Source organism: Aythya marila (genome assembly GCF_965140915.1).
Source record: "Aythya marila genome assembly, chromosome: 2".
Classification (NCBI taxonomy): domain Eukaryota; kingdom Metazoa; phylum Chordata; class Aves; order Anseriformes; family Anatidae; genus Aythya; species Aythya marila.
In genome coordinates, this window is record NC_139043.1 from 133225445 (window position 1) to 133285664 (window position 60220).

The following is a 60220-nucleotide window of genomic DNA, read 5'->3' on the forward strand; positions in this document are numbered from 1 at the left end:
ATCTGCTGCTCTCATCCCCTCTGTCTCCGGTGGCAAAGTGGAAACAGGCCTGGGGACGTTTCCCTGCTGGGACGGGTCTCGTAGCACCCTGGGTTCCTGCTAACTTAGATATTTGTTATATATAGCTGTTAATAGCTGTTGAAATGACTTGGTCGAGGAACCACAAAGCATCAGCTACTCTTAGATGTGACCATCGCAGGCAGTACACACGTTGGCACTGGAACTGAGTGACAGGACTTCAGAATCCAACCTACCAGCCTCGCGCCCTGGTTATTCAGTAGTGCTCCCTCCTGCAAGTTCCTAGAAAGGAAAAACAAAACAAAACAAAAAAAAAAACACAGGGAAATGTAGAGATCTCAGTGGAGCATGATAAGCTCCTGGAACAAGCTGTTCTCCCCTCCTGTTGCTTCTTTGCTGAAATTGCCTTAGAACACTCTCACCTTGCCACATCTCCTGTGTCACTTCTTCCCAGCCTTCCCAAGGACACGTCCTAGTGATGCAGTTTCCCATTATTCACCTTCCCTTCCTCCAGGGGCTGGTCCAGTCTGCAGGGGTCTGAGCAAAAAGACATAAACAAGAGCAACGCTGACAACAAATGCATCTCCCTCCAACACAGCCGAGCATTTAGCTCTATCTTGGCCCTTGCAAAACCACGTTTGCTTTGTAGATTCCATTGAAACCCTCATTCTATTTGCGACTGACTTCAGCTGCGTGCCAAAGACCAGTTTGCACACCCCCAGCTTCCTCTCTCTCTCTCATCTCCCTCCCAACAGCTTCACAAGAATTGCAAACAAGAAGAGGCTGGCAACCTGTTGAAAGAACACAAAGACCTTGTCCTTGCTCGCCACAGCAACAGCACCGGTACCTGCCCGTCAAGAACCTGTGGCTTTTCGGTTTGCATGTTTCTTGCTAACAGTGTTTATCCAGGTAGCACAGATGGGGCGTATCATTTGGCAAGCCTGCCTGCGAGCTTTTTACAACAAAGATGATAACAGGTGCAAGATAAGGGATACGCACAAAACCAGAGTTCATTACAAATACATTTGCATCCAGAGCAGCAGCAGCAGCAGGACTTGGCTCGACTTTATCTTAAAAGCATACACTTGGTGAATTCCATTCAAATGCTCATGTTATTTGCATCTGATATCACCCCGGGCAACAACATGGAACCAAGCTGTGTTTGTGTGGGCCTGCGCTGCTGCGCAAGGGCAGACAGATAAGTCATCCCTTCTCATGACAGAACTCGGCTTTTAGGGTGGCTCTGGAAAAGCTAGAGCCAAATCTCCACAGAGAGCACACCGTCCCCACAGAGAGCTGGATTTTCAAAGGATAACTAGCTAAGTAGGTAACTAGCAATGCCTCCTCAATTCTTCAAATCTTACTCTGATGTCAAAGTGGAAGCTGGGCAGTTATGTGCTAAGCTCTTGAAAATTTGGCACCGAGTTCTGCTTCTGCCTGTTTGTGTGTTCAGAGAACGCAGTGCAGCCATGGGGAGGCTCTTGGTCAGAGCATCAGTCACCTACAATCAGTAGAGAGTCTGAGGTTAATCAGGGTGATCTGAGTGCTAAAGCTGTGTCCTTATTCTGAATTTCTCTCTACAAAAGTCCTGTTTTACTCCACTGGCTAAAAGGAGATAAGAGACTATCCTTACAAAAGATAGGTATCAAAAGGTGTCATGCAACAGCAGTTGCATAACCCAAATACCCACTGTTTCATGCACAAGTTTGCAGTCTGAATCAGAAATAATTGGAAGCTGGCAATATCCAGCCTTTGCTTGATGGCATAGGTAAGGTGCGTTGACAGATCTACCCATGGGAGTAAAACTGAACCTCACATGAAACTGCAGAAGGCTTGAGAATGTCAGATGAGCAGCAATTCCTCTGAGTGCAGTGGAGGGCAAAGTTGTTGTTGGATATGAAAAAAAGCCATTTGCTTTCCCCCTGTAGGACGGTCAGTTCAGTCCTGCAGCACATGGCCAGGGAAGCACACAGTGGTCCTCACACTTCATAGTTCTGAGACCTTCGTTGTCCCTTGTACAGCATCTTTTACAATCTTCTTTTGTGCTTGAAGCTAGGGAGTGAAATGGCAACAAGAAATAAACAAAGGTTTATGAGCACATTTATCTACAGACAAAACCACAAGAATTAAACATACAGCAGCAACAAAGATGAAAACTGCAACATCCTTTTGGAACTTTCTATCTACTTTGCAATTAAGGACTTAGAGGTTTAAACCACGTAAAATGGGAAAACTTTGTTTGAAAATGTCCCACTGCTTGTTTCCACATGTGTGAGCACATTATTCTGTGGCCAGGAGTGGAATGACTGCAGTTAGTCATGTCTTGTTAGTCATGTTTTGTTAGTGCACTCCTTTAAACAAAGATTTTTGGTTGAATATTTTTAGGAGTCCAGGTAAAAATAACTGCATGTGCCTGTTCATTGTGGCATGCAACTGGACAGGAAATACTGTTGCTACTCCACAAAGATTTTTCCTTAACTCTCACACTGGAATGAATCCAGGAATATTCAGAGGAGGAAAATGCGAGAAAGAAAATATATCCTTGCTCATGCAAGTGCAGAGAATATACCTGTCAGATCCCTTTTCTTATTTCTTCTCTCATCACTACATCTTAGGGATGCTGGTGTTGGTATCCCATTTTCCAGTGAATAGCTGAGCCTCCAGCCTGCTGGATATGCTGAGGTGGGTCTCTTTCTCTCCCATTCTCTTCTGTAAGATCACTTTTTGGGTAAAAGAACTTGAATAAAGGTAGGCCTCCTGTATTTCAGACTCTGTTTGGCTATTATGAGAAAACCGAGGTTCTCTCTTTATCATTTATATGGTAACAAATAATATCTGGATGTTTTTAACAAGGGTTGGATATAACTGATCAGGATTTTCTGACCTTTTTTTTTTTTTTTTTTTTTTTTCCTCCAGAAACTCAATAATACAGCAACAACTGACGTATTTCTTCCTAAAGCAGTCATTGCTGTCACTAGCATTTCTGCCCAACGATTTCAGAGTTTTATCTGAGGAATCTGCTGGACAAAATAATTTATAAGTACACATCAGAGAGAGCACTATCTTTCAGCTTCTGAGAGAAGTATTGGAAAAGGCCACAGAATGAGTTCTTTAACACAATTTTATCATTAAAAAATCATAAAGCCCCTTATTAAGCTTAAATTTTCATACACAGTGTTAAAAGTAACTCCATAAAACATTAACTCCAATCATTATTTTCACTGCACTGGCAAAACAAAAGTCTAACTGGCTAGAACCAAAACAGACTTGAAGAAGCTTTTCAATAACTATACATGATATGTGAAATATTTGTTTAAAGAAAAAAAGAAAGTGTAATTTAATGAGAACAGTAAAGGTACAGAATGGCAAGAAACAAATGCAGTGAACTGAGAAAGAGGTCAGGATTATTGTTTTTTATAAGATACCTGGTTAATTCTTTTCTTACTAAGGGTTTAAATCAGATTAACACCATTTTGGTTCATTCAGAGATTAACAAAAGTTAATATTTTATAAGATTTATTTATAATACCCTTGGGGTTTAGAGTATGTTTATGTAACCCTTCTGCCAGGAATTGGCAGCAGCTGAAAGAGCTGGATTCATTTATCTAGGGGTTCTCTCTGAAAACTTAAACAACAGCAGTTTCAGCCTCCACCCAGAAATCTACCAAAGCTAAATGACCTCCTTTGGGTGCCCTGACAAACAATAAATCCTGCTCAAGGCATAGCAAGGGTTTAAAGCAAGGTCCGGAGTTTCAAGACAAAGAGAACCTCAGAGCCGAGGGAAAGAAGTGAGGGAAAGGGACGAAGAAAGACTCAGGGCAAACCCACAGGAGCCACTAATCGAGAAACCAAATAATGCTGGAGTGATGTTCCCAGCCTTCCTCTCCTCCTCTTCCCTTTGTTGTCTTGTCATCACACAAAATAAAGGCTTGCTCTCACTTCCAAACAGATGTCTTGTAACTTGAATGTCACTGCCCACTCAAAACCTCCCCCATATTTACTGTGTGGCTTCAATAATTTTCAGCTAAGCAAATGAACGTGGATATTACTGCCCCAGATCAGGAAGATCCTACTCACTTTCCAGCTCACAGTCTCCTGATCGTGCCAATTCCCTGTGCTGGCATGTATCCTCACCTGACCACGTAGTGAACTGATTCAGAGCACCAAACTGCTAGAAAACTTCCTCAAGAAAATAGCGAGCAGTGAATTTTTTGCTGTTTTAACCCCCTGAATCAGCTCCCTGTAGTATTAAAAGAAGGCCAAAGCTGGCACTGGGGAGGAGGATGGCAAGGCTGGGGATGGAAAACTGCCCCGTTGCTATTTCTGCTAATAACTACCCACGGGTTGGGCTGGCAAGGTTTTAAAATGAAACAGCCCTTAAGCGTGTTGGTACTTCTGTTAATTTGTTAGCTTATCCTCAGACAGGCCAAACTTTGAGGGCCAAACATGACTGTGACTACAGGACTAAAACGACCGTGTTGTGATGGGAGTTAGCTCTGCAGAGGGACCATATCCAGCACAAGCAGTGTCCCCCAGCCTCCACCTGGAAGCTTTTAAGGTGTTTTTTGGCAATGTCAGCCCTATCCCAGTGTGTCAGGGCTCCCTTGTCCCCGTGTTCATGTGCCACCGCTGTGTTGTGCTGTGCCGGCTCCCTTGCCCGAACATGTCCTGGGGACAAGTATTGCTGTGCCCAGCCCGTCAGAGCTTGGGACTGCTCCAACGGGGTATTTTTATCATTCAGATCCCTCAGATTCGTAGGGTTTAAACATGTGAGTGCCGGGTTTTCCGGATTTTTTTTTTTTTTTTTTTTTTTGGAGGGGAATTCAGCTCAAAGCGATGCCAGCGGCACCCGCCCCGGGAGCCGGGGTAAACTGAGGCCAGGGCGGCGCCGAGGAAGCCATTTGCAGGACAACAAAAGGCTGCAGGGCCAAAAACCCCGGACCGAAATAAGGCATTCTTGGGTGCCATCTACCGGTACTTTCTCCTTTCAGCACTTTGACACCGGGGCCGTCTGCGACCCTTCAGCACTTTACGGAGCCGCGCTCCGCCTGGGGCTACCTCAGGGTCCCGTCCCAGCACCTCCGAGCTAGGAGGGCGCGGGACCCTCACTGAGGGAATCGTTTGGGGAAAAAAAAAAGAATCAACCCAACCCTCAAGCCCTGTTGGAGGAGCTGCCATTTTACTGAGGGCTCGCCCCCGTTGCGGGGTGAGGAAGGGGCCGTCCCCCTCCTGCTGCGCGGGCCGGGGTGAGCGACAGGAGGGGCGGGGCGGCAAAATGGCGGCCGCCGCCATGGCCGTGGTGGGGCTGAGGCAAACCCCGAGCCACCGCCTGGTGAGGGCGGCGGGGGCCCTGGGCGGGCAGCCGTGGCTGAGGGAAGGGAGGGCGGCTGTGGCGGCGGGCTGGAGCCGGCCGGAGCCCGGGGGAGAGGTGCAGTACTGCGCAGAGCTGCTGCGGTGAGTGCTTGGAGGGGGGGGGAGGTCGGGCTCCGCCGCCCGCCCTGCCCGCCTCAGGGGTGGGGAGAGCCGGGGAGCCGGCCCCGAGCCCTGAGGGGGACCCGGCTCCGGGATGGGGCTGAGGAAATCCTAAGCTTAGCCGGCCCCTTTCGCTGTGGGTACGCCTTTCTCGGGGACGTGCGAGGTCCTGGAGTGCCCCGCGGAGCGCCCAGGCCCTGCTCCTCTTGTGGTGTTTTTCCCCTTCGGTCATATCGGGACCGCAAATAAAAGCCCGCGGTGGATAAATATTGGGACTGCAAGGCTGATTTAATCTGTAAACAGTGTTAATTATTATTATTTTTCTTCCTTCTTTCATAGCTGCTTTTCTTCCTGAAGCGTTGAGCATTTCCATTTTGTTGTTTCAGATTATGGAGGGAGAAATCATCGAAATGGGTGTTTAAAAATAAGCAGGAAAGGTTTCAGGTCTGGGTTGCTGGGAAGTGGTCAAACTTTCCAAGGACTCCTTGGAAAAATGAGCAGAGGAAATCCCCCAGCTGGACAGACCTGAAGTAGCTGCCCTGACCTTAAAGCATTTCTGGTCAAAAACATCTGCCTTTGGTCAAAGCCCAAGGAGCAGGAGCACAGCCCGGAGGCTTTCAGGTCAGGGACGCTTCCACTTGGCTTCTGGAGCTGCAAGCGATGTGCAACGCCCTCTGCTTGCTTCCTAGTCCCCGAGAGTTCAAAGGTAGAGTTAGAGAAAGAAACCCACCTGCTGTGTAAAGACTCCTGGTTTCTATTTGGATACTGTAGTTGTTGATGAAAGCAGAGAGAAGGCTTCCAAGTGTGTATGGAAGGAGTGGAACAGGGTTGTCATCTCCCAAGTGACAGGTGTAAAAGACACAAAGTCACTCGTGGTCAGCAGTAATGGTTGAAGTGGGACAGCTAATGGAGAGAAATGTGACAACCTTACATTTTCAGTGAAGCAGCAAGCTGCAGACCTCTTCAGGTGCCTCAGCGTGCATAGCTGGGCTGTGGTTTAGTTGATAAAATTAGAGATTGTGGCTGTGTTTTCGTGGTTACTCTGCCCAGGGCTTACCTGTTACTCAGGAGATCAAAGGCTGAGAGTACAAGCCATATATACAGTTGAAATATTTTCAGTAACAAACAACTGTGAACAGAATAGTTAGGTCCCAAGTCACCGAAGCTAAGCTGGTTAGCATTTTTTGTTGTTCCTATTAAACATTTTTGTTGTTTTAATGTTATATTAAAACATTAAAAAAAAAAAAAAAACTTATAAAAATACATGAGCGTTTACAGTAGCAAAATGAGAAGTGGTTATGCTTTTGGCATCATTTAATTGAAGCTGCAGTTCAAATAGGTCTTTTAAAACTCACTTTAAGCTGTTTGATTCAAAATATTTTTCTGTAGTAGATATGTTTTCCTGATTCTTGCTGTTGATGATGTCTGCTCTGGAAGACAAACTTAAAACCTGATGATGTTGCTCAGTTTTACAATGTGGAAGAATTTCTTAGGACTCTAAACTTTTAATGACACTGAAAGACCAGTAACGGTCCTAATAAAATCTTCCTGCTGTGGGTTAATATGTAAGCTTATATTTCTTTGAGAGGGAAACTACGAAACACTAAATGGCAGGCTACCTTAAGTTCCCTCCTTTCTTTTTTCCTTACCCTAACACGCACACACAGTTGGGTTGCAACATCATCTGCACCACTACAAACTTTGTTTTGCATGCTGAGGCTTCGCTGAAGGTTCCAGAAAAATTTGCTTTTCTTCTGTTATATCCAAGGGGGCAATGTCAACATAAAATTCATGCTTTTCTGTGTTTTCTTTTTTTTTTAAACTTTTTTTCTGGTACCTGCAATCTTTAAACTTAGGGTAATTGGAGGAAGATTACCAGAGGGAAGACAAACACCTCCCTTGTGCTGCTGTTTGCTTTGTGAAATGTATTTTCAGGAGGTAGTGGTGTTTCTGTGTTGTGTGAACAACCCAGGCAAGCAGCATCCCTGGGACTTGGAAAAAGTGGCTGTAAACCTTGCAGCTCTGCCCAGGTTGGGCAATTCTGGGTATTTTTACAGTCTGTTTAGAAAAAAAAGAAATGCTGGATTTTGAGCTGATGATACTTTTCAGAAAGAGTCTGAACTGGGGGAGGTTTGATGCATCTGTTGTTTATTATGAATGTGGCCTTTAAAGCCTGCTAAAATCCACAAATGCTGTTTTCACGTTGATGCTTGTGGCTTTGCATCAGGAAAACAAGTTTCACGAGTATTAAGAAAACTTCTAAGCATTTGCTAGCTATCAAGCTGCTGTGTATTGTAGGGGTAAGAAACTGGTACGTTTCATTTCCTCTTTGTTTGGTGCTAAAAGCAGCAACCCTGATTTTAACCTCTAGTTTTAGTTTTTTTTTTTTTTTTGTAACCTCTGGTTTTAGGTGGTTTTTTTTTTTTTTTTTTTTTTTGCTGTTTTAAGCCGACATTCAGAAGAAACAGGAGGACATTTAAGAACTGCAGACTTGTTGCAAACGAGTAAATGTTTAACTTGACGCCTACTTCTCCGTTCTGGAGGCATTGCTGCTTTTCTTCTAATGAAGAATTGAGTTTTAGGTTTATCAGAAGGTACACAAACACTGTTCAAAACAAGCAGTTTAGCTTTCCTGAGGTGGCCAAATGCTTTTGGTCGTACAGTTATGAATGATTTTGCGATTTATAATCGTTCTCTGTGTGCCCTGATTGTTTTTAATTGAATGGCACACCCAAGTGGTCGAATGAAAGCATATCACTTCGGGTTGGCAGTGAGTTACCTGCTGTGAAGCTGCCACTGCAGCACAGAGTTTTTATGCTTTTAGCAAACAAAAAACTTGGTGGTTAAGCAGGTATGTTCATGCCAAGCCCCCCAGCACAAGCTTTTAAAGAAATTTGACTTCATGTTTAGAGCAGAAGCCTGGAGGTCAGACAATCTGGATTCCATTTGCAGTTCTGCCACGGGTTTGTTCCATGCCTTCAGCCAAATACCTTGAGATCTGGATCTGAGAGGTGTGTTGAGAGTTCATCTTGCATTGCCCCTCTCTCAGAGCTTGCCTGATTTTAAAATAAGCTTAAAAGCTGCTACTTTTACAGAGTCAGAGTGTTGAACTATAACTTTCCTTCTCTTTTAGGAGTTCTGTACAAAGCAATAGCTTGCCTGATTTACATGGTGCTATAAATAACGGGTGTATTTTCTTTCCTTTTTATAGAAAGCGTGACTACGAAGGGTTTCTGTGCTCTTTGCTGTTGCCTGCGGAATCGCGAACCTCTGCTTTTGCTTTAAGAGCCTTCAATGTGGAACTGGCTCAGGCAGGTATTAAAATACACTTGTGATCTCTGGAAATGTGAAGGAACAGTTTCGGGACCCTAAATTACACTAGTAGCTGGCGTTTTGTTGAGATTTAACTTAAAGCGCAATGGATAAAGAAGCCAATACAAATTTCTGGTTTGGAATGGCCCTTGGGAAGCAGCCAGCTTCCCCCAGTTTCTTTTGCTCATGTATGTAGCTTTTCTGACTCGTTTATGCCTTCATTTTTGAAATGAAGTGTTAACAGACAGGCTGATCCTTGCGACTATGATGTAACTGCACCTATGTCCTGGCTTGAAATGCAGTGGTTGGGTCAGGGAAGTGTAACTAGCCCCTGTGTTAAAAGGTCAATCAAAAACCTGAATGATGTAACCCGTCCCAGGTCTTTCCTGGCAGGAGTTAGGTAAGGGAAATGCTTCCAGGAGGGAAGTTTGGAATTAGAGAGCTGTGGGAGGGGAGTGGCTGCACCCTCCCACTTCTGCTGGGCGGCCAGAAGCTGCTGGGGCAACCACAACGGTTGGCAACCTTTGCCAGGAAGGAGCAGTCCCAGAGATGTGCTGACCCAGCAACCCTTCTGTGGGCTGTGCTCCTGGCAGCCCTCGCAGGGCTTTGCTCCCTCACCACTCTTATCTCTGCTTCTTCTCCCAAGAGAAGAAGGTAGGAGTTGTCCAGAAATTCATTTCCACGGGTTTCAAAGTCGGGTTGTGGTGAAGGTTTCATTTTTATTTACTCTCTGCGGCGTTCATATGGTTTACTAGGAGTAACCGTAAATTCTGAGCCCTTCCCCTAGTGAGTTTGACCGTCCTGTGTCTGTCTTTCCAGTCCAGACAGACCCGAGTGCCTTAAGGAGGCTGTGAATTTCACTCCAGGTATATCCTTTCCAGATCAAGGACTCCATAACTCAGAAGACCACCGGTCTGATGCGAATGCAGTTCTGGAGGAAAGCTGTGGAAGATATATACTGCGATAACCCACCCCATCAGCCAGTTGCTGTAGCACTGTGGAGGGTAAAAGACATCTTTATTGTCCCAAAATTCACTTGAGCAGATTATTGCTCTGAGAAATAATTCTATTGCTTTGTGTCTGCTGACAGCTTTATTTTTATGTCAGACAGGTAATGTAAAAGGTGTGTATGTCTGTCTGTGATGTTGCAAGGTACCTACGAAGAGCAGAGTTGGAAAAGGAGAATATTTAGGTAGGATTTACCTGGAGGCTCAGACTTCTGTGAACCGACTGCTTTTTTTCTCTGCTGTTTAGGAGAAGGGCAAAGGAAATTGTGGTAGACTGAAAGCTGATAGCGAGTGAAATGTGTAAGTAAACTTCCCTGAGCTAATTCTAGTCCTGCCTGAGGAGATAAGTTTAAAAAAAGGCAGGAAACTAAGCAGAGAGGTTGATATAGCAAATAGCATATGAGGAAAAGCCAAAGCTTTTCCCCTCGATGCTGATTCAGCATCACAGAATAATTTAATTTTTAGGGGCCTCTGGTTGTCAGCTAGTCCAACTTCCCACTCAAAGCAGGTCAGACTTCAGTTGGTAGCTATCAGGTGTTCAGGGTCATGCTGAGTTTAACTTCTAAAGATATGCAAGTTCTGTAAGGCCTGGACTGGAAGAGCTGAATTTTGTCTAATGCGGGGTTAGAACAACACAGTTCTTGTGGGGTTGGAGCGTTTCACTTGTTGCCGTCTTGGCTTCACATCTGCTCTCTGCTGCACCTCTGAGAGCACGAAAATGAGTCCTTTCCAAATCTTTAAATGAATTTTAGCGGTGCCGAAACTGCAGCCTGTCCTTGATTCTTCCTCCTTCAAATGTGAAATAAAACATAAGCAAGCATTTGTTCCTGTCTACCTGCACTCAGGTTAAAATTGGATTTAAACGAGGTGCTGTTTGTTTAACTAAGAGAAAAGCCAGGTAAAGCCAAGAAATAAAATAAAGGAAAAACACCTGTTATAGGCACTTCCAGGAAGACCAGAGCTATTCATAAGCATCTCCAGCTCATACAAAATCTGTGCTGTAACAAAATGTTTGTACGGCTAGGATGAAGACTGGCAAATGTTGTGAGCCTTTTTGCAAAGTTACAGGACTTAGCATATCACCCTGGCTGGATCTTTAACACAAACATTAAAATGCAGGATTGGGAGTTCTGCGTGTCAGTTATCTCTGTGCCTTTGATTTTTATTTATTTTTTTTAATTCTTTCTGTCTCCGTTCCAGCCTATGGCATACTGCCAGGGAACAAGACGGTTTTCTCCCCAAATGCCTTCATCTCCTTTCCAAGGAGGAACTTGCTTTTGTGCAGCTTACTTTTGTTTCTGAAGATGTCCTCTTATTTAATTGTCTGAGTAGATTAGGTACAAGTCAGTTTTGGGTATGATTGTATATACTTTTTCCATCACTTTTAATTTCAGGCTGCTTGTGTGTCTATCAGTGGGGGCAGAAATGTTCATTAGCTGAAGCTCAACTTAGAAAAAACATCCTTCAGATATAAATCATCCAGATAGCAAGATACAAATTGCAGCCCTTTGCAGCAGCTCTGACTGCCAGTCATAGTCCTTTCTCACAAAGCAGAAAATTGATTTTGAAGTGGAAGAAAGAAATGGCCCATCTCTCTGGTAAGAGTTGACCTTACGTGTGATTTCTCTGAAGGCAGACCAACAAGAAGCAATCCAAACAGAATTGGTTGTGAAATAACTTCGGAATTATTTCTCAACAGCTTATTTTTAGGAGCTTTGTTACCTCTGACCACTGCAGAACCCTGTAACAAGCAAACAGCACAGCCTGTCCTGGTGACTTCTACGCTCAAGAAAATCCTCTCCCATATTTCTAAATCATATTTCTGTATTTCAGCGAATGCCCAAGAATGACCTATTTAAAGAGTGCAGCTTCACAAATCTCTGTGAATATCATTGCATTTCCTAGAAAGTAATGTTGGGAAATAGATTGGCTGAACTCTTCAAGTGTTGCAGAGCTGTTAATAGAACTAGCATGCCTTTGGCACGGCGTTTTTTATGTATCCTGTGTTCTCACTGTTGACTTTGTATGAAGACAGCTTTGATTTTCCAGGAAAAAAACGCTAATTCATCACATTAAAAGTTTTTTTTAAAAAAAGTTCTGTATATTCCAGAGTACTTATATTTGGATTCCGAGAGTTTTATGCCAGTAAAGTGTATAAATAGGCTATAAAAATATTTCTAGAATTATTAATAGCTCAACTCTCAGCGACTTTCATGTAATCCTAGATAGCAATTATATATTTATATTTTTTTTCCTGCTTCTGTGTCCATTTTGAACATAAGAAGAGCCTAATTCTTCATTTCTGTTGCAGTTATTTTTGAAAACTTGAAAAATGAGGGTGTGTTTGGATGACAGTGGTTCAGAATAGATATAATGTGCAAATTGAGCAGAACTCAGTTTGGTTCTTTAACTCTTGACCTTCTGTGACCGATTTATTTGCAAAATTGTACCTAAGGTGAATGAGTAAGAAGCAAAACTGAGTTGCAGATGTAACTTAATTTGTCCTTTTTTTTGTCCCTGGAACTTTCTCAAAGCAGAATTTGTTGAATCAGCAGTAAGATCTAAAATAAGTAAATAAATAAAATCTAAAAAATATCTTTCAACCTTCAGAATGCAGTGCTATCATCGTTTTATATACGTCAACATGAATGTTTTATTTGATATTTTTCAGGCTGTCAAGAGGCATAACTTGACTAAAATGTGGTTCACAAAGATCATTGATGAAAGAGTAAGTATTTACCACTCAAAGTCTGATTCCGTTTTCAGTCACATTAGAATTTCTCCCCTTAATTTTATGAGTTTGTATGTAAAAACGAGAGCTTAAGTAATTAATCTCTTCCAGACAGTGGTATTTCTCCTGAGAATGGTACTTTCTAATTTCCTTTTAATTCTTCTTTAGTGCTCTTACTTATAATTTCTGCCCGTTTTGGCCAAAAGGGCTAATAGGATCCATGTAGAATTTTAATAATGTAGCTTGTGAGTCTACACCTTTCTTTCTCTCTGCTCTGATAACTAGTGTATCTGTGCCCATGATTTCTGTTGTTGGCCTCTGTTTGTGATTTACAGTGGTTTCCCCCACTGTAAATCCATTTTGAGTTATGCTTGGGTACCTTTCTGTATGTAAGTGAGGGAAGTCCTACCAGATGAGATTAAACAGTAAGATCTTATTCACCTGTTAAGAACTTTGGAAAACTGCATTTTATTAGAAAAGGAAACGAAGATATAAAAGAAGCAAGCCTCATTCATAGTCTGTTTTTGTACCATTCCAATCCTGCCCCATTCATCGGCATCTTTTTATTCTTCCTCACCTCTTTTACCATGTCATTTTGCCCCTAAATAGTCTTTCTCTTATGATGAGTCTTGGAAATAAAACCTCAAAATTGGAATGACCCCTTTGAACCTTTCTGCCACACTTTGCCGCTTATTCCTCTTGTGGCTGTGGAGTTTTTGCTGAACAGTGCTGTAAATCAGAACATTAAAATAGCAGGAACACTCTGCGAGTCATTGACTGAAAGGCTTCAGAGTTTTTAAATCTCAAAACTGGTGTATTTTAACCACAGTAGCTACTAGGACAGGAAGAACGTTGGAGGGTGTTATATTTTTGAGGTGTTTGCATACAGCTTTGAAACTTGTGTATTTGATGGATTGCTTTTTGTGTGTGTCTGCATATTCTAAAGAACATATTCCTGTTTATCTAAATTTCTCTCTGCTTCAGTTTCTAATAAGGTATTAAAATGGGCACCTCTATCATTTTGTTTTGGCTGTATCTTTTTTTTTTTTTTTCTGGAAAATTCTGATGTCTTTCTTGCAGAAGGTTATAATTGCTCCAGTACCTGGACTTGGCTGCAGCTGCAGTAGTTTCTGGTAGAGTAGCTACAGGTTTTAATGCCTGTTTCTACCTGAGTGTATGTTCCCCCTCTCTTAATTTTGTCGTTTGTTTCTAATAGTAAATTAATGTGAGTACAATAATAAACTTGCAGAAATAGCAGTTATATGTACTTCTTACTGAAGGTTTGCGTTCAAATTGCAGGAGAAGAATTTGGATGACAGAGCCTACAGGAACATCCAGGAGCTTGAGATGTATGCTGAGAACACGCAGAGCGCTCTCCTGTACCTCACTTTGGAAATGCTGGGTAGGTGCCTTCCCCTTTTTAGGTCTTGTTGATGACTCATTAGTGCTGGTATGATATTTATTGATGTTTCAAGGCAAACAAATGCACGCTTTTTTTCCACCAAGGTTTAATTTCAGTAGAATTTGTCACTTCAGGCACCATCTTAATGTTCAGCCGTAAACCTGGAATTGTAACTGCCGCTCTCCTAAAACTGCGCGCTTTCCTTAGAAGCTGTTGAGTGGAAAGTTCATTGAAGTGTAGTTCCATACGTTGTTCTTTCTCTTAACAATGTCTTCTATTTTCTTGTCCCTATTACGGAGTGTGGTAAATTCAACTTTCCTGTATTTTCTGATTGTGCCACGTGGCAGAACACAAAGTGCTCTGCAGCTACTGTTCTGTATCATTGTGATCTGTACTAGCTATCTTGGAACAGTTGACTTCCAAACCTGTAAGATTCCCTTGGGAATGTTGCAAATTTGGGTCTGAATCCTCGCAGCTTCCTAACTGTAGATTAAATATCAGCGTTTAGGCTGAGCGTGAGTCATTAATTCTTATTCTTCGAGACTTTCTTTTCATCCCTAGTTACATGCAAAGCCTGAGTTGCCCAGTCAGTAAGTTATACTCATTGATTCCTCCAAGCCCCAGTCTGCTTTCTACTGCCATTGCCAAAATAAATCCGTGTAATTTTCCTACATCCTCACAAATGTAGGCAGTTCTATCATGGATCAGTACGCTCGTTAGCTAAATAGTTAAATAGCGCTGTAATACACATCAGGAAGACCCCTCCGCAGGCCTGGCAGTGTGTTTCTAAACATTATTTCTGCACTTCCAGGTGTGAGGGACATCCACGCCGACCACGCAGCCAGTCACATTGGGAAAGCGCACGGCATAGTTACCTGTTTAAGAGCAACTCCCTACCACAGCGCAAGACGAAAGGTCGTTCTTCCCATGGACATTTGTATGTTGGTAAGAGAAAGGAGCTCCCTGGATCTGAACAATAAAATGTTTCAAATAATTGTCTCAACACTAGATAGGTCATACTCTGTTAGCACAGAAATTTCGTGCCTAAAAGAGGGGCAACGAAGCTGGGGTCGTCTCCCAGGCACCAGGTGGTAAGACGAAATGGCCTCAAGTTGTGCCAGGGAAGGCTTGGGTTGGATATTAGGAGAAATTTCTCCACCGAAAGGATTGTGAGGCATTGGAACAGGCTGCCCAGGGAAGGGGTTGAGTCACCGTCCCTGGAGGTCTTCAAGAAACATGTAGGTGTAGAACTTTGTAGCATGGTTTTAGTACGAGGTTAAAGGTTGGACTTGCTGATCCTAGAGGTCTTTTCCAACCTGTATGAAACAGAATGCCTTTCTTAATCTGTTCTTACAACACTTTCTGCTGTGCCCCTGTAATACCCATTTGTCATGGTTTTATATCTTCTGGGGGGAGAGAGGAGTGACCTTCAGGAAACTCCAGGGTGATCTTGTTCCTCCCCCCCTCTTTTTTTTAAAACTTGTGTTAAATCCAGTAGTATTTTAGCTTTAAGTAGTCTGCAAAAGGCACAGACACTGAAGTAGGTTGGGTTTATAGGGTTGCAGAAAGGAGCTGCTCCCTGCTTTCAGCCCTTCTGGGACTGGGTGGTACAGGAGGCCTTCCAAGTTCTTTGGTTTTCAGCCAGAGCCTGAAAATTCACAGTCATCCTTGCTGCGGAGGGTGTTTTACAGTGAGACTGCATAGTTAAAGATCAGGAGACTGGCAGGCAGCTTGCGTCCCTTCTGTGCAGGCTGAGCATCCTGCAAGCATTTCAGCTGCTGGCAAGTACTGCGGAGTTGCACTTGAAGCTCTACCTCCTGTGGAGCCTACCTGCCTGCCTTTGTGCAGTTTTCATGTCTGAACGTTGCAGAGTTCATGCAGAAAAAAACAGTACCAACTGTTCTCTTTGTTCTCATGATTTTATTTTCTAAGTGACCAAAAAAATAGGGGGTGGTGGTGGTGCAGGGAGGAGGCAGCAGCAAAACACATTTAGGCCCTTTCAGCCATATGCCTGCAATTTGGTTGCTGGGTTGGGCTTTTGAGGTTTCTTATCTTTTGTGAAGCTAAAACGGAGGCTTTGATATTTGTTGAAGGGTTTTTACTTTATGATTTTCCTTCCCGTGTCTAGCATGGCGTTTCACAAGAGGATTTCATAAGAGGCAAGCAAGAGAAAAATGTGAGAGATGTCATTTATGACATTGCCAGCCAGGCCCATATTCACCTAGAACATGTGAGTTTCCTTCCTTTTTTTTTTTTTTTTTTCTTTCCAATAAATATAATTGATGCTAACCTTTTACAAAACATTGTGAATGTGTTGTTAGAAGATTTAGAGCTGCATCAAAGGGCTGGAGATTGTTCAGCCTAGAGAAGAGAAGGCCCCGGGCAGACCTTACAGCAGCCTGCCAGTGCCTAAAGGGGGCTACAGGACAGCTGGGGAGGGACTCTGTGTCAGGGGGTGTAGGGATAGGGCAAGGGGGGATGGCTTTAAACTGAAAGAGGGGAGAGTTAGATTAGACATTAGAAAGGAATTCTTCACTCAGAGAGTGGTGAGGCCCTGGCACAGGTTGCCCAGAGAAGCTGTGGCTGCCCCATCCCTGGAGGTGCTCAAGGCCAGGCTGGATGGGGCTTTGGGCAGCCTGGGCTGGTGGGAGGTGTCCCTGCACATGGCAGGGGGCTGGGACTGGGTGGGCTTTAAGGTCCCTTCCGACCCAAACTGTTCTGTGATTGTGTGATACTTTATTTCAGATATTTCAAGCTTAGTTACTTTGAGAGATGTTCAAATTTAAGGAAAAAAAGAAACACAAAACATTTAAATATTTTACAGCTACTTCTGTGTGAATACGATATTTATCCGTCTGTACAGATGTAGAGGAGACAGTTTTCTCACTGCCAGGTCCAGTTGCATGTATATAAACACTGCCTCAAAGCCTTACTGCTGGGAGAGAAACTTCCAGCAGACTTCTCTAGGAATACGCCAGCATGGGATCAGCACCGCAGGAGGCACTGGTGAAGTACCATCTGCACAGCGCAGCGGGATGGCTGCCAGGAAAGCAGGGCACGTTGGCTTTAACTGCTGCTTAGTGTGTGGGGAGGGAGGATTCGTTCCCCAACTTGGCCAGCTGTGCTGAAACAATTATAGTATTTCCCTCAGCCCAAGGAGGAGAGCCCTTCATTTTCATTTTTCTGAAGGTAAAATGAGGCATCCCTCGTTTGTTCCATGAGTTGTTAGCTAGTTGATTGATTTTTTTTGTTGTTGTTGTTGTTGTTCAAATGCAGTTAGTTGAGTAATTCTTTTTGTCACAGACATGCAGCCTCAGTCATTACTTTTAATGCAGACTATTTATAATTAGGTGCATTCCTGGTCATGTTGTTTCACCTGCTGTCTCTGGTTTTGTTGGCACATGCCCAAGGAAACTGTTTATCCCATTTTTGAAGCAGAAAACAGAGGAAGAAAATGCAAGGTCACAGCTGCCCACTATCTTTGATATTTAAGCTGAAACCTTTTGATTTTTTTTTTCCCATTACTCCTCTACCTGCAGTGCACGCTGTATAAAACCCGTTGACTCGGGTTGTGATTGTGGTTACAGAAACACTGAGCACTTGGCCTGAAATGCCTCCTATCAGTGTTGGGAGGCAAGGAAAATAAGCAACAGAGACAGAGATGATTCAGTTTTTTAAGGCAGTTCTTTAGTCAGTTCTTTAACTAAGCAGAACCTCAGTTCTTTTCCCTCCCACCCCATTCCCAGAACCCTGCCCAAACTGCACGCTGAGAGGTTCCTATGGAAATATGCAATGTGATCGTGTAATTGGAGCCTATAAAGAAAAGTATGAACACAAAGAAAACAGATCAGGGCAATAATTAGCGTTTTGTTCAATTGAGTATTGGTCTTGGCCCCTCTCCCCATCCTTTTTTAATAATCTTAATAAAAAAAATTCCTCGCTGAGTACTTGCCCCAATCTCCATCAGCATCAGTGGAGAATAATAGGCAGTGGGGGGTCTCTAGAGGGTTCAAACTACTTGAGACTGGCATTAAGAGGCTGTAGTGGTAGGGTATTAGTCTCATTAATGATCAGATGGTCTTTGTTAATGCAAAGATAAAGGTACTTTTTCCCCTAATGGACGAAATAGGCATTTGCAGGCAATGCTTTCTGGAGATTTCAACACTTGGGGTGAAAGTAATGGGCTAGTGCCTTGAAATGCGTCTATTCTGTGGCATTTGGTTTTGCTTAAGGGATTCTCAGCCACTGCCCTCTGTGTTGGTTGGAATTATGGGGGGTAGTGAAGCTTAAACCTGCAGAGGGTTTAACCTGCTCAGAATTAGACATGTGTTTTGGAGGATGAAGATAAGTTATCATCCATCTTTCTAAATCAAAAGAAACAATCTTAAATTGCTTAAAAAAAAAAAAAAGTGTCAGGGCTATTAGATGAAGCATGTTGTAGGAATATGGCACTGAATCTTGGGAGAGAAGTTTCTGAAACATGGTCAGCTCTTCCTGAGACTGCTGCCAATGACCAGCAGAGGGCAAAATAAGATAATGAAAATTGCAGTTTTCTTTAGGACTTTGGTGTTTTATTAGAATAAAAGCATCTAATAAAAGTGTTGTGTCGGTCCCACAGTGAACCCTTTGAAATGTACTAGCAGGCTTTACTCGTTCCCCTTTTTCTCTTAAGCAGTGTCTCCCACATTCCTCTAGGATGGTCTCCCGTGCTTCTTATGATAAAAGATAAATGCAAAAAGCATTTATCATAATTTATCGCAGCTATGCTATATCAGTTTAGCAGGGAAGATAACATGCTTTCTAAATGACAATCATACAAACCCGTTCTGAATTAAGAAGATCAAGCAAGATTACTTTCTTTTTTTTTTCATCTCACAATTAGTAAGCCAGAATATAAGATCAAGGAGCGTAATTTTCCTTTTATATATATGCACGTTATTTCATCTCAAAGTTTTAAAATAATTTGCCCTCTGAAAAGATTTGGTATTTTTCCTTCCTAAAGTTTCAGCCACGATTTCTCTAGAAGAAATCTAGAAAATTAACAAACTCACTCATACTCATCAGTGTTTGTGAAGGGCTTTTTTTAGTTTGTTTTAGCAAAAGAAAGGACAAAACTAGAAGGGACTCACTATTTATAAATAAGCACTACGGAAGGTTTGCTTCAGTTCTGTTAGAGGTAGCTGAGTCGTACGTGTGTTTAAACTGTAGATTTGATACAGCTGTGGTTTGGGCTGTTTACACACAGACACTGAGGACCTGAGGCACTGACTGAATACTTTCAGAGTGCCATGAATAGGAATGAAGCATAATTGAAGTGCTGGGACTGATGGTAAGGCTGCACCAAAAAGGTCCAGAACAAAAGACTCAGAGAAAGGCATTGCTGGTCTTCCCTCAGTTCTGTCCCTTGGGATGCAAAGAATTACTTGGTTGGGAAAAAAATCGCTCTGCCACATTTATTAAATCAGATGCAACTTGGAACTTCGTAGGAGTGAGGGATGCTAATTTACATTGTTTTATTATTTATTACGTAAACTGTAAGGTTGTCAAAAGATGAAAGAGTTGTAGCAGGCGTCTCCCAGCATTACATACTTCGTGTAATTACTTTTGCATAGGGTGAGGGATGTGAGGGATGGTGCTGGCTTGCACGTAGTGAAAAATTACAGCTTCAGTATGTCAAAGTAAGCAGGGACAAAGCTCATTCTGTTGGCTCTAAATCCGTACAGAGTAATTGCTGTTTAATCTGAAACGTTAAACTCTCCTGATGAGTTGTTTTTGTTTTTTTTTTCCTCACCCCGTTTACTTTCAGGCTAGATCTTTCAGGAAGAAAGTCCCTGCGAAGGCATATCCTGCTTTTTACTGTACGGTGGGTGTGATATCGTGCGCTGGTGAAACGCCGGCCTTGGTTTTGTGCAAGTGTGTTTGTGAAGAGGAGAGCACCACGTTAAACATTGTTAACTAATGCTTCACGTGGCTATGGGAGAATGTGAATCCTAAACCTGAAAGTCGTAATGTTCCCTTCTGTGGAACCTTGTAGCTTTGATCAATGCTTCAATCCTTCTTTGTCTACGTAATTTCTCCAAAGGTGTCTGTGTATTCGTAGCCTGTCTAATGCAAGGGGCCAAATCCTTGTCTATTTTTATCATTGCTAGTTGGTCTAGTAGAAATTAATGCTTCTCTTCTCAAAATTTGTCTTCTCTGCATCCTTCAAATGCGATGGTTACACTGCCACTTGCTAAAACAGGCAAACTGTCAAGCCTTTTTGCAGTTCCTTCTCGGGTTCATGTAGCACTTTTTAAATTTAATGCCCAATTGTTTGTGTGCACCATATGGACTAAGCTTTTTTTTTTCTTTTCTTTTCTAGGTTGCTTTAGATGCTTATTTATATAATATACGGAAAGTGGACTTCAATATCTTTCATCCAAGCTTACAAAAGAGGAGTACATTATTACCGTTGTATTTATATATTAGATCTTGGAAAAAAACATATTAAAATTTTCTTAATATGAAATTTTCTCAGGCTGATGCTTTTTTATTCTTTAATGTCTTCACTTGATAGACGTGTTAAGTGTCTGACTTCACCCTTGAGCAAGCTGCTGTTCCTGGGAAGCAGCAGATGTGCATGAGCTGTAGCTGTCAGCCTGCTGGCAGCAGTTAAGTTTGTTCTTGGAATATTAGGCCGATCTCTCTGCTCCACAAGTCTGCCAAGTCATATGTCCTTGTCTGAGATTACTTTTCTTGTCTCTTTTCTTGTAATAACAGCAATGTGACAGAGTTCTTCTTGGACAAGTTCTGTGCTAATGGATCCTTCTGATAGCTTCCTCTTCACTGCCAAAAAACAAACACCAACAAAAATCCCCACCTTTGTTTGTGCCCTGAAGCAGTTACAATACATTCGGTGTGTATCAGCTCAGCAGTTCTGTTTTGTGCAAGGTGTGAACTCCGTGCAAGTACTAATGATGCCTCATGGTTGGAAGGATGATTGCACAGAGTTGGAAGCAAGAAAACTGTCAGGAAAAGCTCCAGCTGTTCCAGTTACCTAGTGTTTATGTAGGATTTCAAAGTGGTGAAATTATTCAGAGCCACAGCACAGAAATTATTTCACTGTGATGAGATTGAGCTTTGAAGTGACTCTAGGTAGTGGGAGGATCGCTTTACAACAGGTGAAGAAAACTCTTACAAGGTTTTTCTTTATTATTTTAATCTCCAACTCAGCCAAACGCTTCCTCACTGTGCTCTTAGCTTGGCATTGTCCTCCTCCTGCCCCCTTATCCCTTTCTGCCACTGCCCGCAGCTGCTGCTGTGAGGTGGGTTCAGCTGCCCCGTTGTTGATTCTCCCCGTGTCTTTCAGGATGCCCTCCTACGTGGCTTCCCTGATTTCCTTTTCTTCAGTAGTCTGATGAAACATATTCCTGAATGTTCCAGGTCATTTTAGTCCTCCCTCTCTGGAAAGATTGCTCTGGGTCTGGTGGGAATTTACTGGGAGCTTTGTACTTAGCATCTCTGAAGATTAAGTGCAAAATATGTTTGATTTGTGTGGGTTTTTTTTTGGTGAAACAGTGCTTCCTGACATCCAGCGTGATTCGGTTACACAAATCCAGTAGTTTGCTCTGCCATCATCCTCATTCTATTAAATAAGCTTTTTTATTTTTTCCCAGAGATTTTTTTTCATCAGAGTTAATCTGCCAAGATGCTTGGTTTTATAACGGCCTCCTGTATTTGAGTGTACGGTGCTCCGTAACAAATCTCTGACAACAAAATTTGTGGCTTTTTTTTTTTTTTTAATCCCAAAATCTGTTAGCGTGGTGGAAGTTTTAGGAACCCAACATTAAATCCTTCTTTCAGCGGGTTCTTTCCCTTTGAATGTGCTCAGCTCTGGATCTTGCTTCATTACATCTATAATAGTAAAGACTCAAGGGTGATATGAACCTAGAAAAATCTATGTGGACTGGATCAGGAGTAGGCTGGATGGTTTTTAAAAGTAAGATACAGTGGATTCAGTCTGTATCCACTCTTGAAGGTGGCTGCTTTATCGTATCATTGGTGTTCTTGAATTTGGCAGAGGGGTCTGGCTAAAAGAAAATATTTTCTTCCTCTGTAGGCACCACAGCTCTTCCTGCCAATTGAAGAGCCAGGGCTTAGGCTCTGCTGCTACTATGAGGCCAGCTGCACGTTCACTCTGTTTCTGTTCTGGAGAAAGCCTTACAAATGTCTCTTTCTGTAGTTGCTCCTCGTTTTGTTCCTCGCTTGCTGAGCCAGGACAATAGCAGCAGCCCTGTTTTCCCTTTGAGAAAGAATCACCCTCCTGTAAAGCTAACTTTTGGCAGGAACTTAGAGAAACTTAGGGATGGAGGAGGAGGGAAAGAGGGGAAGCCACGCAGCATAACAACTGCATCGGGTTGTTTTGCTGATATCTCGCTTCCAGGCCGCGAGGCCAGTGCTCCGCTTTTGGTGTTGGAGTGGAACAAATCTCAGCGATGTGCGTACAAAGGGATCAGTGGAAGGGCTGATTTGTTCTAGGGTGGAGAAGAAACCATGTGATGGCAGCAAACGGTTAGCACGGCGAGAGGAATTTACCAGTGAATTTAGTAAACAGGATACGGAGTAAGGAAATTCAAGTTATGACTTCGGTCACGAGAGAGTTTTCGGTGATCTTAGAAAGCAAAGCAGCGCGTTGAAGTGCAGATGCTGGGAGGCTGCCTGAATAAGCGATCTGTGTCTGCTCTGTGTCCTTCCAGAAACTGTTCTTTCCTGGATCGCAGGGCCTGATCCTGCCCTTAGGGGCAGCGTTGGGAACGGGGGCATTAAATACCTGCAGACAAGGTGCTTGTAGGGTGGCTGCTTGCACTCTCCCCACTTATTTCTTCATTGCAGTCGGTGCCATGTAAGAAACTCATTTCACCAATTCTGGCAATGTACAATTCCCCATACTACAAAAAAATCATCCTGTTGTTGGATCTGACAACTTCCTCACAGTGGTGCTAACCTGCCAGTCGCACCTATCAAAAAAACTAGCAAATGTGTTGCTAGCTGCTAATTACACTTCTGAAAATAATTTCCATGCCTAATTGCATCACGGCTAGTTAACCAGCCCTTGTAAAACAGCGATCTAGCAGGTACGCTCCTCCGTGGCCATGTGTTTTGTGTATCTATTTGATCTTTATGGTCTTGCTTCCTTTCGGTTAAGCACTGAATGGTGTTTTTAAAAATATTAAAAAAATATTATTAAAAAAATATTTAAAAAAAATAAAAAATAACATCCACAGGTACATAGAACAGGACAAAATTTACAATCAAACCATTACGTTCAGGCTATAAATTAATTGGTATTTACCTTTATAGACAGGCAGCCATTCATGGATAATCATTCACTGATTTATGTTCTCATCTGAAGCGAACTTTAGAAACCTGCTCTGGTAGGAGTAAGCTAGATATGCAGCAGGTTAATCTGCTCTGGATATTTTCGATTCCCTGCTCTCAGATGGGCTTCTCCAAACCTGCCTGAAGTCTGAAATGCAGCATAGATGTCCATTTCTATTTCACAGATTTAAAAAAAAAAAAATAAAGCTGAGAGTTTTTAATGGAGGATGCTCCTTTTCTTCATGCTTGTGAGGGGACTTCTGAACCTTTAATCATGCAGTAATAACTGGCTGAGATGCTTTTTTTTTGCAAGTTGGCAGTGGATGGCAGCTTGTAAGCGGTAGCTACTTGTGTATAACCTGCTGGAAGGGCTGGGGGCAGCTACCCATGTAGTGCAGCCTGTTGTTTAAAAATAAACAACAACAAAAACCTCACTTTCAGTCGCTGCAAACGGCTGGAATTTGCTTTAAAACAGAAATCCTTTTTTTTGTTGTTGTTGTTTGTAATGCACACAATCTGCACTCATATTTCAAGCTGTGGTATGATGAGATGGGGCATCTTTAGTTGAGCTCTAAGTGATTTGTCCTTGTATTAAATAATCTGTGTTGTAATTTATCAGCCTTAAAAATTTATCGGCTATTAAAAAAATAGCTTTTGCTTTTTTTTCTTTAAGCACCTAAGGAATCAGTGTGCCCACTTACTCTTCATATTCACTGACAAGTTGCTGTAAGAAGTTATAAGGTCTCCTTTTGCTAATTTATTTATTTTTATTGTTATTGTTATTTCTATAGTTTAGGAAGCACTCAGTTTTTGTTGTCCATTTTGGATTTACAGCTATTCTCTGGGATTATTTTAAAGGAATGTAAAGGATGTTTTAAGTAACGCTATCAATGATGCAATATCTATAAGGAGACGTCATGTTTTCTTCCTGCTCCTACTTTGGTCTCTAATCTGTGCCAGCAGGACAGGAACTTTAGCAGGGAGGGGAAATTTTGTATGCAAAAGCATCTCCTCTGGTTTCCTACATCAGAATCACCGTGCTCTGGAGAATCAAAGCCAAAATGCTGGGGCTGGGCTGGGGAGATTGTTTAGACTTCTCTCAGTTTATAGTTTAAAAAAACAAAACAAGCCCCTCCAAACTCTTAAAAGATCAGAGAGCGTGTTTAGTTTTGCCAGAGTGTATCTAGATGCTGTTTCTTGACTTATGACTGCGTGTAATCAGTTAAGGCTGAAGCGTGAAAGCTTAGATTTTGTAATTTCACACCTTCTTTAGATACTGCAGGCAGAGCGAAACACTGGGGTTTAGAGCATCCATGCCTATTTAGATTGCCATGCTTAAATAAGCATAAAATTAAATGAGGGGGAAGGAGAAATAGTTAAGCTATCACTGTCAGCCTTCTTCAGTGTCAGAAGGACCACGCGCCTTCAAAGTGCTTGCATGTGGCATCCTGCTTTAGCAGCCTGGTCTCTCTCCTCCCCAAAACAGCCCAGCAAAGGTTGGTGGCTGTTTTCCCTCTGTGCAAATCCGTGAGATTCCCAGATTCAGTCAACTGCCCCCAGATATTTTCACTCTAGCTTTAAAAGAACCCAAAGCCAAACCCTCCCTAGGGGAGCTGAGCCAAAGGTGGCAATGTGTAAGGGATGATGGATGCAGTTTTCAGAAATTAGAGGTCTGAGCAGTAGCTGCAGAAGCTGTGTGAGATCTGCTTGCCTGCAAAGAATCAGCTTAATCTAAAACCACGATGCAAGGAGCTGCTGCTCAGCAGCTGCCCCTGATCTCTGCAGCCCCTTACCTTTAAAGTCGTCGTGGTGCCTGGAGCTGTGTCTGGGTAGGCTCAGAGCTGTCCCAGCGAGCTTCATCTCATGACCACATCGTGCAGGCTCTGCGTATGCAGCATCCTCTGGAGACCCTTGGCAAGCTGAGCACCTAAGAGCACAGCGTACAGCTGTGGTCCTTCATGGGTGTCCCAGGAATGGAGACCTCAGCCAGCTCCTCTCCCGAGACTGGGAATTGGGTGTTTATGTGCGTTTGAGATCGGGATCCGGGCCTCAGTCCGCTGGAAAGCTTTGCTGCGAAGCGCTGCTGCAGGGATGGAGGTCTGAAAATCCTTCCTTGCCAGCCCACAACCAGACGCTGTTATCACTGCTTAAAAAAACAACACAAAAGCAACAAAGATTCAAATACAGCGTAACATCTGTTTGTTGTCTCCTAACGTCAGGAGATGTAAAAGCACCCTATGAGCTATCCACGCTTTCCTCACCGAGTTATTGCTTGCTTCTGTCCAGGCAGAGTCGCTCAATCCAGAGTTCAGCCTCTTAACCCACGGCTCCGAGCAGGACACCTTGAGGATGGAATTCCAAATTTCAGCGTATGGTTTACTCAGGAATGAACACACGGGACTGGATTCCTTCGGTGTTTTGCAGAGCACTTCGTAGAGCCAGATTCCTGACAAATTGACATGATTTGTATGGTTACAAATCATATAGTCTAAACCTTTACTAAGATACACTTGAACTGCAAAAATGCTGTGCCTTCATGGTACTTGGAAAGCCAGAAAAGACAAAACTTTGGGCTTGCTGAAGCTTTCTCCTTAAAAAATCTGTCTTAACAGATTAATTTCTTAAAAGAGGTGGTGACAGTCTTCTGATTTCAACAGTGCAAGCTTGGAATTCAGCGTTACAGGTTACTTAATGAAAGCTGGCAGAAAAAATAACGTGAATATTTGAAGAGATGGGACAAACACCAAATAAATGGAAAGTTCTGTGTTTATGTTAATTTCTAAACATTAGGGGAAGGCATCAGTTGTTACGGCTGCTACCCTTCCAAATTCTTTCACACCTTTGGTGTGTGAGTGTGCCCTCTTGGTTACGAATTCTCACCACACGAAAACAAACAATGGGTTTTGTTGCTTTTCCCTTGACTGATCAGAAATTGCCCTCAAGTTCCGAAGAGATTTTGAATACACAGATGGTGAGCAACAGGCAGAAACAGTGTCAGGAGAGACGATGCATCAGAAAATGAGCTTGGCTTGAGCCTTTCTGGCTCTGTTATTTGTTAAGATACGGTGTTAAATGGTTATTGCTGTGCCTCGTCTGTGTGGTGAGTGCAGCAGAGGGGCAGAAAGAAAAAGCATTACATTGGAGTGTATCTTGAGCTCTGTTCAGAAATAACTGATCTGTTTGTGCTTTGTGGCTTTTAGGGTAGGTTAAGGTGTAAAATGCTTGCAAAAGATGTAAATGGAAATAGCTCAACGGAAAACTGAGGCCAAAAATTGCAGATATCCACCTGAATTCCAGTTCACAGCTGGGGGCTGGCTAAATTTACGGAACACATTTAAGCAATTTTAACTGAGAGAAGTTACAAATTGACCTGAGGTCTTGAATTTGAATCCCCAAGTTTAGTTTCTATTGTACGTGTACAGATACTGGCTCTTTAACATAGCGGTGCAAGGTCTCCAGTAAGCAGCAGTGGTTTATGTAATTCTAAAGCAACTTTCACAGCTTTTGAAAAAAAAATTGTAGACATCTAATGTACAGAAATCCACGTTGTTAATGTAAACTTGATGAAGTTATTTTTAAAAGATGCACAATTACTGATGTAATTTTACTGGTCGTTGCTTATAATATATGAAAGAGACAAATGTGCTCTTTCACAGCAAAAAAAAAAAAAAAAAAAAAAAGAAATGCATACATTCAGATATTTTAAAAATGAAATGCTTAAAACCAGTTGTATCTGAGGATATCAAACTGATTTTCTTTTGAATGCCTCTTCTCATTAACATTACATGCAAAATAATAGCCATATTCTTTCAATTTTATGTATGTCAAATACAGCTCCATTAAAATGATGTGTGAATCCTTATTTACCACTCAGCTATTTCCATTGCAGCTGTGGTCAGTTTGCTATGAGCCATTAATGATTTTTTTTTTTTCTTATGGCAAGAGTACAATTCTAATCCCACCTTGACCCGCCCGCAGTTAAACCACCTGCTGACCTGAATCCTACTCAGAGGATCAAGGTGTTCAGAAATGATTAACAGCATGTTTCCACAGTTCATCCTTGGCTCTGGCTGGTCAATGAGTTGGCTGTGGTGGGTTTGCCAGGAAGTAACTGATCAAAGGTTAGCAAGCAGTGATTATTTTCAGAATACAAGCAGTGGGTGTGCCAGCTCCTACAAAAGGGAGTGAAATTTTGTTAGCATATGTTTATAGATCATCTATACATTTTATATTGCTAATTTTATATCATTAAATATATTCTATTTTGAATCGAATAATTCAATCATCAACTAATGATTGTTTAAAGAATAAATACCTTTGCATGTGACTTTATGAAGCTGAAAGAAAAGGAACTAGATAAATTTAAGGATTCATTATCACTCGGTGTCTATTAAGGAACATATTAATTGCAACCTCTATTACATGAAGCTCAGTTCAAGGTAATTGCTCTATTTTCATTTGTTTTTCCTAAGCCTCCACTAGTAGGCGCTGTTTGGGACAGGGCACAAAGCTAAGCAGATGTCAAACAGGGCTTAGTATGACTGCTGTTAATTTTCAATAAGAGGCCTGTTTGGGGCATCATAGAGCTTTAAAACATTATTATTATTTTCCCTTCTATCTTTTGACTAAATGAACAGATTCCAAAAAGGAGTGAAGAAATGATAGGAGTGAAAAAGAAAACTCCCATGTTTTACAAAAAGCCTGTAGGAAAGAAAACTATTGCTGGTGGACTGCATAGTCCACACCAGAGCTTAAAAAGTTACAATATGGCTTAAGAAAAAAAAAAAAAAAAAAAGTGTTAATAGAAGTGGTTTTCATGCACACGTGGTTTTGTGGCCATTATTTGTTTTCTGCATAGGACCCTGATGGCTTTTCATAGTTTTTTTGTCTGGAGACTTACTGTCCTTCAACAGGCTCTCTCTCTGTGTTACAGATTGTTGGCTCTTCATCAGGGAATGTTTTGAAATTCCAGAAATCACTGAAAGGGATCGGATTTGTTAACTTCCAGACGGGATTTTGTTTTGGTTCCCCTGCTTGTTTTTGTTCTGGAGGAAATTCACTCACTGAACAGCGGAGCTGAACAACACGTTTGGCGCGGATGCGTGGCAGTGGCCCACGCTGCTCGTCACACACCCATGCAGAAGGTTTTGGGCATGTCCAACTTTATTTATTTATTTATTTATTTTCCCAGAAAAGCCAGCTGCCTTATTGCCCAATAATTAGCTGTAACGTGGAACCCTGCTGTATTTCACACGAGGGAAACTTCCTTTACACAGCGCACGTTTTGCAGACTCCTGTGGTATCGCGGGGGGCTCCGATCCTTTCTTCCACCCAGCGTAAAGTTAACGCCAAAAGGACTGTGCCGTGCTGTCGCCTCCCCTATGTATTTATGCCTTCGGTAGTGTTTCTGGTACAATTTGTGCTTAGCAAGCCGGGGCGGTTTTTCCGAGCCGACTGGCAGCTCTTCAAACTAAAAACAAGCTGCTGCCTCCCTTCCGTGCGCTGCCAAATGTTTGTGTGACAAAACGTGACCACCCTCAGCGCCCACTGCTGGGAAATCACGCCCGGAGCCTCGGCCACCTGCCCCTGGCTGGCGTGCTGGGCAGGAAAACGTGTTTTTGAAGAGAAAAAAGAAAAAAACAAAAGCGATGTTTTCGTATCCCGAGGATCCCCCTCCACCCGCGGGCGCTCGCCTCAGCCCTTCCCGCCCGCCTGGCTCCTCCCAAGATGGCGGCGGCACCGCCCCGCGCGGGCGGTGTCCCGGAGCCCGGCCCCGGCGGCTGCATGAGCGCGGCGGTGCGGGGACAGCGCGGCGGGGCCGGGCGGCGGCTGCAGCCGGAGCGGAGCCGGGTGAGCTTTGGAGGCCAGCGTGGGGACGGCGAGGGGCTCGGCCGCTTGTCCAGCTCGGGGCTCGGCCGCCGGGAGCGGGCGGGGAGAGAGGGAGGGGAAAGTTCGGTGGCGGAGCCGTGCCCTGCCCGAGCGCCGGCCGCTGCTCCGCGGCCATGTTGGGAGCCGGGCGGGCGGCGGGGGAGCTGCCCCGGCAGCGAGGGGCTTGGGGCGGAGGGAAGGGAGGGAGAGAATAAAGGAGAGAATAAAGGAGAGAAGGAATAAAGGAGAGAAGGAATAAAGGAGGGATTGAGGGAGTGGAGGAGGGGGTGAAGAAGGAGCTGCGGGGAAGTTGCGGGGAGCGGTGGGCGCTCGTTTGTCCCGCTGCGCCGCGGGGCTGTCTGAAAGCAGTTCGCCTCCGAAAGGGGGAATTAAATAATAAAAAAATAACAACAAGCAACAGCCAGCTTCGAGGTGTTATATAAGTGCCTGGAACTCCTCGGCTCCTGACGCGCTGCCCGCACGGGGACGCGGGGTGGCGGCAGCTGCCCCACGGCCTGGCCCTAAAACCCTAAATCCCCTTTGCCCAAAAGTGTTGGAGGCTGTGTGTCCCCCCCACCACCCCAAAAAATAAAAGCTGTGGGACTGCGGGCGGTGCATCTGACCTCTCGGAGCGGAGCGAGCAGTGTGAAGCTGCCGCCTGGTTTCCCTCTCGCCTCCCTTGAAACGCTGTGTGTCAGGGCACTGGTGCTTATAAACGGCTAAACTATTAAATGGGGTGAGAAAACAAGGAATTAGCCTGCTGTGCGGTGCATCCTGGCACCTAGTTTGTCCCCACGGAGGAAAATAGCTCGTGGCTCAAGTCTTGACGTTAGGTGTTGGTCCCGTAGCTCTCGGCAGCCGGAGCTGCCTTCAGCAGCCACCAGCATCCCCTGCCTGCCTTGGGATGGAGCTGAGGCGGTGCTGGGGGTACGGGGCAGGCTGTGCCCGAGGGCTTGGGTGCCCAACACCCTAAGGGTTGGTGCTGCAGGTGGAGCGAGCCTGAAAGCAGGCCCTCAGATCTGGAAGGGGTTTCAGAGCCCAGACCGCCAATTCCTCTTTGCCGCCTGAGGTAAGGAGAAGTAAGAGCGCAGGTTTCGGTTCTATGAATTGCACGGGTTTGTTCAGGGCTGGCTGGCTGAAGGAAGGGAAGTGTTTAAAGGGTGACAATGGGATCGGTTCTGAGGGTTGTAGGTTTGTTGTGCGTGCACTCAAACCATGAGGAAAGGAGGCAGCTCTTCAGCACAGCAAGCAGTGTTTTTACATTTAAACTATCATCTGAATGCTGTTGACTAATCCGGTGAGAAATCCCTCTGTAATTAACAAACTGAGCTGATTGACGTGGCATTTAAAAGCAACGCTTTCCCGGGTGTTTTAGGGCAGTGCTGCTTCTGTTCAAAACGGCATCCAGGGGTGTCCAAAATGCAGCAGAAGTGAAGCATTTGTAAGCACAAGCCCCAAATTCTTGCTTCTGAACGCAGCTAGGCCATGCGGCTCTTGGAGTGGTTGTGAGTTGAGTCCTGTGTAGGAAACCACAGAGAGGAAGTCCCTGAAATGCTAAATGAAAGGCAGTGAGTAGAAACTTGGAGCTGAGGAAGCTGGATCTGTTTCTCTGTCGTGTCATCCAGAAGGAAGCAGGGCAGTGTCTTTTCACCTAGACGCAAGTTTTCATGACATGCAGCGATGAAATTATTTAGCAAGAACCGCTTTCTGTCTTCCTTAAATTATAATCTGAAACTACAGTCCCTGAAACTTCTGTCCCTGGGCTAATAGGATTTGCCCTTAACGTCCTGAAGCACGAGTTTACAAAAATTAGAATCTCTAAAATGATATTGTTAAAAACAAATGAATGTAATTCATATACATAATTAAAATATTTAGGTGAATGCTTGTAATATTTGATGCAAGAAATTGAATTGTTATACTCAGATGTCACTGTGACTTTTAGGTTCCACCACCGTGGTTAGGGGATGCAGGAAAGTTTCTTCTCTCTGCAGTCAGAGTAGTGAAGGTGAGGATACTGCAGGTTGAAGTGAGGTGAGATACAGCAGACAGGGTACAGATGTTGTTTTCTCATACCATTTTTGGTGACTTGTCCTCACCAAAGAGAGCTGGACCACAAAGTGAAAGCTCAGGGTTGAAATATGGCACGTAGATGAGGTGAAGCTGAGGTTTTTATACTTGCAGATAGCGTTTTCTGGAAGAATGTAAGCTAAAACTTGAGAAGTATTGGTCAAGGAAGGTGCAAATTTTTTATTTGTAAAGGCCATTTATCAGTGGGTGATGTCAAATAGGGGAACCCTGGAGCTAACTATGGGTAAGGTTCTCAGATGTTTTTAGGTAAGGGAGTTAGTTGGCTTGTTCTTGGTTTCTGTATTAAGAAATTAAACCTTGCTCTGTACTGCTTTAAGTGCTAAAGGTACAGTTGTGACTTGTTCCAAGCTCTGTTAATATTCAAGCTCACCACTCCATTGAATTTATGTGCTTCTTTAATGATAGATGATTGTATATATGCACGTTTTACTGCTCTCGTGGATTAATTCAGTGACGTGATGAAACATGATAATCTGGGGATTGTTCTGAAAGAGAAGAAACAAGGTGCAAAAACACACTTCTTGGAGTAGAGCCGTGTTTTTAAAACTTTCTCCCTGTGCAGCAAACACAGAGTTTGCTGTTGTAGAACAACTTCTTGTTTTTGTGATTAGTGGAGCACTTGTTTTTACAGTTGAGAGGGGAAGAAAAAAAAAAATACTCTGTGTATAGGTGTGGTAGAACATGCTTGTCATGCTAAAGATTATTGTAGCGTTGTCATAAACTCTAAGCTGTGATGACAGCTGTGTTAGCAAGTAGTCCTGCAAATTTTTGGCTGTGTGATCAGTGCTGTTGAAATGAATGGGTCTGCTTGTGTGAGAGCTGTTGGATGAAGATTCTCCTTTTAGGAAAGGAAATATTATTGTGTGTAAGTGTTACTGAGCAGAAGAGTATTTTTCAGCGTGATGTTTTAATCCTACGTAGTCAAAAATGCCCTGTTAAGTTTCATTTGTTTTCTTAAGGTTGCATAAATAGGTAAGAGCGCTGCTGCTATGGGTGCAGCGAAACTTATTCTGTTGCCAAATTTGTTGTCATGAGGAACAATTTAAGGATTAAAAAAAAATATTTTAAAGAGTCTTTTTCCCCTTTCATTTTGATGTTTTATGTACTGTGATGTTTTATGTGATGTTTTATATACTGTGTACGTAACATAGCGGGATTTAGGCACTTTTGTAAATGTAAAAGAAGGAAAAAGCTGAAGCTTCAGGATTTCAACTACATGATCGTTGTCCCTCAACTCCCCCTCCTGGTGCTGTTCCTGGCCGTAAGAGGATGACATGCGAGCAGCAAGCTGCCGCGTTGCGATGCGATCTCCTGACAAGTTTTACAGATTGGAACAGATCGGGGGGGCTGCTAGATGGCGATGCCTATCTCTGCCTTTCGCGTTGCCACTTTGCCCTGTGCTAGCTGCCTCTTTTACCCCGAGCACGCCATCCAGAGGTAACCTTTTTGCTCCCAGTGCTTGGCAGGCCTTCTGCAAAATGAAAACTTACGGCGGCGGCCGTGGCATTTGCATTTCTGAAGTGTATGCTCAACTTGCTAATGAAAATTTAATGTTAACGAGGGTGCCGCACGCGCTGCTCTTCGAGTCGTCAGATAGCATCTTTCTGAGAACTGTGAGCTGTTAACTTCAGCGCCAGCGTTTGTGCAGATCTCAGTTTCTGCCAGATCCTGTCGCCTCTGATGCAGCAGTGAGGGGCTGAGAGCCCAGGCCTGAGCAGACCCCAGGATCGCGGCCTCGTGCTGATGCTCCGAGGGCTGGCTGTGGAGCTTGAACATGCATCAAGCACGTTTGACAAGCTGGAAAAAGGAGAAAGGGCAGCGAGTGCACTTCCCAAGAAGGCCGTGTGCTGTAACCCTTTGTGATTGCAGGCCTCTTTCAGGAACTTTTCAGGAACTGACTCCCACCCTTTTTCCCCCACCCCCTCCTTTTTTTTTTTTTTTTTTTTCCCCCCTCCATAAAATTTCACCAGACTTTGCTGTCAACAGCTGATAACAGGAAACTTCTGAGACAACTTTTCAGCGTACTTCTCTTTGGAGAGCTGTGCTTGGCAGTGAGTGTGTTGGTTTTTTTCTTTTCTTTTTTTTTTTTTTTTTTTTTTTGTTTTGTTTTGTTTTTTTTTTCCCCCCAAAATTCTGACCAAGGTTAGTAGCAAGGAGGTGAACGAACTGCCCCTCTCACGCACAGGTTTTGGCTGAATCGAAGCATTTTTTTCTGGCTTTTGTTGATGGCTGTCAGATGTAAAAAAGGGCTAAATGTCCCCTGAGCATGAGTGTGGCTTATGCATTTTAAATACTGCTGGAGGGCAGCGGTGACGGATGCTCAATTCCAGCACCCCGGTGTCATCAGGCGTCCTAAAGTAAGCTGTAATTAAACCTGAAGATTTCAGAATTTGAAGAAACTCAACGTGTTTGTTTGCCTACTATGATATTGAAAATGTGCTGCGTCTGACTGTGCTAGGTAGTGGTCAGTCACCCAGCCACCTAAAACCATCCCTGCAACATAATATGGGATTTGGGTTGTCTCCTAAAGTGAAGGTTCCCTGATTTCTCAAGTGATGAGGGTTATTGCCTGGCTTGTGTCCTGTTTACTTCTGTGAAAATGCTGGGAATTACTGAACTGGTAAAGAAACCTCTTTATCCTGCAGCTTTTTTATTTTTTTTTGAGGAAACTTTGAGGTTGCTGCTAGCTGCTCAGAGTCGTGGAGGGTTTGGGGAAGAGCTCGGATGTCATGAAAAAACAGCTGTGTGTATGTACCTGGCTCATGCAGGTGCAGGTGGAAACCTCTTCCTTTCACAGCTTGAAAGGTGCTGAGAGTTTTCTGACTTCAGCAGCAGCGGGTTGGGGAGCAGAGCCCTGCAAAACTGCGTGGATGCTTGGGGAGCGCTCAGCTCGTCAGCAGAAGGGTAAGGGGAGGGGATCCTGAGTCAGGGCTGGGAAAAAGGGAGAGGGATGGAGCTTAGGGAGCTGCTCCTGTTCCTGCTCGAATCCCAGGCTGCTGGGTGGGGATGGAGAAACGCCTGCTGCTTTCCAGCAGCAGCTTCTTGGTATGCCGGGAGATAAAAACGCTATCAGCTACCACGGGTTGTTGTAAAAAGCAGCCCGAGTGGTAATAAGCAGCCGATCTCATGAAAAAGCTGGATCTCTCACGAGAAATTTGCTCGTAGGCTTTGTCAGCAAGGTCCCTTCTCCCCCTTTGCCGTGATTGCCTGGCTTTTAGCTCCCACAAGCCAGCACCCAGCTCAGCACCTGCCCCTGCTTTCCCAGGCAAGGAATCCCGTGGTAACCCTGTTTGGCTCTGCAGAGGAGCAGTGCTGAGCCACTCTGATTTTTATTTTTGATTTTTCCTGGGACCAAAACACGCTGATAAATGGGCTTGGGAGTTGTGTCGAGCGAGTTGTTGTGACTTACAGCAGGGAGAGAGCCGTGGGAACAGCTTTGGGACTCAGCAATCTGTGTTTTTAATGGGTTAAAGCCCTCTTCCTTTTTCATATTTTTCCCTTTGCCTCCCCTGTGGTCATTTTGCATTATGATTCATTTGGCACGTCTCTTTACCAGGAAGCTAAATCAGTGTTGGTTTTTTTTTTTTTTTTTTTAATTTTATTATTTTTCTGTTGAAGTTTATTGAAGTTAAACACCACCCCATATTGGAAGCTCATGTGCAGAATCCAGTCCCGGAGCATTAAAATCGATGCTTGCTTTTGCCTGCGTGCAGCAGTTCTGGCAGCGTGCGAGCGAACTTTCAGCAGAGCAGCTTGGACAGTGAGAGAGCATCGCTCTGCTCCCGCTGTGCTCATGTTTGGCAGGACAGGTAGGAAGATCTTCTGCTAAAAATAACTCCCCGTATCCAAACGAGCTTGGCAGTGGGTTGGGGAACGTGAGGTCGCATATTTTGTAAAGATCTACCTCGGAACAGCCTCCATCATCAAAATTTCCTTGGCCTCTCTCAGCTCAGTGGGGTAATGGCTATTGTAAATGTTAAGGGTAAGGTGCTTGTCATGTTTATTTAAAACCAAACCCAGCAGAACAGATCTGCCTGGGTTATTATGGTGACTGTAGGCTTAGGGTGACATCCAACCAGGCAAATGGATTTGCTTTCAGGATGTCTGTGGGCACGACAAACTGCTCACCTGGGAGTTAATTCAGGGGGTGCTAAAACAGGGGCAAGGCAGAGCATCCACAAACGGTGTAGCATGTGGTGTTTTAGCTTTATTTTATTTTATTTTGATTTTATTTCATACTGGTGATCACTAAGGGTGGAAAAAATGGTGCAAGGAGGGAACAGCATACACTACCCCAAGGAAAGGTTTGTATTTTATTCTGTCAATCCAGTCCTGCTACAGGGACCTTTCTAAGCGCTGCGGTCATAGACCAGATCAGTCAGCAGCGATCCTGGATCCAGATTACACCAAAGAACCTCAGAGGGGGCTCAGAAAAACTTCAGAGGGGCCTCGTTTCCTGCTGACATCTCTACCATGAAATAGGCTCTTGAATCTCTTGCTCCTTTTTACTTCTTTGCAGTATCTTGATAGAGCTGTTTGTCCTTGATGCTCCCATCTTTGATACCAGCAGGTTATCTGTGTCCTCACCAGCTGCTGGCAGTATTGAGGGCAAGGCAGTTTGCAAAACGCAACAGTTCCAGGAATGCTTTTGTGAAGGGGATTGCTTGTTAGAAGGTGGGATTGAGTTTTAAGCTGCAGTTGTCTATGTTTTAAATAGCATCCAGGACAGCCTGGTGCAGGAACAAGGTTGCTACTTGTCAGCGTTAAGCAGTGGTAAAGACCTTTGGGAAGTGTTTGTTGTGCTTCTTTCTCCTCTCAACCTAACATTTTTTGGGGGGTGAAACGTCTTCTAAATTCACTTGGCTTTACATATTGTAAAATTGGTCCTTTTTACTGTTTTTATAAAAATCAAACGGAGAGTAGTTGAAATATTTAATTAAAATAAAGTCATTAGAGCTGCATTTAAGTAACTGTACGATGCAGAATGAAATACTAAAGAATTCATGAATGCCCTAATGGATACTTAAACTTTCATTTTCCTCCTTGTTTTATTCTGCATATTTAAACTTCATTTCTTTATTTTATTAAGTCTCTCCTCCTAGTATTTCTATAGCATGAATCCAGCTCTTTATTACGACCTTTATGGCTGTTGACAGGCAGCGCTGGTTCGTGCACAAGCACCTGGGTTCTGATTACAGCTATTAGAGTGAAGTGCACAGAAAGCTGCGTTTTGCCAACCGAGATGACACAGTGAAGCATTTGGGACGAGTGATGGCATCATCCCTTTTTGTATGTGTTGAAGGAGACTGTGTAGGAGGTGGAACCGGTGAGGCCACAGTAGGATTTATGCTGATTTCTCCTCTGAGCTATATCAGAAAAGTGGAATATCTGCTGTGCCTGTGTTTAGTTCAGCATTTTTTTCCAACCGATCTGTTTTCAAAGCATTACAAATTGTTAGATTTCCTTACAAATCAGGTTGCACATCAAAAATTTATGTTGTGTTTTTCTTGGCGGTAGTGCAGAAAGTCAAGTGCTGTTCTTATGAACACTACAAGTAATGTTACTGGAGATTAGAGTACTGTGTTATAGTCCTGATGGGCCTTCGTAGCCAAAAGCTGGTCCACAAAGACACAGAATTACCGTGGCAGAGCTTTAAATCATAGGTTTGTATGAGGGTTTTAGGTAACTTAATTGTTTGTGTTCATGTTTATTCAGCTGTAGGTCAAATTAGAGCGTCTCCCTTGCATGGATAAGGTGCAAGAGAAGAGCTGAAGGCTCATGTTTGTATGACATGCAAACATAGTCTATAAAGATTATTTGAAGCCTGTTACTGAAAGGCATGGGCAGCATTAATGCATGCCAAGGGACTGATTGTGCCTGATGAACTGCTCTTGAGGAAAGGGTGATCTTTGCTCCAAGAGAGGCATCTCCTTACAAATCAGTCATCTCGTGCAGATGAGGTATCTGGTTTGCAGATAACTCCCTGTCTTTCCTAGGCTTACACTTTGCTTGTTTCTGGTTTGTGAAAGCTTTATTGAACCTTTCTGTACCTTTCATGTATGTTTAGCTTGTATGACTAACTGTACTGAAACAGGATGGAGTCCAATTTGAAATCTCTGTTCTCTTCCAACCTATGAGTTGTGGAGTCAGACATGATGAAGCCTTTCCCTCTTTTAAGGCAAAGGAGAGAGTAACCCTTTTGTTAAGTGGCCCTAAGCAAAAACTCTCATTCTAAAGCACGCACGTCCTCCTTAGGCAAGGAGGAAAGTGGCTTACACCTGAATGTGCAGGGGGAACACAGCTGCTGGCACTGTCCATGTGCACAAACACAGATGTGAGCACCAGCACTTTGTGTGACAGCTGGATAACTATCAGAAGTTTAATGTTTATCAGGTGGCAAGGTGTTCGGTGCCTTCATTTAGATCTATTTCTACCTTTTCTTTCTTTATTCTGTGATTCCTCTGTTCCTGAATCTTCTCTTTTTTGATTCCCAGCATTTGCTTCGCTGCAGCAGCACCTACATCATGGCCCCGCTTGCTCTGGTCTCGTTTCACCCATTCAAGCTGTGTGACCAGATACCGTGGCTAGTGAAATTTATGGGACTTGCATTACTGAAACAGGCTTGGAAGCATCCAGAATCCGCTGCAGCTTCAGGACAAGACAGACCTTTGTGTGGTTAGTCTTGAGCTCTTGTACCCTTTCCAGCAGCTTAAATACACTTCTTTTTCCTCCCTCCTTCAAAGCTGTTGCCTGGACTGTGAATGTACCTAGGTGGTAATGAATGAACGAGCTGCCTGCATCCTGATACCACGACTGAAAAAAATCTACACCGCCTGGTCTGCGTTACTGCAGTGTGTTAAATCTAATTGCTAACAGCTTAATTGCTAATTGTAAAGATAATGATGGTTGACCTGGCAATTACGGCGAGGCTGGTAGCATTTTCCTCCCTTCAAGGAACGGTGAAGGAAAATAATGTTAAAAATGAGTTGCTTATTAATTAATGCTTGTTAGCAGGGGCTGCCTGCTAGATGGGACTTGTTCTTGCCCAGGCCAGAAAGCAGGGGAGCTCTGCTTTGCTGAAAAAAATGAGGAATTTGGGCTCTCCTATGCACCTTCGGTGCCTGTCTCGCAGGTGGTGCTGGTCACGATGAGCTGGGGTGAGGAAATGGCTTTGTGCTGAGCTGCCTGCAACCCACATCAGTAAGGCAGAACGTCTTTTTTTTTCACCTAGTTTCTCCCCTCCAATCACTGCCGGGGTGTTATCTCTGCTTCTGCTTTGTGGCGATCTGACAGCTGCCGAGATGACAGTGTTGTTCTGGCAGGGCTGGCTTGTGGAGCTCCATCAGGTAGGGCTGCTTCTGCTTTATTTTTCAGCACGCAGAATAAACATTCTCCTGCTTTAAATAACATCTGCAGAAGCGCTGAGTTTGGAAAACTCGGTTTGATCACCGGGATACGGTGGCAAAAAGAAATATTTATGTGCAGAGCGACTTGCTCAGTGTACAGTGACGATGCTCTGTAGTTGTCAGGGGCGTTGTGTATTTATTGAAATCGCTGACATCCTGAGTGTGCGTGCTGTTAGGCGAGGGGGTAACTCGTTGGCTCTTGGTAGGTTTGAGGAACACCCACCTCTGATCACTTGTGCAACGATTGTTCTCGCTGGTGTGATGTGAATGTAAAACCGGAGTAAAAGAGGGAGATAAGATCTCGATACAGAGCTGTTATTTCTACGGAAGCTTCTTGGGAGGAAAAAGTAAAAGTAAGAAAGAAAAAGTAGAAGATACTTGGTGTCCTGAAATAATTCAGCGCCTTTAAGTTGCGTATTTTAGGTAGCTAACTTTTCAGAGCTGGGGATCTGTTTATTCTGGCGTTTATTCTGCAGAAAGGAATCTGGTGTGATGGGCTGACCATCCTTAAAGACAAACCGAGTCCTTGCATGAGGGCTTGGGGTTTTGGGGGAGTTTGTATGCAAAAACCGTGAAATGAGCCAAACTTGGTAAAAGCCTGAACGACCAGGTTTGAGGTTTCTGACTGCGCGGCCTCAGTTTGTGGGTGCTGTGTGTGAAACACTTCTGCTCTCCCCTCAAGTGGGTTTCTCCAGCCTGCCACGTTGAAGCCTGTGGTTCTTTTTTTAATTCCTCATTCGCTCTGGGGAGGATTTGGGGCTTGCTTCCAGCAGTGTGCCATCGCTTGAGGGCTGCAGCGGTCGATCAGATCTCGAGGGCAGCAACCCAGTAGCTGCTTCTCCCAGAAGGAAAGAGTGGAAACTTCAGAAGAAAGCACAGAAAGTGGCTTAGATGGCAGAGGAAAGGGTGTTGCCACCCGGCTCCGGGGTACGATCTCTTATCTCCTACAGTTTTATCTGAGCACACTTGAAGAGAAGGAGCTGTAATTTCAAGAGGCTGGTAAGGAATAACTTCCCATAGCTTTTGAACCGCGGCATCTCGGGGTCAAAAGTTCCACGGCGTTTTACTTAAGGCTTAAAATTATGAGCAAAATGCCAGAGTGCTTATTTTAAAAAGTCCTGCAGTGTGGAAAACTACAGCTCGTGCCTTGGAAGAAGGTGGAGCGACCCGCCAGCAGCCCGTGGCCTTCGTTACCTTAGCTGGGGCTGCTGGGCGAGAATTAGTTGAACGTTACAGAAAAAAGCTTTGATCTAGAAGAGATGCGAGGATCTATTTATTAATATTTTTGTCATAATAGTCCTTAACTTGCCCAAAATTCTCCCAGAAAGCCTGGTAAGTGGTTGCTTCAATAGCCAGCCAAGCGCAGGGCCTGCAGCACAGGCCGGGAGTCATGTGCCTTGGTTTGGAGCCACGGTGATTATCAAACACTCCGGGTAGAGCTGTTTTCCCCTAGGTCGTCCCAGGGAACATTTAATTAAAACCTTTAGCCTCTTCTCTCCCCTCCGTTCTCCTCCCAGGGACTCGTATTTTGAAAACTGGCGCGGTGACCTTGAGCCGAGTTCGCTCTTTACTGGCAGCGAGCGCCGCGCGTCGCTGTAATTTCACACCAGCAGTGAAACTCAGCGGTATGGCTGTGGCTGGGTTTGCCTTTCAGATTTTTTTTTCCTCCCCCATGGCCTAGTGAGAGCACTTAGCTCGTTGTAATCTGTGGGTAAATGATCTGGAAGTGCAGCTTGGTGCTGCACGCCCATTCGTGGTAGCAGCGCTGTGTATTCCTCCGGTCCGTGCCCTCAGCACCCTGCTGACAGATTTCCCCTTTTGAGGGGTCCATTTGTGTCCATTTTGGGGTTTGGGGGGGTATAATTCTACTAATATCGACTGGAATACTTCTGTTTACTCACCAGTTGAAGCCAGGCCCTGGCTGAGCACCTCCCAGGTCTCCCTGCACTCCGTGGAGCATCGCCACAGAAGGAAGGTCGAGCTGCCTCTCTCATTAAACTTAGTGCTGCAAAAAGATGTAGGGATTTGTTTAGCGATGGACAAAGCTTTGGAAAGAGGAACAGGAAAAACGTGTCAGGGGAAGGAGATTGAAATCACCTGGGGTTGCTTTGGTTTGGTTTTCTTCCTTCCCCGCGGACTCCCCATCTCTTCCTCAGAGATGAGCAGCCAGCATTTCAGCGCTCACAACCCTTAATAAAGAAGGTAGAGGTGGTTATTCTGGTTGAAGACCAAAAACAAATGTGTGATTTGCAGCAAAGATGGCTTGAAAAAATATTTTCCTAGCACTAAGCTTAACTGATCTAATGGGAAGGGCAGTGGAGATCACCCATGTTTCTTCTCCTTTTATTTTCTGTCTTTTAGGTTTGGCTCATACCTGCTGGAAAAAGTGTAACTGCCTGTATGTCTTACATCTCTTCAACCCTTTTTCTTATCAGCCTGTTTGTGATTTTCCCCAACTTCCTGCAGATCACAATAAATTTCATGTTAGGTGGCTTTGTAATTCCTCTCTCGGGGCATAAAACTGGTTAGTGCCATAGTGAAATACCGTAACTAAAGCTGCGAGGCAGGTAAGAAAAGGTTCAGCAGACGTGCTGGGTAACATCTCGAATAGATTTTCCTGGTTTCGGTGCCAGGCTTTGGTACAAGGTGATGTCATGTGCAGAGCTTGAAAATGGTCAGCTCAGCTAGAGCTGAGTAAGTCCCCGTGTGACACCATTTCAGTGCGTTCATTTACATTGTGTTTCAGAGAGCTGATTTAACTCTCAAAGCAGTAATTTAGAAGTTAATTTTTAATCTCGTTTAACTATGGGGTTGTGTGATCTGAGCAAGGGCGGCACACGTATGGAGATGAGGCCTGATGAGAGATTTCTCCACAAATGAATTTCAGCACGGAGGAGAGTTTTAATCGCTGTTCTGTCAGGGAGCTTTAATTTGTGGGAAGAAGATGGAGGCGATGAGTGTTGTGCTGGTCTGAGCAGCATCCAGGCCTCGTTTCCTCTAAAGGCTGGTCCTGTGGAGAAGGCAGGCAGTGTAAATCTGAAAGAAAAGGGAGGTGAATGTGGAGGACTGGAGGTATGAATCACTCCAGCAGCTCCTTGTTTTCGGTTCTCCTTTGGGTGCCTTAACCCTTACACGAGGAGATCTTGTGCGCTGCTAGGGGCAGGACGAGGGGGTGGTTTTAATCCATAATCGGAACATATTATTCTGCAGCTTATCTTATCAGCACTTCCTGACATATAAAGCCTCCCTGCCTTAAACTTTCAGCCAGCACAGGTCACTTGCTGTTTCTCAGGAGCAGCTGAGAGCTGCATGACTGCTCTTGCATGGTGCTCAGCCAGTGTGCGTCGCGTAATTGGGATGGATGTAGACGTGGTTCAAGGCAAGAAATGAGCACTGAACCAGCTCGCAGCAACCTGGCTGGAGGGGAAGCCTCCTCCTCGTTTCCAGAAGCTCCCGAGAGCTGCTGTAGGTGCTGTCTGTGCGATAAAGATAGCTGTCAGCTGGATGGAACATTTTTGCTTCTAAAAAGGACTAATCAGTTGCTAAAAATTCTTAGGAGTTAATACTTGTTTAAATCTAGCCCGAGTTGGCACCTGCGAGCCAGCGGGTTCGGTTTGATATTTTAAGAAACGCGGGGCTGGCGCCTTCCTCGTGGAAGGCTGCTGTTGGATCAGCGTTGTTCTAACAACCAGCTTTTTTCCTTTTTTTTTCCTTTTTTAGGATACTCGTGAAAGATGGTGGATCGCTTGGCAAACAGCGAGGCAAACACGAGAAGGATAAGCATCGTGGAAAACTGCTTTGGAGCAGCCGGCCAGCCTCTGACCATCCCGGGTCGCGTCCTGATCGGAGAGGGAGTCCTAACGAAGCTGTGCAGGAAGAAGCCCAAAGCCAGGCAGTTCTTCCTCTTCAATGACATTCTTGTTTACGGCAACATCGTCATCCAGAAGAAGAAGTACAACAAGCAGCACATAATCCCGCTGGAAAACGTCACCATCGATTCCATCCAGGACGAAGGAGACCTACGCAATGGGTGGCTCATCAAGACGCCCACCAAGTCCTTCGCGGTTTACGCCGCCACCGCGACGGAGAAGTCCGAGTGGATGAACCACATCAACAAGTGCGTTTCTGACCTGCTTTCCAAGAGCGGGAAGACTCCTAGTAACGAACACGCCGCTGTCTGGGTGCCGGACTCGGAGGCCACCGTCTGCATGCGCTGCCAGAAAGCAAAATTCACGCCCGTCAACCGTCGCCACCACTGCCGCAAGTGCGGCTTCGTCGTCTGCGGGCCTTGCTCCGAGAAGAGGTTTCTCCTCCCCAGCCAGTCTTCCAAGCCCGTGCGGATCTGCGACTTCTGCTACGACCTTCTCTCGACGGGGGAGATGACTGCTTGTCAGTCGGCTAGGTCAGACTCCTACAGCCAGTCGCCTAAGTCTTCTTTAAACGATGCGTCGGATGATGACGATGATGAAGACAGTAGCGATTAAGGACCAAAAGTTTGTGTATTTTTTTTTCCACATGTTGCAATTTTGTGTTTCAGACCATACGGAGCTGCTTTTGGGGAAGCCTGTAGTTAGGTTTCCCAGAAAAATCCTGTTCTAGCCATAAAATATGCCTGAATATCTTCAGCTGCGATGTGCCTCAATCTATGAACTCTCTAGACAATAGGTTTTTCACTCCTCTGCAGGGATAGACTTGCAATCAGATCATTTTCCAGCCTCTCATACTTGAGTTATGTCTAGGTTAGACTCAATGGAAGATTGGAAAGTTCAAAAATACTTTCTTAATTTAACAACCTGTACTTCCTAATGTTTCCTATTGATATGTTGTTACGTGTTTTGGGTATGGGGAGGAAAATGGTAAGCAAAGCATGCACAGAACAGTGATCTTTTGGTTAATCCCGTAGACCGTCCGGTTCTTCTAACCGTGGTATATGGCGAGTTGAAATGTGACGTGAGTACAACCCCGAATGTCACCACGCTTGGAAATTGTCTCGTTTTGCTCTTATTTATGACTTCCTATACCGAGCAGTGCCTTGTAACACTTTTTGCTGATTCAGGAAGACTAGAAACCTGTTCCGTGTTGTCTGTGTTCACCTGATGCTGGTATCTGAGAGATCCTTGGTGCTATTGGGAATAACTGCTGTGTTCCAAGTGGAGCTGTCAACAGGTCACAGCTGCGTACCCACAGCGGGTGACGGAGACCCGGAGCACACGTCCTCACCCGTCCAGGCAGACCCGAAGATGCTGCAGATGCCCCTGCCCTTCGGTGGGGTTCTCTCCACCCCATTGCGGTTGGGATCTGGAGATGAGAAGCTGAGGGTGACTTTTCACAGGGATATATCTACGTTTTCTTTTCAGAGCAGTTTAAACTTTGGCAAATGCACACAGAGATTTTAGCGGGGTGATTTAGCATTTTGCTGTGATAGCTGATATATTTTTGGAGATACTTCCCAAACGCAACACTAACTAGTTTCTTAAAACGTGGGTGAGAGTTCTTTCACTTTTTTTTTTTTTTTTCTTCACAAATTTTATTGGCTCGCTTAAAAATAACCTCAAATTTTGAACAAACAAGCCTGCAAATATCTGCATAAAATTGGCTGTCCTTTTTACACAGCTGACCTCAGGATAAATGTGAGATGCAAGTTCTTTCATTCTAAGTGTGTACCCAGGACCAAGAAAGATATATTTAAGAACTATAAAAGTGCAGAAAATGTCTCTACCATAGTGCTCGTTTTTACTCTTAGCAAGTTCTTGAATACTGAAATGTTATGTTCTTATGTAAATGTAAAAGTTAGACTTGCAAAGATGTGCTAAGCCCCCCAAATGCTATGTTTTTATATTTTTATAATGGTAGCATCAATTTTGAAGGGGAAAAAAAATCTCTTTGAAATAGCTGTATGAATATAGTAGCAACTGACTTTATACAAAAAAAAAAATGTTAAACTTTGGTATATCTTTAAGTGACAATTTCTGCACTGTTTGCCTCGGATGGCGAAAATTGGGATAAATATTTATTGAATAAACAATCGATGCTGCATATTGCACTAGTCTCCCATTCTGTACGCTGTAAACGTCAGTCATTTGAAAGAAATAAAGTAGCTGAGCACTTCAGAGCTGTAGCAGTCAGATTTCTAGGAGCTGAAGATGCACTCAGCATCTTCAGGGAGGCACTCTGCGCTAATAGCCTGCAATACAGTGCTTCAGGTGAAAGTCACGGTAATATTTTTAGCTTGGGCAATTTCTGAAAATAATTTTTAAAAAAAAAAAAAAAAAAAAAAAAAGCACTGAAGAGGATTTGATCTGCTTTGAAATAAACATTTAAAAAAAGGGGGTGGGGGTGGAAATGCTTTCTGATAAGAGACTGGGGACCAGGAAGATTGTGTATTACCAGATAAGCAATATGCAACTGTAGATACTCGGAGCCTAGCTGAGATAGGTAATTCCATCCGCTCATTCCTTGAGAGACAGGGGGATGCTGCCCTGCAGAATGGGACGATGGGCTATTCTGAGATGATGCTTTCAATCAATAGAGCTATTTGCTGTACCTCTCTTGCTCAAAGCGTTGAAGTTTCAGGAGTGGAGACTTGTCAGCTTCAGTTTCTGTACGGAATCGAGACGTGAACTTCCCTTGTACATACATTGAGTGACTAACAAAAATGTTCTTCCCGATTCAGTTGTTTTCCTTTCTCACACTGTCAAATACTAACTTGTTAAAGGTTCCATCTCTTTTTTTTTTTTTTTTGGGTGTATTTTTCCCGGTGTTTCTCTACGTCGTGCTCATCCCAGCACTTTTTGGGGGACAGGAGTTGGATCACGTTCTGTATTTTGCAGAGTATTCGTGTACCTGTTTCGAATATCTTGATTTTTATCTGTGAATGGAACTTGCACTGTACTGCACTGATCCCTGAAGCTGTAACCAAACCGATGTCTGCGTCTGTGTGTATGGGGGGATTTCTCATTTGATGTGTGTGGGCCAAGCTTTTTGAGAAAGTATTAAAAAAGCCGTGTTCTATGGTAAAACTCATATCCCTCGGTGGTATTTGCTTGAGACTTTACAAGTTTTACAACAGACGTAACGTTAACTTCTCTTGTACTTACCAACTCATGAAAGGGCTCACTTCGTACTTTGTAATCTTGTTCTGTCAAATTATTTTATTTACAAATATATGGTGTAGCTTCAAGCCTATGTGTTTAATTTTCTTTAACCGTGGGCCTTCGAGGGTGAAAAAAAGTAGGGCAGTTTGTAAAAACACGGGTCAAGATAAAAACCAGCAGGTGCATTCATTTTCAGGAGGGATTATTAGCAAGATGGGGGTGAATATGCATGCAGGGTGAGATCTAAGATGCACTTTAAGTGTAGTTATAGATTTAGAAGTTGTTATCTGGAGATAAATTAAGCTGTTTCTCTTCCACGTTTGATGCAGGTGAACTTCCTTTAGCTCGTGAGCAGTCTGCAAGGGTCAGGTGCTGTTACCGAGGTCAAAATCAAGTTCATAAAATGGGGAAGTGGATTTAATGAAAGCTGAGCTTGCAGCAGGGCTTTTAATGTCTTGTCATTTTCATAATCTGCTTGTTAGATAAGCAGAAACGTTCTGCTTTTGTGGGACTTTCCCTTGGGGGACAGGCTTTAGTTAATCTCTGGATGCAAACGAGGCGGTGGTTATCGTCGCTACTGGCTAATGTTTAAAGGGCAGCAGATTATGGATCTGTGATTTTGTGATTTCAGAGTTTCCCGTAATTGCCATGAACTGACAGGAGGCTGCCCAGCTCTGTGAGCAGGCAGAGCTGCAGAAGAGCAGGGATCTTCCACTGCCTGAGCACTGATTTTTTTTCTTCCTTTTTTTTTTTCTTCTTCCCAGTAGAAAATTGTAGAAAATGATAGGAATTATCTTGGATTAGGATTGCCTAATGTTTGATGAAATGAGAGCCACTTGTTTGTGTTTTTCTACATCCAAAAACTTCCAAAACTTGCAGTTAGGTAAGTGTTTTAAGCAAGTGTCTCAAATTAATTTCAAGTTGCTAGATAATGGCAGCAAAACCAAGTACGTGGTGAAAGTAGCCTTCAGATTTTTTCACTTTCACAATCCCAGGGATGCTGAGGCTGGCAGGGCCCTCTGGAGCCAGCCAGTGCCACCCGTGCCCAAGCAGGGACACCCAGAGCAGGGTGCCCAGCACCACATCCAGGCGGCTGCTGAAGGGCTCCAAGGAGGAGACCCCACAGCCTCTGGGCAGCCTGTGCCAGGGCTCCGTCACCCGCACAGCACAGAAGGGCTCCTGGTGCTCAGGGGGAGCCTCCTGGTGGCCAGGTTGTGCCCAGGGCCTCCTGTCCTGGCACTGGGCACCACTGCACACAGCCTGGCTCCGTCCTCCCTGCTCCCTCCCCTCAGGGATGTACAGACAGTGATGGGATCCCCTGGGCCTCCTCTTCTCCAGGCTGAGCAGTCCCAGCCCCTTTCCTTCTAGGAGAGCTGCTCCAGGCCCTCCAGCATCTTCACGGCCCTTTGCTGCACTCTCTCCAGTAGGCCCAGGTCTCTCTTGTACTGGACACAGTCCTCCAGGTGTGGCCTCATCAATGCTGAGGTCATTCTCAGTTGTGCAGGGTCTAAATGGCAAGAACAAATCTCAAATAAGCTTTTGGAGAGTCTTTTACACCAGGTGATGCCCCCAGCCTGCATTCAGGCATGTTTTGAGATACAAACTCCAGGGCTTAAGCCTCGTCAAACAGGCAAGAGCGTCCGCTGACCTTTCCTAGGTAGTCTTTTTCTGCTGATGAATAGTTGATAGATGTGGTCAGCTTCGTTACAGGTGTGAATGCCTGCCTTGTAATTTAGCTTCTGGCTAGACTTAACTATTTAGATTTTTCTCTTCAAAGGCTGTTGTCTGCATGCAGATGTAATCCCTAGAATCGGGGTGTTGCCAGCTGCGTGCCACGCACGTCGCTGCTGCTGCCGAGCACTTGTGACCTGTGGGGCTGTAACGGGCCTGTGAGTTACCAGCGATCTCCTAGAGGGCTGTGTAGGACGGGGACCTGCTGGTTTTTGGAGGGATGGGTGGCTCCTTTGGTGCACGTGTGCTATAGTCCTGTGCCATCTTCAGTGGCAGCTCCCCCACGAGCCGGGGCACCTCCTTCTGCGGGTCTGAATGCGAAACAGAGCCACTGCCTAATCCACCTGGCCGGCTTCGTCCTTATCAGGAAGATAAGGAGTAAGGGAGGGCTGAGCCTGCCTCTCCTGTCTGACAGGGCGATGTGAATGCCGTCCTGCTGGTAGGATGCCTGCGGGAGCTCGGGGCTGTGGGCGTGCCAGGAGCGGGGATGACAGCAGAGCTAATTGCTGCGCTGAGGAAATGAAGGCACGAGGAAATTAACGCTGTCTGGAAGGACAGACCTGGTCTTTTGGTCCGTCGTGAGCATGCAAAGTGCTGTGGGGTTTACTGTAAAAGGAAAGGCAACCAGCTCCAGCAAGAATGGGCTGTAGAGGGGCTGTGGTCTTCTCTCAGGCTCTTCTTCCAGAGCTAAAGTTGCTAATAAAAAACATGTTTTTTTTTTTTAAAGTCTGTACTAGTGGTACTCATCGTTTGCATCTGACATGACCTTTGTTATATATCCTGTGGTATTTTGGGCAGAGGGATCTTAAAGGTTAGCAGAACCAACACCTGGCTTTTACACAAAACCAAGGTCTGTGGTTCAGCAGAATTGAAACAGGCCTGCGTGCACGGAGGGAAGCCTCAAAGAGTACATTGTGAATGTAGTTCATTTTCAGCTTTTAGTGGTGTATGAGTTCTTGTGCAAGTCCTCTGGAAGCAGAGAAGAGTTGCCCCCTACCAGGGAACTTGCTTCTGGATGCACATAGCGTGTGAAATGCTGAGTTTATCATCTACCACCGTGGAAGCTGGATGTGGTAAATCTGACAAGAGCAAACCGAACCTAAACCAAAACATTTTACTTGTTTCATGAAATATCTGATGCGATTCAAATGAGGCTTGCTTGTGCCTAACAAAGCAGTCCCCACAGGTTGGGTGGTGGAAGCTGGTGGGGTCAGGACTTGGATGGGTTGAGATACCACGTCTTGAGCAGCACGAGTGTGGTGTTGCTGTCACCCTTCGTTTTCAGGGACAGGAGCGACTTGGGAAGGAAGTGTGGACGTGGCACTGAGGGATGTGGTTTAGTGATGGGGTTGGTAGGGCAGGCTGGTGCTTGGACATGATGATCTCGAAGGTTTCTTCCAACCTAGGTGGTTCCATGACCAGCAGTTACTGCTGCAGCTGGTCAGCACATAAAACGAATGGTCCTGCTCAGGTGCAGGGGGATCCTTAGTGGTTACAAATACCAGAGACTTTTTTTTTTTTTTTTTTTTAATGTAGTTAAGACAGGCACCTTCCAGTCCTTCCAGCTGTGGGATCCCATAGACAGGAATGGGAAGGGAACTGTGCTTATGGTTTGGGTGAATTTGGGAACTACGTGGTAAAGCACGCACAGAGACTGCAACCTGCTTGTAGCGGCGAGCATCGGCACGTCTCGTGCGCGCCGCCTGGTTTTGGTCTGGTAGGTGGGGCCCAGCAGCAAGCTCCTGACACCAACGCTGCTGCCTGCGGGGCTTTATCTGCAGTTTCTGTGTCGGATCGGGTGCTAGCTGGCAGTCTCTGTGTTAGGAGGCTGTGTCGGAGGCGTCCTTACTTGTCCTCCTGCTTGTGCAAGCATCTCGGTGCTGGTGTACAGATGACCGGTGTGCCAGGCTTCTGCACCTGCCGGTGTGGTGGTGGGTGCTATTTGTTGTAGCTCTGCAGGAGGCTGGAGGAGAGCTCGGGGCACAGAACCTGTACGGAATCACAGAACGGTTTGTGTTGGAAGGGACCCTTGAGTATCATCTGGCTCCAAGCCCCCTGCCACTGGCAGGGACACCTCCCACCAGATCAGGTTGCTCAAAGCCCCATCCGACCCAACAAGGTGCTATTTTACTTTTGGCAACTTGATTCTTTTTGTTTCCCAGCCTCCCCACAAAGAAGAAAGGGAAAGCTTAAATATTTATGATTTGGGGGAAATAGAGGAAGAAGAATCTGAGAGTTGCTGGTATTTTATTCTCACCCAGATGTTTCACACGAGATGTTCCCTTCTTCTGTTGTCATCCCTTTGCTCTCAGGCGTTCCCACCCCTATGTAGGTGCGAGGTAGGAGATCTATCATCCAACCTCCTAAACGCTTTTTCTGCTTCCTAGCAGAAGTGCTGATGTGGGTTGGATTCGGCTTGCCAGCACGGCACGATGGTTTCGTTTGCTGCTGCCCATCGCTCCTGCACCAAACGTCCCGGCGTGGGCTGACGTGCCTGTGGTGGTGTCACCCCGGATGACACACCGCCCGCTGTGCATCGCCCTGCTTTGGGTCCACCTCCTGCCAAAATCTCACACCCACTGCTCACCGCAGGAGAAAGCGAGCACCCTGTGCTGTACCGGGCCTGCTTGTCTTCGATGCCCAAAGCTCTTGAAGCAGAAAAACGCTCTGCCCGCTGAGGTTGTTGACTTTCTTGGTCCTGCCGTGTGCCAGCTGCTCTCCGGGCATGTAGGCTCCCACCAAACCGGGCAGGAGCTTGGTTTGGTGTGAAGTCACCCCGTGTTTACCGTGGAGGGAGAGCATGCGGTTTGCAGTGCCTCCGCCAGGCACCACCCTGCCTATTACAGAAACTGCTGCACGTCCCCGCTGAGATAAGGGCTCCTTTGTTGCTTGGCTCTCTGGAGATGTCCAGACCTGCCTTCTGCACCAAACCTGAAAGGAAAAAAATAAAACAAAAACAGATAAAGGTGTAGGGAGGTGAGTCACAGAGGAGCGACTGGTTCGGGGCAGGGTTTGGAGCTGTGGCCTGCTCCTCCCTGCAGCCAGCGGGAGCCTGTCCCACCCGTGCCGTGCTGGGGCTCTGGATGCCCAGAGCTGCAGATCTGGATGTTAAGAGCTGAATTTTTGGGTGCTGGGATAAGGGAAAACACGGTGTGTGCACCCAGTGACAGTTCAGAGCAAACTCCTGTCAGTGGCTAAGCAACCGCAGCTCTGTTGATGCACGCAGATGCCGAAGTAGAATTGCAGGCGTGTTTTGCTGGTGCCTGGTAGCCAGACCAGGGTTTTGTTTAAAATGTGAAGTAGCACTGTGGGTGGGATTTTCCTGCTGTGATCCATGTAAGTGCCTGTGCTGGAGCTGCAGAAAGCCATGGGGGAGGGAGCAGCGGTGTGAAGAAGGATGTTTGGGGCTACCCTCGGCCTGCTGGCAGTGCAGCCCCCGGTGGAGCAGGTGGATGTGGCCTGGAGGAGGCTGCGGCCCATGGAGAGCCCTTTCCATCATATTTTCTCCCCCTATCCCTTTGAGGAGGGGGTGTGTGAGAGTGGTTGTGGTGGCGCTCAGCTGGGTAAAACCACCCCAGCAGGCCCTGTTTGCTCTCCCATGACCGAGAGCATCGCTGCCCGTGGTTAAGGTGCGAGGGCTGTGCTTGGATGTGCACGTGGGGAAGGGGTGGTGGTTTATAGAGATGTGTGGACATCAGCTTCTTGGTGGTATTGACCTGGATAGGTCCCACATGAGGGTGTCACCTGCTTGTCCAGGATCCAGAGCCAGGAAAGAAGTCTTGAATCACCTCTCTTCTCCCGCTCTGAGCCTGTGCTTTGTGATTTCTCCACAGTTTTTCTCTGGCCAGGGATGGCTCACGGCAGCCGTGCCACCACACCAATGCGTGCAGTTGTAGGATGGAGCCCAAAACCCAGCATGGGAGAGGAGCCAGGCTGCGGCAGGCATCCAGCTCTTTGCCATGGCGTTACTGCAGCATGCTGTGAAGCGACTTGACTCTTCTGCTCTGCGTAACATGCAGAACTGGTACTTGATTATTTATCTGATGATGTGAGGGAAGTGCTAAGCGAGCAATCTTCTCCCCTGCAGGCTGCATGTGTGGGCTTTTGTTTTTAAGAGGGAGAGAAGAAAGATCTGAAGATACAGCAGCCACTTGATCTGCAGCCGCGCTCTGAGGTGGCTGAACGTTTGCTCTGTTGTGTACACGCTTAGTTTATCAAAAGCCTTATCGCAGAAGGAAATCGGAGAGCAGGCTCATGATTCAAACCGAGCGGGCACAGAGAGCAGGGGAGCCTGGCAGCAGGGAACCCCTGGTCCTGCTGCTCTTTTCATGGCCAAAATCTTGCTCCAAGCTCCCCTAGAGCCCTGCCTGTGCGCCCCCTGGTTTTGGCAAATACACCAGGGGACGTTTTTGTTGTGCAGAGGCTGCAGAGGGCAATGGAAACAGCTGGCTCTGGATGCACCAGGCCTTTTTCTACAGCTCCACCGCCCCGCAGTAACGTCAGGTTTCATCATGCAGCAGGTGGCTTGGGAGGAAAACTGAAAACACGAACCCTAAAGGCTCCCAGCCTGCAAAAGAAGTGAAGAGCCCTGGTGCTCTTTGCATTATATGCAAATGCTCGCTTTTTAAGTGCTGACTTCTGATCTCGGAGTGGCTGGGAGATGGCTGCTCTGTGAAAGTTGCTGCCGTGCTCCTGCTTTTTATTTGCTGTTTGGCAGCTTTGGTGCCTGTCCTGGTGTAGCTGATGGCCTTGAAACCCTTTCCAAAGCTGAATCCTGATGTCCTGAGTGCATCTCCACGCTCTCCTCACCTCTACTTCTCCTCCTTGCATCAATCCCTCCCTTGGCTTCCACAGTAAATGGCATAATGGCCTGAAAGCACAAACCTTTTAAGCAAGGCAGGCCCCTCGTGATTAATAATTTAAGAACATCTCTCAGTACCAGCTCTGGGGGGCATGAGCTGCCTCAGGGGAGGCTCAGGATTTTATTTTTATTTTAATTTTTTTTGCTGCTGCCTGCTCCTATGCAAGCAGGGAAGAGCCGAGAGCCTGTGACAAAATGTTTTTTGGGGGGCAAGGGTGCATCACCTGTGCTGCCCAGTGCCAGCAGCCAGTGAGCATGTTTAGGGGTGATGAGATGCTACAGTGCTGAGATGAAAAGCTGCAAAAAAGTGAGGGGATGACAGCCAGGGAAGGGGCTGCAGAGGTAAAAAAGCAATGACATGCACGGAGAGACAGGCCTGGAAGCAAGACCAGAAAGAGGAAGGGAGGATAGATTGGGGAACATGAAGATAAAATAGGCAAACAGCAATGAAGAACCAGGATCTGAGATGTGATTCGCCTGGGCTGACCCTGGGGCTGCTGGATGTTACTCGTGGTGGGGGGCGTCTCTCCCCAGGGGAGGTGGAAACAAAGCCATAGTTTTGTAGAGTGATGATGTAAAAATTAGTAGTGATTGACTAATAAAAATGCTGTCTGGGGGGGAGGCTGAAGTGGATCCATCAAGGAGCACTTTCTGCTTGTTTATTTTAGTGAAGGGAAGGGTCTGCTGCTCCTCTGGGGCCAGGGCTGGGGCATTCCCTGCTGTGTTCCTGCCATGTCCCCAAAAGCCTCTATCCCCCCAAAATCCTTCTCGATTGATTGATTTTTAAAATCAGGACATGGTTTCTGGTGGTGTGACAAAGCACGCAGGGAACCAAACCACTGCTCCTAACACCCGGGTCTGACTTAGCCACCACGGGCAGGCGGCCGGGCGTACAGGATTTTCAGGGCCTGGCCAAACACCAGCCTCACAGCACCCCCCGGGGTGCCTGCGGCCTGTTTTGCACAGCTGCCTGCCAGGATTTGGAACAGGGACACGCTCCTGCCGTCACCCAGTCCCTGAGGCGTGTGCTTGGGTTTGGGGCCAGCCCTGCGAAAACACTGGCGGGCGCCGGGCGCTGTTGGATCCGCGGGGGCCGCGCGGCGTCGGGCGGGTTGTGCACCACCAGCTCCCTCCTGGATGAGCCAGAAAACCTGCTTGGGGTGCTTAGGGCTGAGTCACAGCCACCCTGCCCTGCCCAGGCCGTGTCCTCGCTCCTGCCAAGGGGCCTGGGCCGAGGGGATCAACCACTTCTGCCTTAGGGAGGAGCAGAGCAGCCGTAAACAGGCATTGGCGAGCTGAATTACAGGGAGCCCGGTGGGTTAGTGCTGGTTAACCTGCTTGCTCCGAGGGAAATGACTGGGAATCACAAACACTCTCTCCATTTAAATATTACTCATTCGTTTCAGCCTGTTGTGAGAGGGCCAGGCGGGAACGGATGCGGGAGCGAGCGCTGATTAGCGCTAATTGGCACCGCGTGGGCTGGCTGGAGCTCGTGTTCAGCCAGACCTGAGGGCGAGGGACACTGCTGGGTCACAAGGAAGATCCTGTGCCCTCAGCAAGAAGGCTGCCTTCATTTTAAATACCACGGCCATCGAGCCAGGCATGTGAGATGCTGGGGCCAGGCTGTGATTTGTCTTGTTTGGGTGTCTCTGGTCCAAATTCACTTTGGGCATCAGTCAAAGGCACATCTGAGAATTTCACCTCTCCTCTCCAAGTGCAGCATTACCCCTATTCCAAGTGGCATTACCAGCAAAGCACGGCAACACCAAGCTGTACAGTGGTTCAATAAAGTACACAGTGCAAAATAAGAAGCACAAAACCTTGTTATGCTCCAGCGTAGCACCCAGATCTCCGTCCTGCAAGCTCAGAGGAAGGCCTTTTGCTGGCCACGTCCTCGCTCACCCGAAGACAGGAGCCTGAGCACAACATCGTGCCTTCCCTCTGTGCCCACCAGCAAATGTCTCCGTGCCAGCCGCCGGTGGCACACACCTGCAGTTTCAGGAGCTGCGGTCGGAAGATGCCTCAGACAGGTTTCAGGCTGAAGCCACAGAAACTGCTTTTTTAAAGTCTTCTTGAATGGAGAAGACAAACAAAGGAATTATTGTTTTGTCTTGCTTGCTGATAGGCGTTTCCTAAAAAAAAAAAAAAAAGTAGGAATGAAACCAGGCTGAGACAAGTGTATGACCTGCTTGTCCACTTTGGCAAGGCCATTGGTCAGATTTAGTGAGGACCTCCCTGGGCTGGCCACGTGGCTACAGGACTCGTGGAGAAGTCACCGTCCAGAGGGAGGAACTGAAGGCAGGAGAGATGCAGCCCTGAGCCAAGAGGAACAGCATCACTTCTGGGACAGGAGGCAAAGCCAGGATGAATCCTCCCTAATTTGTCTGCATGGAAAAAAAAAGCCTGCAAATTTTAACCACGCTTTGCACAGACATAAAACAGCTGCAGAAATAGGTGTGCTCCTTACTCCAGCATCTCTCTTGTATGAGCTACCTAAATACCAGTTGGTTAAAAGGACATTTATGGACAACCCCACCTAAGTTTCTCCTTCCTGATAGACTTTTCCATCTCATTTTCCTGCATTCCTTATCTACAGTTAGCATATCAATTGGTTCAGCTGTAACTGATGTATCTTGAGGTGTTGGCTGTAAAACATTTAGTTGAACACCCAGAATTTACAAGGAGCTAAAGACAACACCAGTCTATTTGACCATTTATGCTGCTTTTTTTTTTTTCCCTCTGCAAAAAACAGCTCCTAAAAAAAGCTTTGTCACACTGGAAAAGTGGTGAGTATGCAGTACATGAAGGGATGTTTAAGTACACAGAAGATGCCTGTAATGCCTCTTTAGTCATTTCTAAATGCTAGGCACTTCAAGGAGAGCAGCTTTGCTTGCAGTGCTTCTGCCAACCTGGCAGCCAACAAGGTATGCAATATTTCAGTAGTTTTGAAAATGTGGTTTAAAAAAAATGAAAGTCAGCCTTCCTCCCCCCCGTGGTGTGTCACTGCCCCAGAATTTGCCTTAGGGAGGATCCGGCATGTCACATTTCGTAACTAGAAAGAGGGACCCGACATCATTTTTGGGGGGTGACAGAATCCCTCGGTTGTTTCTTGTGACCTGTCTGGGGGTGTAGGAAGCACACATCAAAAGTCACTGGAGCAAGCAATTTCAGAGGCAGTTATGAAGTAAACCTGCTTAAAATGCCAGTGAGAATACGTGTACAGTATTTTGCAAAAGATTAAATGAATTTAATTGCTTGTGTTGAACTAATGCAATTCTGCAGTTAGATAAGCTGTTGAGGTATCATTTTTAAACTGGTTTCCCTTGGATTGTATCAAAGTCTGGGAGACTGCTCTAATTTCTGGCTTCCTAACCCTAGACAGAGCTTAAAGGGATGATGCAAAACCACCCCAGCTGGTTTGATGTAACCAGCAGGCTGCAAAACACCAAACTGGTCCTAGTGGGAAGCTGTCCTAGAGCCAGCACACTTTGCCTAGTTATAGGATTTGGTTATAGGATGTTGCAGGGCTCAGTTGCAGGATCAGTTTAGAGGAATGCACCAGCCAAATGTCTTTATTTTGCCTTTAATCAGTGGCAAAGGAAGATTTCATGGGTGTGCAATTAGAGGCTAACACCGTTTATCTCATGGCTTACTCTGCTGCAAGAGGAGGCTGTTTTTGAGAGCAGAAGTCCCCAGGGAGCTACCAGCAGTGCTGGTGGTGGAGGGTGTGCACGTGTGCAGCTCTGTTCCTCCCACCCACAAGTTATAACCATGAAAGTCACCAAAAACATTGAGCTGTATCAATGTCAGCATCACAGGCAGCCAGTGAGGCCCGTGGGGTGCTTAAAGCAAGTAAGCAGTGAGCAAACACTTGGGAGCCTTAAAATCCTCATCTAGTGGGTGAGTCCTCTGACTTCCACTCTTCCCTTGGATCCAAAATGTACACTTATTAATGATGCACAGGGATACCTCCATTTTCAGTTGCAGCTGCACAGTGCCAAGAAACTGGTTTTGCATCTGCCCCTAAAGCTTCCCCCAGCTGGAAAGTGCTTGGTGCTGCAGGAGAAACCTCTTGTGCAGGCACTGCTGTGCTCCTCGGTGAGTTACCACATTTCAGTGCTCGTCTTGCTGTTACTGAGCATCAGCATCATCGTCGAGCGTCATCCAGCACTTACCGAGCCCTCCGCAGCGACCAGGGGGGGTCACTTGATCCCTGCCCAGCCGTTTCATCCTTTAATTCAGGTTAATGCTCCAAAGAAATGCTGTGCTTATCCCCATTGCATAACCACACTTCAGACTGTGCTGCCCGGGGATGTTTCGGTGCCTGCAGACCTTATTTTAGCAGCAGCTGCTGTCGCAACTATTACATTCCTGGTGTCATCGTATTGATTTATTTCATGAATCAAATGGAGACAATTTCTCAATGTTGTAAGACGTAAAAATCTCTGGGCCAGGACCACATTTTATTCACAGTTATTTAAGTCTGTAGCTTATTCTACTTTTTTATTTTCTTTATCTTGCTGTGCTTTCCTCACAAATATGATCTGTAGGGTTTTATAAGAGCTGGCAGTTAACAGAGAGATCATCTTTCTTTTAGACACTTCAAGCGATGCAAGTGGCTACTCACTGAATTTTTAAACCTTTTAAAAAATAAAAGCTCCTGTTGGGAGCCTGTTCCTTTGCATTTGGGTCCAGGTCATGGTGCATGAAAGGAAATGTGAGGCCAGTGGCTGGCAGGATGGCAGAGGGATAGGCAGGGATGCTCGGGGCGAGCTCAGTGCTCATCCGCACCTCGCTGGATGGCAGGGACTTGAGTGAGGATGTTTGTAACGCGAGTATGCTAATGAGCCATAATGTACGTACTGGTGCTGAGTCAGAGTACATTACAGTGAAAAGATTTCCCTGCAAACATCTTTGCATTTCAGTAGGAATTTGCCTCTGGATTTTGAAAGCCACAGCAGCTGTTGCTGCCAAGCTTGTGGCCTTGCTTGCAGACCTTGCTTTCAATCTGCAAACTCTTACTTATTTTTTTTTTTTTTTTCCCCAGTACAGATTCCTGCAAAGCAAATTGAAGGCTGCTGACAACAGGCTTGCTTTGCTTAGTTACTCTTCCTGGGCCCCTCAGATGTGGTCTGTGACCTCCTGGGGCCCAAAGCTGATCAGGGCCCGCAGCAGAAGACTGCACTCCAAGAGCAGCAGGCTCCTTCTCCATCAGAGGCTGAGTGGGATGGCTGTAAAACACAACAGTCAAGTTGTTGAGATTCACCGAGAAGCTAAATTTACTGCCTTGAAGTTTGCATTGCAAGCGTGCCCTGAGCTTTTCCCAGACTGAGATAAGATTTTGTTTTTTTGGAAGGAAGTAGCTTCACATAGCTTCAAGTCTGTGAAGAAAACAGCAAACAGGAAAGAAGAAGAAAGTGTGGGAAGCGATGTTTTATTTCAAAATGGTTAAAATGTGAATGTGCCCAGTTAAAGGGAGACTGTTTATAAGAGCAGAGAGGGACTGGGAGCACTCAGCCTATGGAGATCCTCCTGTTTTCTCCCCCAGAGTCTGTTCTCGGGTAGCCTACAGCCCCAGCCTTCAGGTGGCAGGGAGAGAGGGATGTTCCTCCTGCTCCTCGTGGGCACAGAAACCCTCACTGCACTTCGTTGGCCACAGACTGTGCCCAGCAGCCCCTCAGACCAGAGGGAGAGCTCTGGTGGCAGCCGTGCCACCTGCACCGGGCCCAGCAGAGCGTGAGGCCTGCCCTCGGTGACGCCTTCCAGGGCCGCTTTTATGCAGCTCATTTGGTCACGGCTGTAGGAAGATAGGAAAACGTGTCATTTCAGACCAGCTAATGAACCCCCATTTTCAGGCCTTGGTCCCTAAAATAGCAGAACAGGAAACGTGAGCAACTGGCAGCATCTGAGAGCAAAGGAAAGTGGCTGCTCCGTTCCTTTATGGCCTGTCAGGTATCGGACAATGAAGTGAGAATGTGCTGGAGCAGGCCTGATGAGGTGCTCCTGCTGTCCTGCTACGAGGCTGTTTGTTTTTCCCCTATTTAAAGGTGTCGTTTGTCTTATGATGGATCCTGAAAATACCCCGGGTAACCGAATGCCTGGAGCTGGCCGGGAACCCTCGGTAGCAAATTGTTATTGTAAGGTCTGAGAAACCGTTTGACATCTGGAAATTATCCACTTTACAAACATATCCTTTACAAAGAACTAATACTCCCCAGGCTTTGGGAGCGATTTCCAATATACTGCAGGGGGAAAAGCAATCTTTTGCAAAAACAGAGCGACGGAGGATTTTCGCTTACAGCAGCAGCCCTGGCGTGCAGCACCTGGCTGGGTACCGCGGGCGCTCCGACTGCTGCCAGCTGTGTCAGCGAATCCTCCCGGGCTCGCCAGGCAGGGGATGTGCTGCACCCACCCCCGGTCTGCTGAACAGATGGACCCCCGTATCTTCTTGGCTTAAATGATCTCAGTAATTCAGTTCCAGAATGTTCTCTTCGCAATTACCCCGGACAGATATGTTTTATTGCTCTTCAGAAACATTGTTAGATTCTTTTATACCACTCTCATTTTTCATAGTTTAATTGTTTCCAGCCCTCCTTACTGGAATTGAACTAAATATATATCTCGCACGGAAAAAAAAAAAAGTGAAAAAAGGTGTTTCAGACATATGTAGGAAGATGCAACTGAAAGACTGCTTTAAAGTGGTTCCAGTTCTCAATTTTAGCTTGAATAAAGTTTTGAGAAAATCTGAAATGACTTTGCAGTATACTTTGGGGAAGAAGGGAGGAACAAAAGCCATCATTCATAGAAAATCAATGCAGAGGATGGTACAATTTTCTGTTAACTCTTCATTTCAGCCACTGAGGAACATGTATTGACTGTAGGGTGCCTCCCTGTGCTGTAGGCTCAGGGCAGATGAATTTCCCAAGATATCCACAGAAACCAGAGAGAAACGGCCATCATATGTTAATGAGTAAACGAGTAAATGATTACACCACAAAAAATATTTGTATCTTACATTTGTAAACCACATGTTTCACTGATTCAAAGCATGTGAACCAATGCTGCAACAGCTTTTACCCCCAAAGTGTTGGAACTGGTCCGTGACAGCTCTGTTACAAAACCCCTCATCTAAAAATTAAACCAGATATTGCAGTGTGGAATAGCATTAGGATTCAGGAAAGGCTCATATTTCTGTAGGGGTAATAAGACTAATAATGACTCTTACTATGAAGAAGCTTTTATTTTTAAAAGACACACGCCCTCCTACTTCAGTGTCCAAGTCAATCTCTTCCTGCAAGTGAGAGTAACATGTCACTTCCAGGAGACAGTAATACACCATGGTAAGCATTATTTTGGATAACCAGCCTCTGGATATAATCTCTTCCTAAATCCTTCTGCATGCGCAAGATCATACCCTGATTACATTGATGTGAAGGTCTTCACAGGAAGGGGCAAGCAGCTATCACAGGCAGCACTCACATCAGTTTGCTCTGCTGAAGCTATCTACATGCTTCTTCTTACCGGCATCCTGAGCAGCCCGCTCTGCCAAGATAAGGAGTTTGATACTAAATTCAATCTTCCTGTCTGGGCTAGCTGCTTCCCCCTTCCTGTGAATGCTGTTTACATCAGCACAGTCAGGAGAGTCCTCCGAGCAGGCAGAGTGCTGACTATCCCAAAGCTTCTCTGCCTTAGCCGAAAGACTGAATTTAATTACTACCATGTACATTTAATTATCTTGTAGTAAGGCCATATTGCTCGTATTTAAATAGAGATTGAAAAATTCAGTAGACACTTTATGACTCTCCTACCACCTAGTTAGCATTTTTTCCCTCTCTGTAGACAACCACATTTGAAAATAGATGTATTTAGG

At 45.3% G+C, this 60220-nt stretch overlaps 2 protein-coding genes across 14 annotated transcripts; both read left to right on the plus strand.

Moving 5' to 3' along the window:
* Positions 1-4749: 4749 nt before the first annotated feature.
* On the plus strand, positions 4750-20462 carry NDUFAF6 (NADH:ubiquinone oxidoreductase complex assembly factor 6; the record flags this gene model as incomplete). Of its 10 annotated transcripts, none has more annotated exons than XM_082753012.1 (9): positions 4750-4992; positions 8702-8805; positions 9684-9806; positions 12481-12537; positions 13840-13942; positions 14754-14887; positions 16071-16172; positions 19749-19805; positions 20304-20458. In XM_082753012.1, 8 exons carry the CDS (start codon positions 8785-8787, stop codon positions 20430-20432), a joined length of 726 nt encoding a protein of 241 aa, XP_082609138.1. In that variant the 3' UTR covers positions 20433-20458. The 10 variants fall into 10 exon arrangements, with proteins under 10 accessions (XP_082609138.1, XP_082609135.1, XP_082609137.1 ...); XM_082753009.1 differs by having other exon boundaries at positions 4974-4992; positions 8702-8801; XM_082753011.1 differs by lacking the exon at positions 4750-4992 and adding an exon at positions 5095-5264.
* An 8564-nt stretch (positions 20463-29026) lies between these two features.
* PLEKHF2 (pleckstrin homology and FYVE domain containing 2) lies at positions 29027-44700 on the plus strand. Of its 4 annotated transcripts, XM_082753020.1 has the most exons (4): positions 33981-34162; positions 34877-35067; positions 37753-37933; positions 42385-44700. In XM_082753020.1, exon 4 carries the CDS (start codon positions 42399-42401, stop codon positions 43146-43148), a length of 750 nt encoding a protein of 249 aa, XP_082609146.1. In that variant the 5' UTR covers positions 33981-34162; positions 34877-35067; positions 37753-37933; positions 42385-42398; the 3' UTR covers positions 43149-44700. The 4 variants fall into 4 exon arrangements, with proteins under 4 accessions (XP_082609145.1, XP_082609146.1, XP_082609147.1 ...); XM_082753019.1 differs by lacking the exons at positions 33981-34162; positions 34877-35067; positions 37753-37933 and adding an exon at positions 29027-29149; XM_082753021.1 differs by lacking the exons at positions 33981-34162; positions 37753-37933 and having other exon boundaries at positions 34853-35067.
* Positions 44701-60220: the final 15520 nt, after the last annotated feature.

Excerpts from the sequence above, each read along its gene's own strand:
- PLEKHF2 (XM_082753019.1), top strand. The coding sequence starts at position 42,399 with ATGGTGGATCGCTTGGCAAACAGCGAGGCAAACACGAGAAGGATAAGC.